Source organism: Clarias gariepinus, chromosome 23 (assembly GCF_024256425.1).
Source record: "Clarias gariepinus isolate MV-2021 ecotype Netherlands chromosome 23, CGAR_prim_01v2, whole genome shotgun sequence".
In the NCBI taxonomy this organism is placed as follows: domain Eukaryota; kingdom Metazoa; phylum Chordata; class Actinopteri; order Siluriformes; family Clariidae; genus Clarias; species Clarias gariepinus.
Window position 1 is genome coordinate 23,723,379 of NC_071122.1, and position 72,089 is coordinate 23,795,467.

At 39.9% G+C, this 72,089-nt stretch overlaps 1 protein-coding gene across 1 annotated transcript; it reads right to left on the bottom strand.

Annotated features, from left to right (window-relative positions):
* Nucleotides 1-3,933: 3,933 nt before the first annotated feature.
* camkvb (CaM kinase-like vesicle-associated b) lies at nucleotides 3,934-57,177 on the bottom strand. Its single transcript, XM_053483654.1, has 11 exons — nucleotides 57,030-57,177; nucleotides 18,236-18,337; nucleotides 15,986-16,117; nucleotides 13,768-13,842; nucleotides 11,798-11,936; nucleotides 11,551-11,671; nucleotides 10,955-11,030; nucleotides 9,977-10,113; nucleotides 9,792-9,870; nucleotides 9,497-9,584; nucleotides 3,934-8,312 (listed from the first exon to the last, which is right to left on the bottom strand). Exons 2-11 carry the CDS (start codon nucleotides 18,328-18,330, stop codon nucleotides 8,040-8,042), a joined length of 1,215 nt encoding a protein of 404 aa, XP_053339629.1. The 5' UTR covers nucleotides 18,331-18,337; nucleotides 57,030-57,177; the 3' UTR covers nucleotides 3,934-8,039.
* Nucleotides 57,178-72,089: the final 14,912 nt, after the last annotated feature.

Genomic DNA, 72,089 nt, shown 5'->3' on the forward strand with positions numbered 1-72,089 from the left:
CAAAAATAAATTAGGAAAAAAAGGGACAAAGTAAGACAAAAAATATAAAGAGAAAAAAAGAGGAAAAATAAAGAAGAAATAGAAATTAATTAATAGATTGGTTCTTTTTATCAATTAAAAAATGTGCATGTGGAGTTTGAAACATAACAAAGTAAGAAGAAAAGAAAAAAAACTGAAGGAGAAAAATGAAAACAGGATGAAAAAAGAGACAATGAGGAGAAAATTAAGTACAAAATAAGAAAATAAAAAAGGCAACAATGCATTATATTGTATTTTTTTTAAACATCAATTGATCAAAGAAGAAAAAATTACTATGATGACGAAAATGTGGTAAAAAGAATAAGACAACCAGCAGTAAGAAAATGAACAAAAGAAATAAAAGAAAGAAGAGAAATCAGGTATGATAGAATACCAGTTATATTTTTTAATGAAAACTATGGGTCTAAGGGGTGCAAATACTTTTTAAACAATGGGTCCCTCAGTAAATAAATGAGCTGATGTTCCAGAAGATAAATAACACTTCCTGATTGGTGAAGTCATCCAGGCTGGACTTTAATCAGTATTAATTACCAGTGAGTGTTTGTATAGTAATATTCACGACTGTGATGAAACTGGCAGTAAGTTGTAGAGACGCAAAAGTAGTTCTATACATATTCTAGATTTAAAAAAACACACACGCACACACACACACAGTGGAACCTCAGCATATCCTTCTTTACAAATTTTCTCCTTAAGAACTGAAATTTTGCAAAAAAGTTGCCTCGGCGTATGAAACATTTTCACTGTACGAGTGAACAAACTGAGCCATAAGTCCAGTAGCTGTTCAACACTTGTTTACATCAGTGGAAAGCCAAGTGAAGTGAAATAAAGAGTGTTTTTTGAGTAGGAGTTAGTGAAGACATAGCACCATACTGTAGGTCCCAAGACGGTTTCAGAAGATGTATCCGAGTTTATTCCAAGAAGTTGTATCCAAGATCACCAAGTTAAACCCTTAAGCCAGCATCCTAACCCTCAAGTCCTCAGATGTACAATAAAATAAAACCTAAGTTGCTCTAGATAAGGGTGTCTGCCAAATACCGTGAATGTACATACACTTTTTCCTTCTTAGAGTACTAGCAGTTATTAGTAATAATAGTAACCTAGTAACCCAATGTAAGGTTGTATTTAATGATGGAAATATCGAAGCACTTTGCTTGCTGCTAAATGCTAAATGCTGCTAAATGCCTAAATGTAAATGTAAATTCCTGGGGTCGAGTTAAACAAATAACGACCTCAGGAACTTTATACTGAGGCCGACATATGATCTGATTGTTAGAGCATATACAAAAAAAAAGAACTATGTGTATCCTTGCCTAAATACACATTGGTTCGCCCCTAACTGACGTCACACTGGTTGTTTAGTGGTTCTGTTGCTGGACGTATAAAGAGCTCTGGTCCGGCACATCTGGACAGACTGTACTTTGCTGCATTAACCACTAGAGGGCGGTGAGTCATTTCCAAAAAAAAACCTTTATCACAGCGTAATGTGCTGCATGAGTCACTATTTCTGAAAGATTTAATCTCACCATGCATAAGTTGGCTTCTATTCGAGAAAGCACAAAGTGTTCGATCACTGAATGACAAAGTGTGAATTAATTTAGATTCCACTGATTCCATTATTTATTTATGTGGATTGACATCATTGGTCACATGACTAGAGCAATTTACGCACACCTGAAAGAAAGTCTGTGACAAGTATTCATTACAAGGTTTGTTGTTGCTGTCTTGATGAAATGATACAGCCGGGTCTACTGGAGTAATTCATGATTCACTCTACATACGAGTGGACCCATTTAATGATTATCTCCATCCGTCTGGGAACATCTTAGTGGCTTGGTGGCTTAGTGGTTAGCACTGTTGACCCCCGGGGTCAAGGGATCGATTTCCGAGTTGGGTCTGTGTGCATGTAGTTTGCATGTTCTCCACTTGCTTATAGGTTTCCTCCGTGTACTCTGGGTTCCTCGCACGATCCAAAGACATGCAGATTAGGCTAACTGGTGTTCCCAAATTGTGTGTAGTACTATATATATATAGTATTTTATTTCCTGAGAGGTTTTATTCATCTAAAATAGATTATCTTACACACAGAAACACTACTCAAATCTCATCTAGCACAGATATGAGAGCAACATCGCCTGAACAAGCAGAACAGGATGACAGCGCTGAGAGACTCCAGCATTGTAATCCAGAGATTTGTTTATATACAATGTGTGTGAAAAGTGGTTCTCATCACTTACCATAACGCCTCACACCTCCGGACTCCAGCTTGCCTCGGGGCTGTGTGTGTGTGTGTTTCCTGTGATGGGTCTGAGTTTCTTGGGATAAGGAACATACACAATGGATGGATGGATAGATGGATGGTACCGATTAAGAATTAATAAATGAATAAAAATAATAATGGTGGTTATACAACAACTTCCGACCAAGCAATCTGATTGGTCGAGAGGTGTTATTCCACGAGTGGTGATAATAGATGATAACAGCACTGTGAGGTGTAACTCTGTGTATGAGTGGGCGCGTCCCAGGTGTTGTCCAGTGGTTAATGACACTAACTGTGTGTCTCAGCGTGGGTGAGAGTAGGTCTGTACGGTCCGCAGTACTGAGGAGAGAGCAGCTGTCTGACTAAACCCACATTCACACCCAGTCACAGAAGCACTTTCAGCAAGAACACACATCTGATAACGTTATGTCGTCTTAAACAACACGCCGTCTCTGCACTAATCACTTCTAAGTCGTTTAGCATCAACTCCGTGTTGGTTTATTCATGACTAGCTCTAACTAGTATTTAACATGAGGCTGAATCCCAAATCCCTCTCTAACCCCTGATCAAGGGCACTACCTGGTGTGTGACAATGGGTTGTACACTCTACACTAGCACACCAGCAACATTTTCTTTATGTTTTTAAATAAATTAAATATACAGAAGGTTTCTTCTATTTCATTATTCTGATTTTATTACTGTTTCTGCAGCCTGAATCCATGCAGTAATTAACACACCCACGCAGCCAGAGCCAGACCTAACCTTCCTTGGGCCCTAAGCAAAATTCTACTAGGGGGCCCTCCTACTTGTTCCATGAGCCATTTTTTACTGACCCACAGTAACACCAGAGGCCCCAGTGCTCCCACTACATTCCTCCCTCTCATCAAACAGCTTGCTCCATCTGTCAGTGAACAAACAGACCATTACACAACCATTAAAACTCGAGTTTGCCATTTTTCTGTAAAGAGTCACACACCAAAAAACACCGGAATAAGGATACTGAAGTGAGAGTGACAAAAAGATTGCATTTTTTGAAGAAACAAGAGATAACTCACTTTGTAGACCTCCAGTGACTTTCTGAGGTGTCTGAGATGTCTGTAATTCCTGACTACAAAAGTCCCCTGCTTCCCAAGGGGGTCCAAAAACTGCCTGTTTAAATGTCAAAACCATATGACGTCAATCTCTGAGATAAAATGGTTTGGATTAAAACTCACTCAAAACATTAGGCCTGGACTTAGGCGTTAGTTTCTTAGGGAGAATAATGTTAGGACTTTGGAGTGATGGAAAAAGGTCATGTGACCTGATGAGTTCAGACTGAGCCTATTCCAGAGTGATGGGCGTGTCAGGGTGAGAAGGGAAGCACATGAAGCGATGCTCCCATCATGCATAGTGTCCACTGTACAAGCCTCTGGAGACAGTGTTATGATCTGGGGTTGATCAGTTACTCAGGTCGAGACTCAACAACGTTATGGGCCAATAAAATAAAGTCAGCTGACCACCTGAATTTAGAGTGTGAGAGAGTGATTCTGGGAGCATGAGGACTCCACATTGTGTGTTGTAGTTGTCATGATTATAACGAAATAACAGTAATACAAATTCACACAGCATTGATTAGTTTTTCACTTTATTTTCTTTTTAGCATTGTTGTGATTATTTTAAATTTATTACCATCAAACGGTTGCACTGAGAAGGATCCGGAGGATAAAGATGAGAGAGAGAGAGAGGGAGAGAGAGAGAGAGAGGGTACGCCCAGTAACAACCACAGTATCGACTACAACAAGAAAAAAATCAACAACTCAACAACGAACACTTAATGATGCAAATGTTCTGCGCTAAAAAAAGCATTGCTTTGAGTCATATTAACACAGTATTTTATTACGGTCTAAGTGTGTAAATGTATTTTGTAAAAATTTGACCCAACACGTAACATGAAAAGGTTTTACCCTAAACCCTCCTGGTTATCGCTTTCAGAAAAAAGAGAAAGAAAACAAGTCATTTATTAGTTTGATAACATTTCAAATAATATACAACATGAAAGATATATGAAGACAAATTAATTGAATTAACTCATGAACAGTAAACAAACGCACCACTGATATAAATATATATATACACATAGTTCCCTTTTTGTGTTAAAATGGATGTAAAATACATGATTTCAGCACGAACACACACTTTCTCAATGGAATCCATAAATACGGCCTTTAAAAACACAAACTCTAAAGCCTCTTCTGTTCATTTTGCTACGTTTCTGTTCACCTAGCTGCTATGCTAGCCTGAAAAGGACCCGAGTGCTTGGAGATGGCGAACATATTTAGCTAGCTAGTTCTTAGAAACACTGTTTTTTAAATAGTTTTTATGGAGAAATTGTCAAATTGGGGATATTTAAAAAAAAATCTGCCAATTAAATTCTAAAGAAACACACTGCGTCAGTTAGAGGCTTCGCTACGCTTTAGCCCATTTAGCAGTCTCTGACTTTAAAAAAATTTATTAGCAGGAAGGTTTTGATTGTTGCAGATTAACTTTATAAGATAATAAGTATGGATGGAATAAGTGACACCATATAAGTTTAAATCAAACCCGTGTGTGTAATCTGTTAGTGGAAACGGTTGTTCAGAGCTGACTGTTAGCATCAATTGTAAATTATATTAGCTACAGTACAGTAATTCTGCTAGCCAGCACAAGCACCCAGGGCACTTAACATTCACTAACGTGACAACACAGGAAGTTCAGGTGACAGATATACGATTTTAAGCCACGCCCTACCTTCCAGAACTGTCTCCAGCGTGCCCTCATCGAGTCGAGACATCAGCTATGTCAAAAGCGCGAGCATGTAGCAGAGTTAGCGTGGACACACGGCAATACTGAAAGTGTTCTTTGGCCATAGGTATGACCCGTTTATTTTGTACCTAGCTTTACTAGCTAGCTAACTACCAGGCATGCTAATAAACTAGCAGGCTAAAGCAATAAAGCTCCATTTACTGGTAGGTTGGCTACATAATAATCAGCACATTAAATATTAGCTTGCATTTCTTGACATTACAGATACTTTATTGCTTCTTTTTGTTTCCTGTTGGAAATTGGATTGCAAGGAAATCTACATACAATCTACAGAGCTGAGGCCACGCTGCATTCACGCTAGCACTTGACAAACAGAAGGCAATTTAAGTATTTAAACTATCAACTGTATTTAGGCAGTTTAACAGCTATTTGTAGCTCCTACAGCACTTTATTGGATCGTAATCAAAGTGCTGGACAGGCCACACCCACAAGCAGTGATAGTAGCAGTTGCTGCACGCTGACACGAGTAACACTTGCTTGTCTTAACGTAGCATAGGTTTCGACTCCAATGGTGTCGATGTACTGTATCAATGTAACTCCGTGTCCAATGGGTTGATGAGGGCTCGCTAAAACATTACTAGAACGCGGGGAATGCCGAACCTCCCGGTATTCTGAGACTAACATGAGCACATTTAGCGCAAGAGCGAACAGCAGGAACACGAGTCACAGTATCGCAGTAGGTCGACTATTGCTCTGGTTTATGCTGAACACACTCTCACTGTGACTCACTGTCACTTCACCGCACACAAACACATATCCAACTCCCCAGTCTCGCCGGCTGAACCCGAGCAGGGAACCGAGCAGGAAACCGAGTTTCCCTGTGTACTTCATGCTAAAATGCATGGAAATGCCTAAATATATACTGGTAAATTATCTTAAACATATGTTAAAAAAAGTAGAACTTAATACTATACCATGGATCAATGCGTATCTGTAGGTTTACAACAGGTTTCACCGCAGACTTACACACATATATGTTATTTTATGCAACCATTTATAAAATACTATAGGTTTGTACTGTAAGTGTTAGCGTTTGGGAGTGTAGACAGGAAAGGAATAATAACTCGCGAACATCCTAAGCATAAGTTACGGGATATGGGGAATTGTTTTTAATAAATAAGTAAATAAGGATGTACAGTAAATAAATTAATAAGTAAGTAAAATTCTCAAACATTGTGTAAATACTGTGTCAAGACATTTATGGAGCTACTGGCTACATCGCTGACGTTAACCAACCCAATCAGACTGTTCTTGACTAGGTTTAGGATTTTATATGATTTATAAACATGGGCAAAACTTCAGCATGTAGCTGAACACTGGAACAATATTTAGTTGGTCAGTTTGGACCATCAGAATTATTATTTTTTGTCCAAATGTGGAGCTGCTATGTGACAAAATTGTTATTTTAAAAAGCAAGTTTGAAAAAAATAAGATTGAGTTTTAGAAGTTAGCTTTGTAGCTCATAAAGCAAGCATAAGCAACCAATCATGTCTTGGGTAAAACATTTGGTCTCGTATTATGAATACTTTAATGAAGTTGTGTGTTTGATGTCGCATTTGGTTTAACGCAATATTAAACCGCTGACCTCGAATGCATAGCAGCTAAAACATCGAATGGTTAAAAATGTAACTAACAAACTCTTTTGTAATTTAACTCGTATTATTAGCAGAGCATGGTTAATGCAAAAACAAACGACTAATTATCTTACAACGCCAATAACGGAATAAAATCATTTCCTTATACAGTAGCGTAACAACGGATTTGTAAATGCTGTGTTTTCATTCGTCGAGCCACTGAAGCTTCACATCTTATTTGAGTGACGTGTCAAATCCGTTAACTTTTATTAAACAACCTGCAACCTAAATCGCTTAAGTATAGCGTGCACGTGGTACATTTTTCATCCGAATCTCCTGTTACGTAATGTTTAATATTTCAATATGTTAATATGACATAGAAAACGGCGGACAAAACTCTCTGTGTAAGGCCCGATAGTCAGACATCTCTGTCGACAAACACAGGTTGGCAGGACCGGTATGAAATAAACAATAATCGTAAAACGCATGCTGTTTTTGGCTACGTCTCTCTGGAGTTTAGTATTTACAGGAATTTTACAATCGCTAACAAGCCACGGCGTGCTTTCCTGAGCACAGAACCGACGTTGTACCCAGGGGTGCCAACATATGCTGCAAAGATGCGAGACAATAGTTTGATAGGTTCAATTCAATTTGATATAAGAAAGCTCCTCATTTATTTTAAAGAAATAAAGAGATCAGGGTCCTGAAATGTATTAAGTTTAAACAGAAGCAAATCCGTCCTTTTCTCTTTTGTTGTTTACAACCTTATTCTTCTAGCTATGGGAATTTATTTGCAACATGCGAAAAAGCTTTTTTTTTTTCTAAATTGGCGGAGTCACAAATTGTAAATACTACAGCTTTACTAATAACTCAGACTCATGTTGGCACCTCTGAGTAGCGACAAATATTATAAGGCGTACATCAAAGAGTTTGTTACTTTAATAAAAATTCCCATAAAAGTTCCCAAATGTGGCAAAGTAGTACCCTTTTCTATTTATTTTCTTTTTTCCTAAGTCTTTATGTGTATAACACAATCAACACAAAGCAAATCCTGGTGTTTTTTTTGTTTGTTTTGATTAGTTTTTTTTCTAGCATATGTAACTGTGACAGTATGGCTTGTAGGATTAGCAAATACATCCGTCGTAACGATAAAAGACGAAGCTCAGGAAAAGACTGTGACAAGGCTCTGCGAGACGACGCCGGCACTGCTAATGTTACCGTGAGAGCAAAGCAGGCTCAGGGTGACCATGCTAAGATGCTAATTTACAGAGCTCGGGGTTTGCTGCGAGGGTTGTGGGAAAGCTACAGAGAGGAACAGACTTTTTTTAACCGTTCTGCTCGTCTCCGGTCTGTGTGGCGAACGGCAGGGGAGCGGGAGATTCGCCATTGCACCGTGATGAAGAAGCTTCCGCATTAGGTGTCTCCAGACCAGCAGGGGGCTCTGTGTCTGCAGGGGACGTGGAGGACCCAGCTGGAGCTTGGGGATTTTCTTGCGCTCCTCCTGCAGGGTTTGTGGCTCCCTCAGCGGCCTGAGCTGCAGGTTGGGCGTGCTCCGGAGCTCTCAGCCTTTTCATGATGGTCGTGACTCGCACGGCTTTCTAAAAAAAGTAGAAGAACAACGATCAGAGGAAGAGAAATAGAGGAAATATCTTGTAAGAAAGATATGTGTGAATGTTCCTATTACATATAGTTTTATGCTTTTACGTTTGCTACTGTACCTCAATCATTCAAACTTTATCGTTTAAGCCCCGCCCACTGCTTGCCTTTGAGATTATTACAATATTCAAATAAGACATTTTAATTATGTTGTTATTATTATTTTTGTACAATTGTACATTTTTAAATCTTAATATAAACTATTATTAAATATGTTTAATAATAAAACTTTAATCTGCTGTAACATAAATAATAACATGGACTAACTTGTTACCTAGATGTTACAGTACATGAATGGTGCTATAACTAAATAATTACCTTCAGGGGAGTAACTCAGCTATGTCACACGTCCCTGTCATTGATTATTTAACTGAGTGTACTTTATTCCTGGCACGTTGATATAGTGAAATAGTGAAATATTCTAGAATCAAGTTCCTGACGTGAACATGCCTATAATTTCTTCAAGAAATAAATTATCTGTCCATAGAATGAGAAATTTTTTATTAAAATTTTATTAGAATTGTAAACATTGGATGAAACAGTGACAGGCGTGGTCCAAAATCCCCTTCAGCAGGTGTGTGAACGCCATGCTGCATTCGGCCCTTTCGGTTTCACCAAGAGCCTTTGCAACTCCGAAAGAGAAAAGATCACTGCATCGACGTTACAATGTGAAAACTCGGCTCTGCTTCTGGACTTGCACACCTGCACCCCTTTTCTTCCCTTCTCTTCTTCCTCCCTCTTTAAATTTCCTTTGCTTCCCCATTTTCCTAATAAATCCCTTTTCCCGTAAGACCTCGCCTCGTGTCTGTGTGTCTGTTGTGCGCCGGAGTTAAAGATCTTACAGATTGATAATCTTATATTAGATTTGTTGAAAATCTATTTTAGGAAATTGTTTGGTTGGATGTGAGATCTATTCAATTGATAAGATATTTTTTTGCAAGGTATTGCAGTGTCACGTCCCAAACTGCAAAACCATCATCCAGTCAGGTATTACAGAAACATATTAATTTTACAATATCTCTTAGCAAACAAGAAAAACACTCCACCCCCTAAAGACGCAATAAGCAAGTTCCACCAGGTGAAGACTGTCTAAGGGACTAAATACGGCTTGAATACAAATCATTACCTTCCACTTGGCTCTTGCAAAATTCTTCTCCATCTGTGCGCACACGTTGTCCTTGATGTTTTTATCTGAGGCACCATTTCCAGATATCCTACAGAATGTCAAGCAAATTCAGATACAGGCAAGAAAACTTTCAATCAAAAAAAAAAAAAAAAAAAATATATATATATATATATATATATATATATATATATATATATATATAAGAAAATAAATCAATAAATAACTACATGCACACCTTAGCAAGATAAAGTGTAGAGAACATGGCTAGGCTAAATAAATAAATAAATGTGAGTACCACTCATGGTTGATGGCTTCCTGCGCTGTGAGCCTCTGGTCCTGGTCGACCTCCATGAGACGTGCTACTAAACTTTTAGCTGCAACCAGAAAAGAAGATATCTCTTACTGTAACTTACGGCAGTAAAATATAAAGACGGCATCATTTTGAATTTGAGGTGGTGTATCTCAGTCTCGGAAAGTCACCTGAGTCTGAGATTTCGTCCCAGTATGGCGAATCAAACTCGTAATCTCCTGCCAGAATTTTACGGAACAGGTTCTTGTCATGGTTCTCATAATCATCATCGTCTGCTTCGTCGTAGAAAGGAGGATTGCCAGAAAGTCTGCGGGAAAAATTAGCAAGATAATTAGAGTCCACTACAGAAAATAATTCCAGATATAAGTCAAGTCAAGTAGGTCTGGAAATATTTTCTGTATTATATATTTTTTGTATCAGATTTCTGTATGTGTTGCTTCTGGTATTTTGATTCTCCACCGGCCCCTTTTCCATCTTTTACATTCCTTATATGGGTAAAGCTTCCCGTTCTCGTTGGTTCTTGTTAGTGATTGGTTCTCTTCGCTTCCCATTTCCTTACTTTAGCCCTTTGCTTTTCACTCTGGTAGCATAAAAAGCTGCAAATCTTCAGTACTTACGGTGGAGACGCGAGTGGGAGCCTGTCCAGTAGCTCTTCCTATGCAGTTACACTAAGTATTCACATTTATTCATCTATATTTGGCACACATTCATCTCATTCTTTGTATATATTTATGTATGTATGTACTGTATGTACGTATGTATGGTATAGTAATTTTTGTTATTAGCCTTTTTTGTAGCATGGGTCTTTTTCAATATGTTCCAATATTTATTTTTACTTGATTCATTTTGTTGTTGTTGTTATTGACTGTATGCTCTACATGATTTGACAGTTTTGCAATTGCATGTACATGCTGATTCCCTTTGGGATCAATAAAGTATTGTAAAAGTATACAGTACCCACCTACCTACCTCAGTTTCATTCCAGTCTATTTTTGCGGTGCGTTTCTGGGTAATATTGGTATATATAATAGTATGTAATATAGTCTTATATATTTATATCCTCTGAAGAATTTTCTTCTAGCGCTAATCAAGCGACCTCATCCATTCATTTAAGGTTCCTCAGACAGGCCCTGTGATTGGATACTCACAGAATGTACATAATCACTCCAAGAGCCCAGCAGTCCACGGGTCGACCATATCTCTGTCTCCCGACAACTTCTGGAGCTGAATGAAGCACAAAATAGGGCACTGGGTCACTCACACCTTCTTACGATTTTTACACTCCAGTCCTACTAACTGCACTTTATACAGGCATTTTAACAGCATAGTGTATTGAATAATCATCTGATAGACACTTAAACACAAAGTCCAAGTAAACCTGAGTCACCAGGACTGGAGCAGAGAAACACCACTGAGATTTGTATCAGATACCTGGTGTTGTGTATTACATTCTCAGTACATACATATACTAGACAGAAACAAAACTGTTACTCAGATATATTAATTTGAAGCTATACTTTTAAGTCATATACAATATATAATTAAATCTAAAAACAGGAGATCTTTAAGCATCTTTAAGCAACGGTTGATTGGATATGTAAGAGATATTTCTTAAACAGAAACACTGCTGTCCTACAAAGAACCCGCAAGGCAGAACCACCCTCAACAGAAGAACCCTTTATGGTTCTACATTTTATAAGGACCTTTATGAGATGTTCAAAAAACAACCAGTAAATCCTCGTACCCAGGTACTCTGGAGTCCCGCATGGTTCTTTAATAAGCCCGTTCTCAAGCTTGGCCAGGTGGAAATCACTGATAACAATTTTAGAGTGCTTTAGACGGTTGTAATAAACCAGATTCTCCAACTGAAAAAAAAAAAACAGTAAAATCAACAACAACACCAAAAAATTGTGTAATGTGTTTGACTTCGTTTAAATCAATGAATTAGTAACATCTCACACGTGACCACCAGGGGGAGCATTGCCACGTACCTTCAGGTTGCGGTGGACTATATTGAGGGTGTGCAGGTATGCCACCGCTTCCAACACCTGCCGGACCACATTGCTGGTGTCTTTCTCAGAGTAATAGCCCTGGTCCAGGATCCAGTCGAACACCTCTCTACCTGTCGCTCTGAAAACGCAAGCAGGATCGACAAACGTTCACGTCATGATCGAATCCTGAGCAGGAAGCTCATCCGTGTAGCTTGCTTGTAGCATGTTTTCCTTTTTTTACCTTCACGACTCTGCTTTGAGGTCTTACAGTTAAAACCAGTCTAATTATTAATCTATTAAATGCTAACATTTGCTTTTGGTGTTAGTAAGGACACATCAATTAACTCAACATGGCAAAGCTAAAGCCATGATCCTTATGGTGTCCTTGTATTTCTAAATCATGCGAAGAAGGATTAACTTCAAGGACTTGTAAGTATAAATGTTTAATCACTGAGGAATAACATGTAGAATAGACAGTGGCCAGGACGTAGGGGAATACGACACTGAAGCAATTCTAATGAAATCAGCGAGGGAAGTCTCATTGGATGAGAGTGAGATTAGAACGAGACAGAAATTTGGGTAGAGTAGTTCATATCCTGACATATCCTCAGGCTACATAAACTCAGGTTCCTCAAGATCTGCCTCGGTGCTGCGGGCCCAGCAGGAGAACAGGACACAGGCATCACACTGTTGGCAGGAACAGGGATTAAAGTGGAAATACATCCTCATGAATGAAACTCCTTCTCAGGTCACTTGTTAAGTCTTAACATCATATTTATTATAGCATTGCCTTACCTTTACACATCTAAGCACTCACTAGTATACCCATGTAACTCTGTGCTGTTTGAGAGTTCAATGCCTGTGTTTTATATAGATATAGATAAGTAGTTACTAGCATGAAATTTATGGCTTGCAGGGCACTGGTGGCTCAGTGGTAGGTGTTTTGCCTGATAAGGCCCGGGTTTAATTCCCAGCCAGTGCCCAAACCCCAGCCACTGGATGCAGTGCGGGTCCCAAGCCCGGATAAAATGGGAAGTTTGAGTCAGGAAGGGCATCCGGAGTAAAACCTGTGCCAAGCTTGTATGTGTGGTCCCTATGGTCCGCTGTAGCGAAAGACCAACAACAACAAAGGTTTATGGCTTGTGATGTAGTGTATAGCACTGTCGTCTTGCACCTCCAGGTTCGATTCCTGCCTTGGCTCTGCATGCATGGAGTTTGTATGTTCTTCCTGTTTTTGAGGGGTTTCCTCTGGATACTCCAGTTTCCTCCCCAATCCAAAGACATGCAGGTTATGCTAATTGGTGTTCCCTTAGTGTGTGAATGAGCCTATGAGTCTAGGTGTGTTTGTCCTACAGTGGATCGGCACCCCATCCAGTGTGTACCCTGCCTCATGCCCTAAGTCTCCTGGGATAGGCTCCTGTACACAGGATAAAGCGGTATAAATGATGAGTGAGTGAGTGAGTGAGTTTTTGGCTTGTGTATATTTATGATTTAGCATCCTGTGTATGGTTTTAATGGTTGCCTAGTCTAGACTATGTTCTGTGCTATAAAAAGACGCAATGGCTGAGTAATAAAGAGTGAAACCCCAGTCCTTCCAGGGCGTTTAGACACTCTAAGTTAAATTTTGTTGGCAAAAAAAACCCTTTGGATTAGAATTTTTGCTCGCAAAGTGCAAGGCAAAATCGTAAAACCTTTCCGATTTAGCTGTCCCTGTGAGAGGACCCAGTGAGTTTTTTTGGTGGCTGTGCCAATCACCGAATTCAGCAAAGCGATAACGTGCAACCGTTCCCCAAATCCCAATAAAGCAATAAACCATTTGCACAGAGTTTATCCACAGGAGAAACACCCCATCTGTCTGAAACCCAACACTTTTGCAGGTGCACACTAATGCCGAAGTCGGTCCCTTTAAAACTGATATGAATGAAATCTGCTGTGTTTGTAGAAAGTAGACCTTTTCATGCAGGACTTACAGCTCCAAGAAGAGAAAATATTCTTTTCTGGTCTCATAGACGTCCACCAGCTGGAGAATGTTAGGATGCTTCACCCTAAAATGAAAAGATGAAAAGAGGAAAATGTTTTGGGAAAAACTGATTAAAAATAAACAAACAAACAAACAAACAAACAAACAAACAACCTCATAAAATGCTAGAGATTCATTCAAGTATATAAGTATATAATAGTCGAGGGGCGGGGGTAGTTCAGTGGTTAGGGCATTCGACCTGGGCGCGTATTCACAAAGCTTCTTAAGCCTAAAAGTTGCTCCTAGTGACAAAATAATAATAAAAAAATGACATTTTTTTATTACACATTATACACATTTATTACATTATTACACATTTATGTCACATTATGACATTTTCTTAGAATTTCCCCTTAAATTTAAATTTAAGGGGAAATTCTAAGAAAATGTCATAATTCTAAGATTTTTTTTTATTATTATTTTGTTATCTTAGAGAAAAACATAAAAAAACAAAACATCTTAGCCCTAAAAACAGCTCCTAAGGTAATAATTATTAAGAGTAGCAAGGACTTTTAAGAGGCTTAAGAGTTTCTATAGCAGAGGGCAAAATGAAAGAAAGAAGAAACATTCTCCAAACACTGAACGTGAAGCTAAAAGTAAACACTGCTCTTCTGTTTAATTTGGTTTTCTTGTACGTTTACTTTCTTCTATCTCTCCTGGATTGTTGGCTTCATTCCATCCAAAAGTACAACTTAATGGACTGTCCTGTAATCATGTAAATTGGTAAAAGCTGAGTCATTTTGTTCCCATCAATCTGAATTGGATCACAGGTAATAAAATCAGTATGATAAATATATGTAAGAACTTAAATATAGTAACTACTGTGTGGAAAATGGTTACTTCAAAAGTGAACACGTTTTCAACATTTGGTTGTCTTAATTATATTTAAGATATTTAGCCTACAACAGAAAAACAGTATAAAGTAGCTTGTAGTCATGATTATACAATTTTGTCTATTAATTCTATTATCATATATTCTATTTTCACAATAAGTGCATACAAAAGATCTTATGTAGACATCATTCCTGGCAATGGGGTCAACCACACCTCCTCACTAAGATAACGAGTTTTGTACGTTCCTTACACAGAATTGCTCTGAGAAGTTTCCTAAATCACTTTTAGTCTAGGACTCCCAGCTAGGACTGTTTAGGCTAAGATAGGAGCTCTCTGAGAGAATTTTAAGAAGCTACAAGTCCAGCACTACCAAGTTACCACTGTTGGGCCCTTGAGCAAGGCCCTTATATATATATATATATATATATATATATATATATATATATATATATATATATATATATGTGTGTGTGTCATGTGTGATAAGACTGCAGGGATTGCTGTGTGTTTACGGGTTTACAGCAAATACAAGGCTGAAGCTTGGAAGATAAAAATTATTCACTGCTATTGAGTTCTACTTGATGCTGATTTGAAAACATGGGGTGTGGTCTCTGTATCTGTCAGTGAGAGTGAAGGAGGCGTGGCCTTATTTTAGGCCTGGTTTTATTACCATTAAACTGTTTATTCGAACTGAATCAAATTGCTTTTCCATCATGTCACATTCTGCCTGTTCTGTGTCTTTATAACACTGGCTTTAAATCAGTTTTTTTTACATCATCTTGTCGATTGTATGGCCACAGAAACACCTAGTTACTAACACACTGATGCTCTCATTATGGCATTAGTGTACAGAGAGAATGGCCATTTAGAAAAAGCCATGTTCAGTCCTCTGCCTGCCCTGCTGTTTATTTCCTAATACTTTGCTTCAGATGCTCAGCGAAGTGCTATTATTAATCGCAAAGAGTAAAGCTTTTAGGAGATTGCAAATGATGCTACACAAAGGACACATTACAGAGGAGGGGACCGGCTATTAGGAATCTCAGCCTGCAGTTCTGGCTGTTTGTAGTACAATGACGTCAGTCTGCTTCCTCACAGAAATAGTTTAAGAACATCTGCTGCGTCTCTGCTTTTCTCACCACCCTGTCTAGGCAGAACTGCTGCATCTGCAAGGAAGCAACTCCAGACTGTCACTGCGTCTCTGTGAAGCTTTCCAACACATTTTCAATGCCTTTTTTCTGCACTGAAATTGAAGAAGTATAATTGCGCTTTGGGGGGAAAAAAATAACATGCCAAGACTTAAACACAAAGTCTCTGGAGGTGCGGTCCGAACTCACATCTTCAGAATGAAAATCTCGTTCTTCGCAGCCTTGCGCACTTTCCTCCCGTCCTTCTTCAGGAACTTTTTACAGGTGTACATTTTCGACGTTGTCTTGTCCTTGGCACGAAAGATCTCGCAGAACTCTTCCCTTTAAAAAGAATAAACAAATGAACAGTAAAGAGAAAATGGTAGTAAACATTGTATAAACTCTGCCATTGCAGGGTGTGTCGGTTAGCACCAGCAACTTCAGTATGTAGAACCTGGGTCACACTACCACCACCGCTCATTTCAGTAAACCTACAAAGCACGTTTAAAACATACACTATACTGCCGAAAGTATTCGCTTGTCTGCTTTCACATTTATATGAACTTGAGTAACATGCAATTTTTAATTCATAGTGTTCAATATAATGTTGGCCCCGACCCTTTGCAGCTATAACAGCTTCAACTCTCCTGTGAAGGTTTTCCACAAGGAGTGTGTTTATGGTTACTTTTGGCCATCTCTTGCAGAAGTGCATTTGTGAGGTCAGACGCTGATGTTAGACGAGAAGACCTGGTTCACAGTCTCCACGCTAATTCATCCCATGAAGATGTTCTGTCGGGTTGAGGTCAGGACTCAAGGACCAAGGTCAAGTTCTTCCACACCAAACTCACTCATCCTTGTCTTTATGGACTTTGCTTTGTGCACTGGTGTACAGTCATGATGGAACAGGAAGGGGCCGTCCCCAAACTGTTCCTACAAAGTTGGGAGCATGAAATTCTCAGAGTTCCTTTTTACTGGAACTAAGGGATCGAGCCCATCTACTGAAAATCAATCCCACAGCAGCTCCATCATATTAAACCCTATGGATTAAGAATCGGATGTTACTTAAGTTCATATACACGTGAGGGCAGCTGAGCAAATACTTTTGGCAATACGGTGTATTTTTCTTTTTTTTCCAAAGAGTGTGAGACATAAGGAAGTTGCTCTTTTTTGGCATTTTTGAGAAAAACAAAAACAAGTTTCCATTTGGGTTTCTTGAGTTTGTTCCAGTTGAATAAACATTAAAGCATCATCAGCAGATGGCTTCCCAAGGAGAATCCCCTCGAAAGAAAAAGGTAAATCTGGTAACCATCCGAAGAGCTCTATAGGAACCCTGTAAAAGGGTACTTTATATACCATCTATAAATCAGCTCTAATCCCACCTTTAGAGATGAGAGACTTTATTAAGGAAAAAAGTAAGTAGGTTCAGTAGTGAAGCAGATTCTAATTCACAATCTGCCTTTGAGGCCACAACCATCCAGGACCAGGAGTCAAAGAAAGGAAAGACCAGCAGTGCTCTCAGGTTGCATCAATCAGAGAGACACTACCCAATCATGGGGCTTTGTGACTTAATGTGTGCATAATGCTTAATGTATGCTTTGTGACTTAATGTTTGCATCTTGCAAGTATGTATGTTCTTATGTTCACATCATGTTAATTCATGAGGCTGTACACAAGCTACACACCGAACTAATATGCATGATTGGCGTATCCAAATGAAGCTTGGATGCATGTGTCGGTTCCCTGACAAACGAAGCATCGCGTTTGCCGGAATCACGTGACCGACAGTGCTTAAGTAAAGGCTCGTGCACTTCAGTTAATTTTCAAAGATTCAGAGACGTTGATTATGTGCATAAACATTTCCTTGACCGGTGCAGCTGCATGTAAAGTACAGTACATATTATGTAATTGTGCTGCTGGCAATGTTACGATCTAGTTGCTACACAAAATTAGTCCACTGGATGGCAGTACAACGAGCCCTTGAATGAAGCTTCATGAATGAACCTTTTGGTAAACTATTGGCTGGGAAGCCTGGACACCTATATGAGGCTTCATCTGGCCATCACTACTGAGCTTCACTCTCTATTGTTGTATAAGAAGATGTGTAGGGGTTTGGGAACTGGATGAATTGACCAAATTATCTGCTTTTGACAGCCAGCAGTCACGATGAAGATCAGCACACCTGTGTTATGTGACTTTACCGCTAAACAGTCAAATCAGCTGGTGGGGAGATAAATACCGTCTTAAATGTCGACACGGAAACCAAGCTCCTCGCCAAGTTTGTTTAATTTATGCAAAACTGTCTAATTGAATTCTCAAGAGTGCCCCCTACTGGACTCCTCCAGTAACACAAAAGCTTCAAATTTTAAATATGGCATTTTACATTGCTTTGCTTTTGACTTCTTGTGAATATAACAATATTTCCATTCATTGTTTTATCTGAATGGATTCAGTGATGCTTACGATTTAACAATCTGGCCGAGATCATATCTGTCGGTGATATCCGTCGGACTGTTGTAGTCCTTCTTCTCTCCGAGCGTTAAACAGCCAAACGGCATGGCCTTCCTAGGGAGAAAGAGAGAGAGAGAGAGAGAGAAAATAACTGAGAGGTTTATAAAAAAATACAGAGGAGATATAAATGGCATTTAAACCCGTACACACACCCTGAATAAATCGATCAATCAAACAAACACATGATTTATAGCGTAATACCCATCACTGTGAGTGATATCATACACACAATGTCACTCATGGCTCATCTCCAGGATCGTTCCTTCCCATTGGGGGAAATGAATTGCGATGCCCGAACAGCGTTAACGTCAAAGCTTCCAAATTCGGGAGACAGAGAAATAGCCAGCGGTACCATGGGACTCGAACCCGCCAGCGAAATTAATTTACCTCCAAATGCCCGGAGATGGGCACGCCGATGGTGCATGTTTGTCTCACAGAGAAAGAATGACTCAGGACTCAGGGGAGAAGAGGAAGATGGAGACAAAGAAGTGAAGAGACAATTCCCAAAATAAATTCTGAAACGAACTGCAAGTTTCAAAACCCCAAAGAATTACAAAATCAGCAAAAAAAAATAAAGAAAGACAAAGAGAAAGTGAGAGAGAGAGAGAGAGAGAGAGCACTATATAGGGCATTACAAACAAAAAAATGAAGACAAATAAATAAAAGATATTATGACTCTAACAGAGCAGCTCGATCTGAACATTATTAGAACATTTATTAAATGCTCAGCAGGTAAGACAGCATGTCTCCAACAGTTAAAATAAAATCTGCTATTATAATCAAATTCTTTTTGAGATTATGTGAGGATAGAACCCTGACTGGAGTTGATTAATTCTCTATAACTGCGTCTCTGACAGTGGTGCAGGTTTATATTAATATGCTCGTTCTGGCACGTTATTGTTTCTATAGCAACAGCTCGTCCACTGGGACTCGGACAGCAAAGGTGGAAAACATGAACACATTTTAAAACCAGACATACTGTGTTCTGTAAGGAGACATTTATTTAACATTTATGGAAGGAGTCTCCAGTGCCAGACATCTTCAGAAAAGATGTATATATATATATATAGAGAGAGAGAGAGAGAGGGGGAGAGAGAGAGAGAGAGAGAGAGTGAGAAAGAGGGAGAGAGAGAGAGAGAGAGAAAGAGAGAGAGAGAGGGAAAGAGAGAGAGAGAGAGAGTGAGAAAGAGGGAGAGAGAGAGAGAGAAAGAGAGAGAGAGAGAGAGGGAAAGAGAGAGAGAGGGAGAGAGAAGGAGAGGGAGAGGGAGAGAGGGGGAGAGAAAGAGAGAGAAGAAGAGGGAGTGAGAAAGAGGGAGAGAGAGAGAGAGAGAAAGAGAGAGAGAGGGAGGGAAAGAGAGAGAGAAGGAGGGGGAGAGGGAGAGAGGGGGAGAGAAAGAGAGAGAAGGAGAGGGAGTGAGAAAGAGGGAGAGAGAGAGAGAGAAAGAGAGAGAGAGAGAGGGAAAGAGAGAGAGAGGGAGAGAGAGGGAGAGAAAGAGAGAGAGAGAGAGGGAGTGAGAAAGAGGGGGAGAGAAAGAGAGAGAGAGGGTGGGCTGATGATGTACTGACTGTAGTTTTCTAATGTAGGTGAGAACAGGAAGTTGTTCCACAGATGTTCCTTGACATTAAAAGTCAATGTACAATAAATGGATAGAACCGTGATATGAGACATTTCACGCTGTTCCAGGAAAATGAACTCAGGGTGAACTCAGTGACTAATTGTTTTTCTATAACGGTGTGACACAGATTGTTTACTTATTGTAATGTGTACACACCTACACACTCACACACCAAAATGGTTTGTTTTCATAATGATGACACCGTATAGAATTGTGTGTGCGAGTGTGTGCGCGAGTGTGTGTGTGTGCTTATGCTACTGTGTGTATAAATGAACTGTCTGGCACGCGCTCAGCTGCATAACTGCATTATCATCATCTCGCTCTGACTCCGAGGCCTCCGGGTCCCCAGGAGGACAGAAATGGCGATCGATGTTGCAGGATTTGCAGATAAGCTTCAGAAAAGAGAGAAGAACAAAGAGAAAAAGCATTTAAAGGCACTAAGAGCTCGTTTCTGTCTCCGACCCCGAGCCCTCAGCTCTGGCAAATTGAAATTTCGCTCCAGATCAATGAGCTCGCGTGTCATGTAAAAAGCCTAAAGAAAGATAAAAGGCTGTGATCAGCCAGATTCCGTAACAAAACTCCCCGAATCGATCAGCGGAGTTACTACGGATAACTTCTCCATTCAGACGAATAAATAAATGAATAAACTCTTGCACAAATCAGTTTTAATGACCATGAAACTCCTCATTTTATCCTCAATCCAAAAATCGAAAAAAAGCTTTTCTCATCTCCCTAATACCCACCCTTCTCCTAACAGCACTATTCTCCATTTCCTTCTTCTCAACACAATCACTAGCCTTCGTCCCAGCAGGTGAAAACTGTTCTTTTCTCTATTATTTTATGTTATTTAGCCCTGACCCTGCGCTTGCAAGCGACCCTAAATGAAGGCTATTCGTTTTTGTACACACGTCACGAAACCATTACTCTGCAACAAAGAGAGATCTAAAGGTCCCTTAGGTCCAGTACATTTCTAAGAGTAACCCTACAGCATCAAGTGTCTGGCTAAAAACTCAAAAGTATATTTCCTGCCTCGGTAATCATCATTGTTTTGGGTTTAATTACGGTATAAACTTTAAAGAAAGAAAGAAAGGAAGAGATCAAGCTGAGAAGAGAGAGAGAGAGATAGAAAGAGAGAAAGAAAGAATAGGGCTGTAACACAATGTCCCAATGGAGGACCAAAAAAATGCACCTACAGTATCAATAAGCCTGCAGATGGAATTGTCTGGTTCTCAGCTTGATCAGCCATGAGCGGTGATCAGACCATGAGCCTCGGATATACAGGAACCCATCCAGTGCCGAGAGAACGAGCTTCTGAGTGGCGCAACACAAAGACATTTTTATAGAGTTACATTATCAAAAGTTACACTTTAAAAGCCTCTGATCTGCCTTTTTCTTTAAACCCTGCAAGCGAATTTTTTGTTTGTTTTGTTTTGTTTAAAGTTCAAGGTCTTAAAGTTGTAACAACAAAAAAAAAAAAACGGGACGTTCCTGGTGATTCCTATCCATATTACTCATAGCTCATGGACAAATGTATTTATCTAAACCTGTTAATTATTGAATTCAGGTGTTTCAATTAATCAGGCCCCTTATCCCCATCTTAAAGCTTTAGCGTACCAAGACATCTTGGACAATGCTCTGCTTTTTATTAACTTTGTGTCCACAGTTTGTTGAAGGCCCTTTTCTATTCGGACATGACTGTCCCCCAGTGCACAAAGCAAGGAATATAAAGACATGGTTTGATGAGTTCGGTGTGGAAGAACTTGACTGAACACAGAGCCCTGACCTCATAAATGCTTTACAGAACAAATGGGCACAAGTTCCCCACAGAAACACTCCAACATCTTGTGGACAGCCTTCCAAGAAGATTGGAAGCTGTTACACCTGCAAAAGGGGGACCGACTCCATATTAAAGTATATGTATGTACAGTGTTACTGCTGGTTTGGCCAAATATTTTTGTGCATATAATGTAAATATATGTTTGTACCCCTATAGAAATGGTACAGATGTGCGCAGAGGTTGTGGTGTACATGATGGTACTAAACTATCCGGCATCATCTCCATATCTCCAAACTCCTAAGAGAACGCCTGATCTCTGACCCGAGGGCTCTGTGGAGAACGATTAAGCGGAGTGACCAGGGCTTTAGTGCATGAGCGCTGCAGAGTCTCAGTCTCAGAAGAACAGAGCGACGAAATCAGAACACCGAGAGAGAGAGAGAGAGAGAGAGAGAGCATGGCTAAGAGAAAAAGAGAGATGCTCATCAGTCCAAACGAATTAAATCAGATCAACAGCCATCTGTATGTTCTGTGTAGAAAGCTGTTTGGGTTCCTTCAGGAGCCGTCTCAATCTCCAAAAAATCCTCCAGGAGATTTTCTAAAGAAAAAAAATATTTTTTTAGCATTTATGTTTAAATATTATTTTAAGCAAAATTCAAACAACAATGATTTCAAGTTCAATAAGTTTTTTTTGTGATTTCAAGGGTGCCAATAATTTTAAAGTAGGCTTCATGGATGTGGTCTGGAGTGCATTTTAGTGTCTAAATGTCATTTCAACAGAAAAACAAGTAGCTAAAGTCTGCCTGCAATCACGTCCTATCTGTTTGATCTTCTGCAGGAGTCGTCGTAAAAAACCAAACAATTGAAGTGCTGTTTGATCTCACATTCCTTTATATCGAGCTGTGATGTCATAGTAAATATCAGGTTAATATCTATATTATGATACTTTAAAATTATGAAATAGCAAAAACAATGACAAAGACTCCTATATATTTTTCTTTTTCTTTCTTTCTTTCTTTTTTTTTTTTGCATTGCATTTTTTCCCAATTTTTTTGTATTTCAGGACTGTAACAGAGGGTGAGATAATAAATAAAAATAAAAGTTTTTTTTTTTCTAGCATGCACTTTGCTTGCTTTGGAGGTATTTTTTGTTCTTGATTTATTTATAGTTTTTTTTATCACTGCTCCCAAAAACTTAAAACATTATTCATGTAATTTAATGATTAACCTTATATATAAAAAAAGAAAAATCCTATTTCTATTGGAATAATTCAGATTAATGTGGATCGTTAGATTAGATTTTTTCCGGATTCAGCTGTCCATGTGAATATTGTTTCCACTTGTTCCAGCAGTCAGTGTACGAACGGCTCGTTTTTTGCCTTCACCTGAGGCTGAGAGAGAAAGGAAGGAGGTGATGATATAACAGTCATGAGAGTGATGTGAGATGGAGAAGCCAAGGTGAGAAAGTTTTACAGCATTATTTATTATGCATGCTCTCTCTCTCTCTCTCTCTCTCTCTCTCTGTGGGGTTCTCTGTTCTCAACTCGGCTGTCTCACATTCTGTCCTGTTCCTGCAGCAGTTCATTCTCCAAACTAATCAAAGTGTGTGCAGTTCTGACTCGTTATTGTTACTCCACCCCCTTTTGGTGTGTGCATACACACCCACACACCTACACACACATGGCTTGTGACATCTCCGTGTCGTGTTTCACTCATGGTGTTGCTTTCTCAGTCATGAGGACATGAAGAGCTCAAGCCTCTGAGAAGTCATTTTAAAAGAAATCTGACACACACACACACACACACACACACACACACACACACACTATACAGTAGATATTTGTATCAAAGCCTCTGGGCTTGTTTTCTCACAGTATCTTCAGATGCTTCAGGCAGGCTGATGGCTGGACCTGCGACTTCTCCCATCATTAACATGTGTAACATGACATCGTCCATGTCTCTCGTTTCTCCTCGTCTCCTCGTCCTTCTGTGTCCTGACGTTTCTTTTCCTTGTTATTTCTTCCTCCCTGCCTGTCTTGCTCGGGGCGAAGAGTTCCTCCTCGAGCTCACTGGTGAGCTTCAGAAGGTGAGCGCTCTTACTCTCCGTCACATACGAGTTACATCAGGAGCCTCTGCGGTGTCGAGTCCAGTAGATCTCGCTCACCTCCATCTCAGAGACTCTTTTCTTTTCATCTTTTCTTTTAGACTCCTCGAAAACATGCTGTGCTACAACACCTGTGTGTAAACCTCCTTCTCCTCCAGCGTGGACTAATCACGTTGTCCATGGCATAATTTGTACAGACATCTAAAGCGTGTGGATATGTGTGTATATATACTGTATAAATATGTGTCTCCTTTCAGCAACCAGTGTGAATACAGGAAAGTGTCGATTTAACTCAATTTAATGTATTTAATAATTCTGTCAATCCATTAAAAATTCCAGTTTGAGCCTGTGATTTATTAAGTATTTTACAAATCGCGCAAGTAGCTCACGTTAACTGTACAAAAAATAGACCCTGCAGTGCACTAGATACTGATATTTGCAATTATATACAATATTTTCAGTGTGTAACTGAATGTATAAAATGCTCTGGTTATTTTGTGTTATCAGTTTTCTTTTGTTTCTTTTAAGTCCCTTAATTAATAATCCTACACCATCTCCAAACAGGAAGGTCTTCCCGTGTGTATCATAAGCACTCTCACCTCTCCTATTTTACTGACCCACTCTAAAGCCCTGTGTCAGGTCTCTTATTATTAAAACATCTTGTGGCGTGGCTCTCAATACCGCATCACACGTAACACTCCCCTCATAATTTGGAGGTGCAGTCTCGCTAGTGTATAATTCGGAAATCAAACGACAAACATAAGTGTTTGTATTTTTATGCTTTTCATTGTATATTTGTGTCTAAGGTGTACAAGACTTACGAACAAATCCGACTTATGAACATGTTCCCGGAAACGGAACTCGTTTATAAGTCGGGGAATTACTGTATACATAATACAGAAAAATGTGTGAGTGCCAAAGAAGCTACTTCTGAAGTTTAAGCAGCATGAAAATGATCAAACCTTCTTCCCTAAGAAGTTGCTAACTTTAGCTGTTTTGAAGAGATGATTTTATATGTGCCCCGAAATGGCCATTTTTCATCGTTATACTGTCTTACTTCAAACAAACATCATTTAAAATACAAATTATTTGTACCAACATTAGTGTAAGCTTTACGAAGCATATGACCTTTAAAAATTGTTGCTTGAATTAAAGCATGCCGTGCAAGAGTCCATAATCATGTTGAATTCATGTTGCAATATCTTAACAATTTAGCATTTTAAAATAATACACTATTTCAGGTTCATGTCTTTTCATGTGAAATCTAAATTGGCCAAGTTTCAACTGAATGACAATTAAAATCGTTGAAAGATTTGTATTTAAAAATAAACACTATGGACACTAAAACATAAAAGGACATGAAATTGTTTTTAGCAAAGTGTTTCTTTTTATCTCATAAAATATAAATATGTATGTGTATTTACAAAATAAAACTAATCATGGATTAGAAGATAAGCATTAAGTATTATAAAGTATTGTAAAGTATTATGAAGGTGTTATACGGTCCTCTCTGAAAATTCCAATCCAACAGTTGCAATAGAGAAATGCATGATGTTTCCTCAGTCATCTTATTATCTTATTATTAAACATGCTAAAATGTTTTTTTATTTCACGCAAATGAATCATATGAGTATTAAAGTGCTTTAGTGATTAGGAAGCCACACCTCCTTTACTGTAATTGACAGACACAGAGGCGACGCCCCCTATTTCCAAAGCACTGATATATATTTAAAATGTAATGACGCTATAGTTGTTTTCCTGTGCTAAACTAATAAATATTTCAGTCGACATCATACAGATGCGTCACACACTTTCCCGGGTTGAGCGAGCGATGTGTGTGAGCAGGCGCAGGAGCACGTCTCAAACACTGAAAACTGCTCCAAGGGTCTTTAATAATACATAGGAGATACAGATATGTGTACAGTATGTGTGTGAGTGTGAGAGAGAAAGAGAGAGGATGTGTTTTCTCCATACTGCAGACAGACATGCTGCTGCTCTACGTGTTTTTTTCCTTTTTTTGTTGCTTTTCTATCCCCTTTTTCTTCTTTCATTAGCCGTGAAAGCGTATTAGCACGACTCCTCCAGAAGCGCTCGAAAGCAAAGATAATGGGCGCAACCATAATCGGCATTCCCTTTGGTCTGAAGTGCATGGTACGTACGCACACGCATGCCACACACACACACACACACACACATACATAGAGCGAGCATAATGGGGGCTATTTTAAAAAGCCAATGAAAGACTTTGCCGAGGAAATGAAGTGTGTCGAGATTTTGCAGCACTTCATTTGTAAAAGTGCGGCAGGCATTGATCCTCGTGTTACATTAGTGTAGCTTCACAAAGCACACAACACACCAACACACACACAGATACACAACATTTATGTATGAGAATGCAGCAGAACTCTCCTCTCTTGCTGTAACCCTGTAGGGGAGGAACACACGTGCCTTCTTACACGTCACCGTCCAACTGGCCAGCAACTTATAACTCAGTCTTTTTTTTTTTTCTGAAGACGTGTGAGAGTCAATTCACATCATCACACCGGTGATCTATTAAAAACCCAACCCAAGCCCATGTAAATCATCCATATAAATAAAAGAAAGTTCCCCCCAGAACTCGCTCTTTTAATAATATATTAAACTATATAACTCATCTCAGTAACGCTTTCACTAAGGGATAGGGACTGTCAGTAGTTAATGCTCAATAATACTATCGGTCACTACTGTTCCCACAACTCAAGATAAGTTTCAAGTCCAAGTGCAATATCTTATCAGTACACTTGTGCAATATTATTTTCTATTCACTTATACAACATTTCAAGTGCAATATCAGTATACAGATTATATTTTTTGTGCAATATGTAAAAAGTGTGCTATATTTAATTCTATTTTTGCTTCTATTTACTGTATTTTTCTTTCAATTTTTATTTCTTGTATTTTTACTTTTCCTTGTCTCAAGTTTTTTTAATTAATCAATGCAACTGTATGACTAAGACAGAGCAATTTCCCTCTGGGGTTAATAAAGTTGTTTGAATCTTAAATATTGAATATATTTATGTTTGATGGGAAGATGGATGGAGCCAATACTGGGAGATCTTAGAAGAAAACCTGTTAAAGCCTGCAAGAGACTTGAGACTGGGGCGGAGGTTCACCTTCCAGCAAGACAACGACCCTAAACATACGGTACAGTCAGAGCCCCAATGGAATGGTTTAGATCAAAGCATATTCATGTGTTAGAACGGCCGAGTCAAAGTCCAGACTTAGATCCAGTCGAGAACCTGTGGCAGGACTTAAAAATTGCTGTTCAAAGACGCTCTCCATCCAATCTGACTGAGCTTGAGATATTTCCTGAAGAAGAACATTTAAAAATGTTCACTTTCTAGTTGTGCAAAGCTGGTAGAGACACGCCCCAAAAGACCTGCAGCTGGAATAGCAGTAACAGCTGGTTCTACAGTGTTGACTCAGGGGGGCTGAATACAAACGCATGCCACACTTTTCAAATGTTTATTTGTAAAAAAAAAAAAATTTTTAACCGTTAATCATTTTTCTTCCACTTCACAATGATGTGCCTCTTTGTGTGTCGGTCTGTTACATAAAATCCTAATAAAATACGTTAACAGTATGTTTGTGGTTGTAAAAGAACAAAATATGAAAAGGTTAAGGGGTATCAATACTTTAGCAAGGTACTGTATTTTGTAACCAACAAGCTATCTGGCTATCCGACGATTATGTGTTCATGATCACTACATTATATTTAACCAGATACAGCGCTGTTTGAGATATAATCAATCGTAAAACCTATGTGATGTACAGTATAGAAAGTATATATTTTAATGGCTGTTAATGTTCTGAGGTGACATGCTGGAGCGACTTCATACTGTAAGCTTAAGATGCCTTTGCAAACATCCTGAGGTCAAATTCCAGCTATAGAGCGTATAGAGAGTTTTTAAATTTTTTTGGCATGGTCGATGTTGCCGTACCTGCACCCATCGCTTCCCTTTCTGACTGTGCAGCTCTTACTCTTTGTACCGTCACCAACAATGATGTACAGCATCGCCGTGTTATGCGACAGGAAGACGTCAGAGCTCTAGCGACTCTCATCTCATCTCATCTTCTCCACCTCTCCGTTTTGCTGCGTCGGCAAATCGCGGGCAATAAAATAAAATTCGGCATCGCATGAAATATCCGAAGCGGTGGAAGGGTATAAATAACGGCGGCGCTGGACGCGAACGCAGAGTGAGCGCTAATTGAAGGCCCTGTTAGACTGCTGACTCGGAGATGGAGCCCCGAGGACCGATTACTGACTGTAAATTCCATCAGGTGTCACAGGGAGTGGGGGGGGGGGGGTAATATAGGCATTGGGTTTGACTTCAAATCAGAAAGATGTTTTTTTATTTTATTTCTTTTTTTTTCATGATTTATCTCTGCAAAGATGTAGAGTTCTGAAATCTTCTTCCTCACACACATACATACGCTTAAAGCAGAACTTCAATCTACTGTCAGATCAGCTAGGAAACGCATTATGTCACTCAGATTGAAATGCAAGATGCGCCAGCGCAATATTTTACGGCCGTCCACAGGGAGCAAGAAGCAATATAGATTTCTTTCCTGTGTGCATCTCATATTTTTTATAGTCCTTTATATAACCGCTTTATAGAGAGTATAAAAATAGATCACAGCTTGGTCATCATGGACTCCGGCCAGGTCGGAGCACCAGAGATGGATTTGCCGTCATCCAGAGTGTCAGTGAAAGTGCGATGGTTTTGAGAAACGGCTCCGTCTCGTTCTCGCCGTGCGCCGCAGCGATGCCGTTCTTCGTGCACATAAATCTATGATTATCGAACGCCAAGCCTACAGACACCTCTCAGGTTAAAACACAGTGCAGCTGAGCTCCGGATACGCATTATTAGTCTCTAACAAGATAGATGGATTAAAAAAAATAACAAAACATTTGTTTGCGGATATGGTACTGTACGTCACACGGGTTGAGTGTAGACGACTATTTTGAGTTGTGTATGTTTGTGTGTGTTTAGAAGTTAATTGCTGAATTTAAGTGGATGCGGTTTAGCTTTTCTCTCGTTTTTCAGTGCATACCTCACAGTGCAGCGTCAACGACATTGACTTGCCCTTCACCCGCCGCCAACGCTGAGGCCACACTACAAAACTTTACACAGGATTTTGTACAGGTTTTAAAAGCGTGCCAAGTCCATCCTAGTCCGCACCAGTCAGCACAACCTGCGGCCAGTTGGCGTGGCAAGTTTCCACAGAAATCTGTGAATGCGTACCGTCAGTAGCCAATGAACACAGAGGAGGCGGGATCATTCACTCAACCATGATCAGGCCTAGTTATTCATTCATTTAATTATTTATGCATTTTTATTTAATGCATAAATATTTATTTATTTAGTTAAAGAGTTTGTAGAAATAGTTAAAAGGTTAAATCTAAAAATAATCTGCTAATCTTTAATGTAATCAGTGATATTATAATTATTATTATTATTTGAGGTTGAAGCCCACGTACATGTCTGTGTGTCTCTCTGTACAGCAGAACTCTCTGTCTAACTTATTAATACAAAAAAATCCCATTCTGTAAGGATGAGGATCTTACGCCTTGTTTACACTAAGTTGTCCTTCTTTCATCGTCAGACAAATACACTCCCAGGTCAAACTTTAGGCAGATATCTAAATACAGTGGAACCTCAAATTGCGATTAACGCGGTTTGCGAGTGTTCTGCTAGACGAGCAAAGATTTTTTTATAGATTTTGACTTGGAAAACGAACAAGTCTTGGTTTACGAGTACCGAGTATCATGTATCACACATGCGCTTCTTGTTTTGACGCTGAGCGTCATATGATCACAACTAAGCCAACATTTTTTCTCTTTCTTGTGCTGCGGAATTGTGGGTAACTGTCTCCCCTGCTGGGTCTTAGTGCATGTGTGTGTGCGTAAAACATATTTTATTTTGTGTTTGTAAGCGCTTGTGTACAGCGCACATGTGCTGTTTCTTAACAACAAAGGTAAAGTGCAGGTTAAATTTTATTTATTTTTTTTACTTACATTTTGTGCTTATTATTTTTATGAATTTATTTTTTGGGGCTGTGGACTGAATAATTTGAGTTTCCATTATTTCTTATGGGAAAATTCTATTTGGTTTACGAGTGTTTTAGGATTACAAACTGTAAGTTTTGACAGAGTATGCACACCCGTCAAACTGTGAGCACGTCTTAAATCGACCGCTGGACAGAATTCAATGAGACTTTTGCTTTACATACAGACTAAAGTTCTCCTGAGACTGGTTTCTGGTCCTCCAATTAATCAAAGGTTCTGACCAATGTACAGAGAAAACCTTTCTTTTATTTATGAATGGGTTTTTAGGTTATCATAAAAAAATCTGCAGGATCCACTCGTTTAGTGTACAGTACCAGTCTTTTGAGAATCTTTTACGATTGTAAAAGTCATGTAGTGCGGTCCCAGCCTAAGGGATGTGAGTAATGTGAGCACTGTGTGTTCTTCTTCTCCTTCTGGTATGCTGAGTATTAGTTATTCCCAATCCCTGTAGTAAAATTTCAAGCTTGAATTTGGACAGCTTGCCAGTTGGACATCATCTTCTCGCTACAGTACTTGTTAAAAATATTGTTTTTTTTTCTTTCAGAGTTTGAAGCTTACAAGTAATACAGGTTTTAACAGAGTACGTCCGTCCAGTTCTGTTCTGTACCTCTGAAATATGGACCTGACCAAACTTAAAGTGTTCCACATACGTTGTCTATATCAGTAGTCTCCATCTGTTATCACATTTGTAATGAAGTCAACCAGAGGTAACATGGAACAAGTCCAGTCACAAAGGTTTGGCCATGTTGATAGAATGGACACCAATTACTGTAAAGAATTTTTTGTTTGTTTGCCGGGAACAACTTCTCCAGTGACAAATCCAGAAAATGGCACCAAAAACAAAAAACCTGACCTGAGGGACTGACGATGCACCCACATCAGGATCAGTGCCACTGAATGCCAGGAATAGAAGCGTATTGCGAATGCTCGTAGTATCCGAGCTCCACAGCAGTGTACCGCTTGAGAAGCCAGTGTACGCCTCAAGGCATCATCTAGGGACAGAACAAGAAGCTTTATCTCCTTTAACACTTGTTTGGCATCTCTTTAGTTCCCCAGGGGTATACATGAGGTGCTAGATTCTCTGCATTTGGTATTCACATGGAGACTACAGCTTTATACACAGAGGAAACATCTTTGCTCGTAGTCTATTTTCCCTCAACTAGCTTATAGTCTGGTGTCACTAATAATTATTCATGGCCCCGCTTATTTATTTACAGACATTTCACAGGGAAATCCAAGTTGCTGTCCCACATGTGACAGGTGTTTGCTCATACTGTAGGTTTCAGGAATAACATGGAAAGAAAATGCGAGTCCAAAAAACTAACCTGGTGACCGGCTCCCAAAACGATCGATGGGTCACTTTGGTGTTTAATATGTTGCACACTAACATCAACTGATGATCACTGTTCTGGGAAACCTTCGTGAAACGTCACCCTGCGCAGTCGGTGTGTTAAACAGATGTGTGAATGCTGGAAGGCGTCTACAACCTCTCTCTCTCCTCATTGGGCTGCTCAAGTTTTTATACTGAATTAACCAAATCCACCAGCCAGTAAGGTCTGGACTTTGCTTAATTAAATGTCTAGATTTCTTTATTATAACCAAAAATTGGTACTATTGGTAATATTTTTGGGTGGCGGGAATGTATTATCTGCATTGACTTTATTATCTAGTATTATAGAGAATAAAAAAAATGTAAAAAGGTAGTTTCTATTTAGTTTTACAATTATTTTTACCTTTATTTGTGTGTTTAAAGTTGTTCCACTTTTAAAAGACAAACAGGATTTAGTCGTACAGGGGAAACCTCATGCTGGTGGGTGGTGACGGTGAGAGACTTGAGATGGTTGAAGAGAGACAACCAAGAGGAGACTTGGAGGAAGACAGTGGACTTTAAAAAAATAAACCACAGACACAAAGATGCTTCTGTAGACCTGTCCTTGCCTTCCTCTCTTAATGTGCTCCCTCACTTCCCTCACCGGCTCTTTGTGACACACATTCAGCGTGTGTCTGGATAATCCAAAAATTCTAACAAATCTCACAATAGAACACTGGTTTAAAAAGAAATGAATGTGTGCTTATTTTAGATTCAGGTTATTAAACAGAAACTGACAAAATTTAAATCTCTTAGACTCTGGTTATTAAGAGAGAAACTGATTGAAAGCATTGTTAATCCTCTGATTCTCAGCACCATGGGGCGATACTCTAACTACTACACTACAGAAGAGGGTGCTGGTTATGTGTATGTCTTTTGCTTTGCAACTAAAATAATGACGCAAACAGGGGTAGCTCAGCACGATTCGGAAGATCCCAGTTTCGAACCCCACAACCACCAAGTTACCACTGTTGGGCCCTTGAGCAAGGCCCTTAACCCTCAACTGCTCAGATGTGTAGAAGTCGCTCTGGATAAGAGCGTCTGCCAAATGCCTAAATGTAAATGTAAACAACCATTCTAACCAAAAGCAGAATTGAAACTGAGACCTGCAGTGTGTAACTCTAACCGCTACACTACAGAGAACTGGGTTTAGGGCTGAAATATTGGACTTTCCTTCCACATTAAATAAATAAACAAACAACTTAACCTGAAGCAACCTTCACATTAACTAGTTGAAGCTGATTTGAACCTTTAACAACCACCACCAGGGGGCAGTACTGTAACCACAACAGTACAAAAGAGCTCGGCAGTGACATGTTGGAGGTTTGTTATACAAGATAAATTTATAAAGCTTGAAACCTTTCAGGTTTATAAGTAGGGAACTAACATTAAAAGGGTTTGAACCAACAAGCTTCACCCTGACAGAGAGTTCCTCCGAACACTGCACTATGAAAGCACCCTTATAAGAGCACATTGATTCAGACTGAGGCTATACAGTGGTACCTCTGCATATGAACGCCTCATGAATTTTATGAGCGAACGCTGGCTACAGTAAGTTGCGCATACGTCCAGGAGCACGTCCGTTCAAAACTTGTGGTTTTTGTTCGCTTGGCTTTTCTTCAGTGGAAAACTAAGAAAAGCAAGTTTACATTTTTTTGTGCTTTTTTTTTTTTGCATTTGTACAAGACATAGCACCATGGGTCCCAAGAATGCTATCAAGGACGGAGCAAGAAGAAAATGGAGGCGATTTCAGTTTGGTTTTTAAAGCAGCTAGCGCCAAGAGGAATCATAAATGAAGTTCAAGTGAGGTTTAATGTCGATTTATTTCATATTTTACTTCATTAACGTGTCTTTTCTAAATGTTGGGATTGTTTTTCTATGCAAAAAAACAATGATTATTGTGTTGGAAATTGGTAATATTGGTAATATTTTTGGGTGGCGGGAACGGATTATCTGAACCAGCACCCTATGAAAGAGTGGTGCTGGTGTCCAAATGTTAATAAATAACTACTGTACATACCGGTGTGAGATGTTGGACTTTTGGTTTGTGTCACCCATAACTTAAAACAAATCTCATATCTAGACATAATTAAAAAGGAAAAAAGAAACTGACAGATTGGAGCCTACAGTATGAGACTCACCGCCCTTGGACAGCACTCTAACCACTACACTGCAGGGGTGTAAGCCTGGTATAAGTATGATGGGCTTTTGTTCTGCCACAACATAAACCACAACAACTGCTCATTAATGTTATTTCATTCAGACTGAGGATAAACACAGATTTAAACCCACAACACACAGCACTATGGAGTGTTATTCCAATCACTTTGTGGGAGAACAGAATCAGTGGCCAACAGCATGAGTGGATTTTGTCCTGGATCAACCAGAAACTGCAATAAAGCCTAAAACTAAGACAGGTTTATCTTGAACTTTGAGGTGGTTCTTAATTTCAGCTCCTTCCCTGTGGTTACAGTCAGGACCAGGAAGCTGCAGGTGATGCTGCCAGACTAACACCAGGCCAAAACCAAGTGAAAGTTTTAGTCTGTTCTACTTCTGCAAAGTGGCCACCAAAGTTTCAGGAATGTTTGGGAATAAAATTAGAACTTAATTTAATTTGAATGTTCTTATCCTGCTTTTATTCAGCTTGCTTCATCTTCTCTTTCTGAACTCTTTCAGATTTATTTTTTTTTGTGTAACGTCGACCTTGCGACAATAATGGAAGGTTTAAGGAGTCACCATCAATGTAACATCAATGAAATTATTTATTTTACCTTCGAGCGATGTCATTGATGTCACGTGTGTCGTTGCTGCTGCTGCGACACTCGAGCGTGCCAAACTGGAAATCTAAGTTGTTGTCCTTCATTTTTCCCCTTAATGAGATGGAAATAGGGGGTGAAAACAAGGGGTGGGAGGAAAAGCAAACAAAGGAGACGTGGGAATGTTTGAGACACCTAACAAAACATGGGTGACAGTGTTTTTCTTGGCCTGACAGTTGTTACCCCGCTTTGGACTGAGTCTCCGCCAACCTCCATCACTCACACCCTCTGTAACCCCACCCACCCTACCACTTACGCAACTCTCTTAATTATTATAACCTAGAGAGCTGGATGGGCTTTAACCCAACAATCTCCAACACCAGAGACAAAACTCAAGCCTCTAAGCCACAGATCTCAAACCGCCACGTTTCTTTAACATATTGATAACTAGTAAGAATTTATAACCTACACCAGCAGGAATTATATAATTAAAATAGGAGTATATGAGATGTTTAGTGCGCCACTCAGTTAAACAATTTTAGCAAGTCTAAGTTTATTTCAACACCAATCCTAACCACAGCAAAACCTCTTTTTAAATGCCTGCAAACCTCACTAGCTGCTGGATTCTCGTAAGTTCGCATGAAATTTTAGAAGTTTGAGAGCAACACACCAAACAAACAGGATAAAGTTTCATAAAAGCATTACAGGACAATGATGGTTGATTGAATGGAAAAAAGTGGTTTACTAACACAAAAATAACAAAAATCAAGCAGACACCCATATGGAGATAAATGCTTAAACTTCAAGTCAGGGCGTTCTGATTGGGCGTCCAACAGCTTAACCACCTTCATCGCCATCACCACCATCGCTGTTATTATTATTATTACGTTCCACAATTCAACCCTGAATGCATCAGGTTTTGTATAAAGAGTCAAACTAAAGCTTAAAGGAGGATAAGGAGAAAAAAGTGTCAATTGTAACTATTGCAGTGAGAATTTCCCAGATAGTAAGGTCTTGCATTTAACTTAAAAAGTCCCCATAAATCCTAGGGACTATGAAAATGAAGGTACTGCTAATTGGATGCCGATTAAATGACCCGCCAGCCCAGTGCTATAATTTGAATATATCCTACTTCTCAGCTACATGTTCCATACTCTTTCATAACATCCCACCAGAAACTTCCATTCAAATCTCTGCAGGTCCGGATTGAACGTAGATACACGTGCCATACAAAGCTAGAGGCAGGTGAAGAAACCGGCTATACTGTATGTGATATAAAACCGGGTGGGGTTTCATTAAACACACAATTACACTGGTAGCAATAGATACAGTAGCTCCACTTTATGCATTTCTACGTACATATATTTCTGTAGAACAAGTTTCATAGCTGTGTCTCAAATCAAATCTATTGATTTGTATTTAGGAACTGAAACATGGCTCCATTCATTTTCCAAGCCATTTTCCAAGGCACTAGAGGTAATTTAAGAAGAAAATCAATAGCCTAACAAATTAATGGTAATTCTGAAGCTCGTTCCTGGCGTACTGCTCCCTGATTACGGACGGTTATATGCTCCAGTAATATCTCAAAGCTCGTGAAGCCTAAAGGGCTGATTAGCTTGTAGAATGGTCATTAGAAAAATGTGGCATTCATTAAGATACGCTCACAAAAGAATCGTGGTGAGTAATAGGATGTGTGGTGATGAATGTTCAGAGGCTCCGGGATCTAGAAGTTGGAGAAGGAGTGTGAATCAGAGGTCAGCAGGCCTGCTGTGGAGGCGTCTACCTGCTCTTTTGCTTCTTTTCCAGAGGGCTTCGAAAGCTGCTTTATTTACTGAGAGAACGAAGGTGTACGATGACCTGCAGCTCGAAACACCTGCACAGACATCAAGTTCGCTTTGCTTACACAAGTCTAGGACAAACTTTTTCCCCCATGTCTAAAGGGCTGTAGGAGATTGTTCTACATAAAACAGAGTAATGTTATATATGAACGAGATGATTTATATTAAGCCATGAGAATGTGGGTTTTATAGTGAGTTTGTCATGACTAAAGGTGCCAAGAGGCAGGTTCTCCTCTGTTGACCTCTGTACTCCCCTGCCCCCCAAGTCTACCATGTACCACACCCTACACTTACAACTATTCCATCCTGGCCATGAAACAACAGACCTGCACAGGGGAGCTAACAAATATCTGCCAAGCAGTTGCATGGCCAGGGGTGGCCTGTTCCCTCCTTACTAATCAAGCAGATAAAGGGGGCCTGGAGGTGGTACTAAGTGTGTGCATTTGCATTTGGTGGCTGTTCACTCGAACTCTCAACAGTAGGGTTCCAAACAAGTGAGAGTGGCCATAATTAGGCTAAAAAGAAACAAACCCATCAGAAAAAAAGCAACAACATTGAGAGGAGCCAATACAGCTAAAGGCCTACAGGACAATGGAAGACAACTAAAGTGAACGATGTCAGAATTCTGTCCAGGGTGAAGATAAACCCTCTAACAACATCTATCCAAATCAAGAACACCAATGAGCAGGTAGCTGTATCACTGTCACAGTCTACACTCAAGAGACGGCTTTACAACAAGGTGCACACCACGGTCAACGCTCAGAAAGGCCAGATTAAACTTTGCCAGAAAACTTTCCCAGATTCTTTGGACTGATGAGACTAAAAATAATTTGTTTTAAAAAGATGGGAAGAAAGGAACAGCTGATCTAAAGCACAACATTGTCTGTCAAACATAGTGGAGGCAGTTTTATGGCATAAGCCAATGCAACAGGGTCACTGGTGTTCATTGATGACCTGGCTGCTGATAAAAGTCGCAAGATGAATTCTGAAGCATACGTCCAGGGCTATACTCCCTGCTCAGATTCACAACAAACTGATAGGACACTGCTTCATATTGCAGATGGATTATGACCTAAAACATACAGTGAGAGCTACCAAATCAGTCACCTGATCTCAACCCAACAGAGCATGGTGTTCACACGAGACAAGACTGAAGGCAGCAAAAACCCACAAACAAGCAGCAGCTGAAGGTAGCTGCAGTAAAGACCTGGCAAAGCATCTCAAGAGAGGGAAGGTCCGTGGGTTCGAGACCTCAGAAAGTCATCGAATGCAAAGTACTTTCATCCAAATATCAAAGTCCTTATATTAGTAATTATGGTAGTTTGTTCCATTATTTATAAGCCCCCAAATGGGGTGTGTTTGTATGAAAATGGCTGTAATTCCTGGCATATAAGTCCACACTTTTGTCAAACTCCTTGACAAAATTATTGACCTTTCTATCTATCTATCTATCTATCTATCTATCTATCTATCTATCTATCTATCTATCTATCTGTCTATCTATCTATCTAACATGTGACAATAACAAAATGATGCATGAGACACCCACAGTAATCAAAACAAAAAGAAATTTGGCTGCAGTGTTTGTTTTTTAATCTGTCATATGGATTTAATTCAAGAAATGAAAAGGATTATTTTAGGTAATTTCCAGCTCTACATAATCAGGATCGGGGTGTCCTAAGGACAGGGCAAAGGAACGGAGTGTAACAAGGTTTGAAAATCGAGGGAATTCGAAACTCAGCCAATCAGATTTCAGAAATGGCGCTGTCTGCTTTATAATAGCATTTTACTTACAGCCGTCCAGTTTTTATTTACTGAAACAGCTTTTGCTTGGGAGGAAATGGATTGCAGTCGGTGTAATTTAATCCAGAAAACGTTGGAAAACTGGACAAACTGTAAAAGCTAGAAGGACTTCGCATTTCAGGTCAGTAATATCCTCCGAATAGAATCAGCTTGCCTGCAGGCACGGAGAAAAACACACACACAAAAGCACAGCAGGAGTTACTTAACTTCAAATCAATGGCTCCAGCTGTGTGATAAACGCTGACTTCTTTTGGTGTTAAAGAGGAATCAATCTTTCTATTAGGAATTACTGCGCTGCATTGCCGTGCCCAATGGGTAGTGCTGTGTTATCTTTGTTAGACCTGCTGGTGGAAGTAATTGTTCCTCCGATGTGAACCTCAGGCCTTGCACAATTTATATTAGATTTATGTTGAAAATGCAGTCATGTAGCGCTCCTGCACCGGATGTAGTTTAATACAACCAGTGACGAATCTGACGTGCACTATTGGCTTAAGATCCGCTGAAACTGGAGACTCCTTCCATAAACCATCACCACTGTTAATAACTGAAATAACAAAATGGCTTATTTTAAAAGAACTAAATGGCTGTCGCTCGTCTATAAACATTCATCATCAGTCCCTCTTCTTCCTCGTAGAGAGAAAACAACTTATCCTCTGATATAGCAGTTTATCTTTTACAGAATTGGAATTTCTTTCTTTTATTCAAAACCAAAAAAACCTCTCTCATTTACTTCCTGGAGTAAACCAGGCCGGATCTGCGAGTGTTCTGTTTATGGATAGTGTACAAGAGCCGAGTGCTGCTGTAATTAGATTGGACATAGCTTCCAAACACATTAGCCTGCGACTAGGCGGCCAAAGTCATATACTTCACAAGACTTGAAATATATCTTTGGCCCACGGTGCCACTGCCAATAAGGAAAAAGCAAGCCAAAAACACTCGCTCATCTCAGCAATTTTCTTCAAAAGCCATCATCCTTTTAACCTTCGGAAATCAAAGCTTAAGTAGCGCTAATTAATTAGACTTTCAACAAGTTTTCAGAAATTTCCAGATGAAGCTTTAAGAGTTTTTTTTTTTTTTTTTTTTTGGTGCTCTGTCTTATATAATCAGCAGTAAAACATCATTCTGAACCTTATAATGGGGAAGAAGTCGAACTGAAATAGTTGTGATAAGATTCCTGATAATGTCTAATAATATACAGTATAAAACTAAAAGAATGTCTAAATTATATTTTCATGACTTTTCATGCTGTGACGTTTAATAAGATAAGTATTAACACACTTACGTTTCAATATAACATTTAAATATATATATACACACACACTACCGTTCAAAAGTTTGGGGTCACTTGCAAATTTCTTTGTTTTTGTTTAGTGATTTATTTTCTACATTCTACAACAATACTGGGGATTTCAAAACTATAAAATAACACATATGGGATTAGGTAATTATGTAACAACAAGAAAAACAACAGTTAGTTGTTATTTTAAGACACAGAGGTCGGCCTTTCTGTAATAGTTCTGGCAAGAACAGTATTGTCAAGTGCATTCGCAAAATCCGTCAAGCACCATAATGAAACTGTCTCTCATGAAGGCCGTCCCAGGAGGGCGAGACCAAAACCTACCTCTGTCTCAGACGAGAAGTTCATTTAGAGTTATCAGCCTGAAAAATGACCAATTAACAGCACCTCAGATTAGAGGCGTTATGAAGTCTTTACAGAGCAGAAGTAGCAGAAACATCTCAATATCAACTGTTCAAAGGAGATTAATGCATTTCCTGGACGCCTTCAGCATTCCTTTACAATGTAGAAAGAAATAAAAATCAGGAACGATCATGGAGTTAGAAAGTGACCCCAAACTTTTGAACGGTAGTGTACATTTTTATTATCTTTTTATGTATTAACTAACAACACAAACAAAAGCTCACGCACCTGCATGACAGATTTATACCCGTTTAGAGTAGGGACGTCCACTTCCGACATTTCACATTACATATACTTTAGATTAGGATAAAAATCTATTATATAGAAGAGGAAGTCTTCATTGGTCTCATATACATTATAGTGAAATGATTTCTTTACATATCCCAGCTTATTAGGGAGCCGGGGTCAGAGTGTACCTGCAGCCCTGATCTGGTGCTCCTGGAACAGACAGGGTTAAGGGCCTTGCTCAGGGGGCCAGGGGGGTATCGTTACAGAGCTGGGGCTGGAACCACCGACCGTTAGTCTTATCACTAACCTAGAGCCTTAACCCACCAATCTACCACTGTCTGTATGTCCTTATACCTTCCTGTGCTGCCAGTACTGTATGTTTCAAACTTTATTAAGATTTTGATAAAGGAGAAGCTCTTTTACATAAACAATGAAATGGCCTGTTTAAAGCAGGAGAGAAATACAGTGGGACTGATTTGGGATGCTGGAGCTGTGAGGTGGAGAAGCTTCCTGGGAAATACAGCTTGAGACTTTCACAAATGGCTGCAAATAGTGACATATAACCATAAAGGGAAATTAATCAGGCCAGCTGCGATTATGGGAAGCCATTAGGGTCAAACTTGGTCATACGATTAATTTGCATTTAAAAAATAGTAACGTTAAATTTTCTAGATTAATCAAACGCGTTAATATCGACAGCCCTAGTTATTAAAAAAATATTTTTGATTGTAAGATTATGCACCGTATTACTGTTATGCACCAAAAACCTCCAATTATTATTTTTATTTCATCTATCTGGTGGTGAATCAGGTGTGTTTCTGTGAGGTGAGAATGAATAAGCATGAATCGCTGCTTGCGCAGGTCTAACAGCAGCAGCTCCGTTCGTTAGCGCTCGTGCCCTCTGGTGCACGAGGTTAATAAATGTCATAGCGGATCGTCTGCTCTAACAAAAAAAAAAAAGTAAAAGCAATGCATTAAGCATCTGCGCTCCCACTAGGGTGAAAGCCTGTCATTCCTGGTGTGTGTGTGTGTGTGTGTGTGTGTGAGAGAGAGAGAGAGAGAGAGAGAGAATAAGAGAGAGCGTATGGGCTCTTTAGATCAAACATGACACTTCCTGGACTTTCTGTTCGGGAGCCGGGTTGTGATTAATCAGCGCTATTGTGTCATCTCCTAGGACGGAAATGAGACGGAGAGAAACACGGGGTAAATAAGAAGAGAGACGCGTAGAGGAGTAGCATTACACTGTCTGAATGTGAGAAGAGAGAAATAGTAAGAGAGAGGGAGAAAGAAAAAAAGGGAGAGACAGAAATAGATAGAGAGGCATGAGTCACCAAGTGGATGGGGGTCGAAGGGCAGCGAGGTGGGATGTGAAGAGCACTAAGTGAGAAAGGTGTGAAGCTGCTCCGGTAATAAAGGGGAACGCCCACGCTCCATCTTCTACGCTAAATCACCGCACCGAGCACCTCTTAACGCGCGCGCGCGTGTGTGTGTGTAAATGCAAGCAGGACAGAAAGAGAACAACTATTCTCAGCCATGATACAGATGTACAGATGCTAAAGATGCAGCACGCTTCACCTCACCTCGGATTTCACTCAAACGCAGGGTCGTGAAACCCGAGCTAGTTTTATCGCGGATCCTGCGATCACACCAACGTGAGCACGGCTGCGCAGCGTCAAGCCTGCTCCTCCGTCCGCGCACGTTCAAACAGCCCTGATCTAAACATGCTGCCTGCAGTAACGGCAGACACAGGATGATGGTTATTGCAGAGAAGCCTACGGGTTTAATGGCTCGGGGAGGTAACAGTGACTCCGCCACAACGTCGTTGATTTTTTCCCTGAAGCGTCATGCTCCAAAGGGCTCGGAGATTTTCTCACATAGATTACAGACGGATGATCCGTGATCGCTTTATTCCAGAGTACTTTAGAGAAACTCAAGATAAAGTGGGGATCTGATCCGCTAGTCCCCGGCAAGATCCGGGATTAAACGGCACGCGGGTTACAGGTTGGACAAAGTGCCGCGTGCGATCTCGAGGGCAGTTAAAGCAGCGCAGCTGGTCTCACACGTCACCGTTTTAGCAGCGGTGCGAATCTCGAGCTCTGCATTTCTCACATGCTAATCACAGCATCCTGCTTTAAGGCCTGTTGTGTGTCTGCATTTTATATTTTATTTATTTATTTATTTATTTTGCGTTGCCTTGGATACGGCCCTTTGCTGGTGCATTCGCTGTACAGTTCCAGTAACACCGAGCGTGAGAATAAATCATCACATGCTTTTTTTTTTCCCTTCTTTTTTTCCTTTTTGACAGAGGGAGGATGTACGGTATGTTATGCGTGGCTAAATTTAGGTGCCTCCTGCTCTTGTGATGGTCTCTAAGAATTTGGAAGAAAGACAGAATGTTTTTATTTTTTTTATCAACAAAAAAAAAACATTGGAAATAGTGCAAAGAGAAGCACATGGATCTCACACAGTGTGGGCAGAATGAAGGAATTAGAGCAGGCACTGTTGCATGAACTTACACACACACACACACACACACACTCAACACATGCACACACAATTAACGGTATGCTTTAGCCATCTGCGATAAGCAATAATAATAATAAAGATGCAGCGTTTTTATTTCCTCAGCAACTTCGGATGCTGCTGAAAGATTTATCGCGTCATTTGCCGACTCCCTCAGACGTGTCGAATATGATCATCGTATTGAGATTACAAGAAAAGTGCAGAGTGTCGTCCAGGTATAAAGTGAAAGAATCTCTCTCTCTCTCTGTTTCTCTCTCCTTCCTTCACTGCCTCGCTCAGCTTGACTCATGCTTCTTTACATTCATCAAAAATACAGCAGCTTAGAGGATGTTTCCAGGAGAGAAAGGAAAAAAACCCTGAATTTTAAATCTCCCACAAACAGAGCTGAAAACGATGAATCGAACCGAAATTCTTTCGAAAGAGTTCAAGCATTATAGACTGTTATCTGATTGCAATCTGACCTCATTGGGGTTTAATGCCCTATTTATGCCACACCACAAGTTTGTATGATGTGACTCAAAATGATAAGATTACCAACACTGTTAGTCTGGAGCTTTCAGATGTCATTGTAAGTTGTGAGACTTAAACACATATACTACTGAAACCTGTATAACTCGTAAATAAATTAATCGATTAAAGACGATTACTAGCCTACGGATTTCTTGATTAAATTAAAATGTTAACTATTGTGTCCCATTAATATGATGTCATCCTAAATAATAATAATAATAAATGTAATGTATATAATTTATATATACATCTTCAGTATATAAATCCTTTTTCACACTCCAGCAAGAAGCAAAGACTGATGGAAAATTTTTCATTCCCTTTTCCGGTTGAAGTCGAGACCCGTTGTTCGGTTGTTCCCTACACTATTCACGGTTTCCTTTGAACTGCGGTTTGGAATTACACTTAACATGACTGAAGACCTTGTGAAGTGTACTTCAGGCCGTTCGGAACGCGGTTTGAGTTTGTTAGTGCCCTCCGATGAGGTGCCTTGTTCCCTGGGATAACCGATATAGACGATGACTGTACACAATGCACAATGACATCTGAAAGATTCACACTAACGGTGGTCAAAGGACTAACAACGCATAAGCATTCACAACAACAACACACTGTTTAGCATAAGACCATAGTAACAATCCCAATATGAACCCCTCCCCCAACACCGGAGTCCTGGTTTCTAAACCTGTTAGAAATAACGAGCTCTTCATCCTGATTTAAATCTACATCTAATGCCGTTTGACCCGGTGCATCGGTGCACCTGGGTTTCTTAGAGACCTAACACACCTCGAGGTCAGCAACCGCATCACCGTCGTAAAAAAAAGAAAAATTGATTGACTTGGACGTGTTGGAAGACGGCGGCTCTGGGGCCGCATCGATTGGAGCGCTGGAGCTCTCAAGGCTGGCCATGCAAGTTTAATGGAAATGGACTTCTCACCTGAAATGAAGAAATGAGTAAAAAGACACAGAGACTCTTCAGCTTCTGGGCGATGATATACTCCTGTGCGTCAAACTCAATTCAGTGTGTCGAGAGGGATTCTAACCATTCTGGTATCGGGAGGAACGACAGCTTGATTGATAAATCTGCACAATAAAAAAGAACCTGGAGAGTCTCATGTCTACAGGGACAGAAGGTCAGAGAATGAGGTCTTAACTAATGGATTTTGTACAACACCACCAATGGAGGACGGTGTGAGGGAGCAAGAACGAGGCTCAGTGCATTTGAGCCCAGACTGTAGAGTAGGTTCACAGTCTCGGGTCACATGATACACGTTTATTAACATAAAACACGTCAATCGCAAACCAGGTGGATTTTGTTGGGGTGTTTGGGGGGAACGCACACAATGCACAGATTACGTCAAAACCTGTGGTGTTTATTACGTTCAGGGTTTAGAAGCGAACCGAGTCGGCCATTACTGACTTCCAAACAGATCCAATTCTTTAGTTACTTTAAGCGTGTGAGTCAGCCAGAGACAACGAGCGGACGCATTGCTCAGCACTAATGGATTGTTTAGCAACCTCCTGACAGACGTTACACTCGCACCGCTCATCTGTCTCTGTTTTTTTTTGCCGAGCCTTTCAAGCAGGAAAGAGAACGGCGCACGCGAGATAACTTGTGCGAAACAAATGCGCTCTCCTAACAGACCGTGAAATGGAGAAACATCATATGGTCGAGAAGTAACGAGGGAAATAACAGACGAAACTGCAACACTGCAACAGATTGTATTATGAAGCTTTGAGTCATGGAGCCTTCGTGACGAAGAAGGGGGAAAAAAAAGGTTTTTATATTTTTGTGCTACGACCACACAGAAGAAGAAACATGCGTCAGTAAAGTTACTGTAGATTTCAGAAAGACTCCTCTCTCTCTTTTTGCTTTTCTGCTTCATGCCAGCTTACCCACACAACTCTTACATACTGTATAAGCGGCGTACTGACGAGGTCTTTTTTTTCTTTTTGTCTGATTTGGGACTCTCTCCTCTCATTCGCAAATCCACCACTTTGCCTCCTACAAGCTGTTGAGCAGCTGCACTGCTGAGGTGTCATTAATCGAGATGATATACTGTATACCGCAGGTTAATAATTAACCTCGCTGTGAGTTTGTTATCAGGAATCGCTCCGTGGTGCTGGAGAGAGGTGATGCACGACTCCGGGAAATGCTATATACTGTAACTGGTCTGGTCAAGGCATCGGAGGCTCGTTGAAACGTCAGCTCGAGGAAGCCGCTCCTTCAATCAGGGTTTAATGACTGGTCGGGTCGCCTCACTGTGTGCAAAAAGGAAAGCACTGAACCAATGAAACCCACCCTGGAGATGAGGGCTGTCACGTGATATTAAACTCATTTTGCTCCTGTCAAGGGGTCGTCGCAGAAGACCATCGGATCCAGGCTCAGGTTTTTACGCTGGATGTCCTGACAAAACCCTCCCATTTTATCTGGGCTTGGAAACACCACTGTTGTTCCAGTGACTGGGAATTAAACCTGGGCCGTCCACATGGCGGGCGAGTAACCCACCCCTGGGCCACCGGTGCCCTAAAACCATACAATACTGTATACTTCTTCAAATATTGCTTCCAAAGAGCCAGACTTTCTTGTGTTTTCTTGAGGAATAGTTCTCCAGGCTTCCTGAAGGGCTTCTTTATCTCTCATTTTCAGAGAGGTCCAGTCCTTGTGCCTGAGCAGTTTCAGAGAAATGTGTTTTTGGGGTTGTTTGTTGAGCCACACAGTGACCTATGAATCATTCAAACTTGAAAAGAAATCTACCGTAAGTCCTGACCCAGTGAGAAGCAGGTGCAGATGATGACAGATGATCAGGCCGGTGATTAGGTTCCAGTACTGCTGATGCTGAACGCTGAGTGGTCGGAACAGACGAGAGCGGAAATGAGGTCGCTGCTGAGGCTGTTACATAAACAACCAAGTTGAAACTTGTATCTTTAGACACTTTGCACTAAAACATACTGTATGTTCTCTTGTGGTGGCTCAGTGTCTCAAGCCTCTCTGAGTTACTGATCGGAAGCACCAGTCGGTTCAAGCACCAGCTCTGCCAGGTTGCTGCGTTCGGGCCCTTGTGCGAGGCTCTGAACTCTCACTGCTCCAGGAGTGCCTTGTAATGGGAGACACTGTGCTCTGAAGCTGGGATACGCAAATAATAAAGTATTTCACTGTGCAGTAATGTATATGTGCCTAATAAAGACTTTAATTTAATCTACAGTCTTTAATTGTGTGTGTGGGACGGGGGGTTAGGGGCGGGTCTCAAGACTGTGGTTCAGTACTGTATTTCAAAATAATTGTTTTTAAGCAGGGAATTTTTACAATCATAATAAACATGTTTTTAATAATAAAATAATAAACATGTGAACTGGTGTGTATACATTACCATGTCCCACATGCTAGGCTGTGTTAAGGGTCGGGTTTAGTTGTATTTCTGTGTCTGTACTGATTACTGATTTAATCAAGACAGTCTAAACCCGAGTCTAAAACCTGACGTGTGCTGCGACGCTGCACCTCTGCTGCACTGCTGCTTTGCTTCACGCAGGCGAGAAGCCAAGTGTTAAAACCTTTAGTCTCCAGTGGCTTTGCTTTAAATCTGCCCGAAGCTCCATCTCTCACTCCGTCTCTCACTGAGTCCCCGAGCACCACAAAACCCACACCGCTGGGCTGAAACCTTCCAAATAAAAAACTTTCACCCGGTGGACACATCCGTTTTCCTCTTCGGTCTTTCACGCAGAGCAGCAAATCAAGATGAAATGTGACGTGAAAACGCAGTGATTATGACAGACAGAGAAAGTGAGGATTCAGCAGCATGAGAATAAAAAAATAAATAAATTCAGCGAAAGACATGAAAACGCCTGCAGTGGTGGGATGAGTCAATGTGGAAGTGAAATATTAATCATTTTTTGATTTAAAATTCCCCTTTAAACTCGCTGTGGAGCGACGCTTTGAAGTCCCCCTACGCCACCAGTGACCCTCCGTGTGTGTGTGTGTGTGTGTGTGTGTGTGTGTCTCTCTCGCTCATGTCACTCAGCTGAAGACAGGAGTCAGTGTCACTGGACAGTACTGTACGTAACAGACTGAACTCTTTCACTCTGTGTGACGAGCGTCTCTGTGACGAGTCATGCCCGATATCACGTGTAAAATGAGACTCTTCAACACCTCTCTCTCTCTCTCTCTCTCTCTGTCGCTTCCTTGTCCTTTATTATCTCTTTCTGTCTCTTTAACTCGATTGTTCTTTTTCTCTTCCTTTAATATACGTCTCGTTTTCCATCAAACTTCTCTTTTCTGTCACTCGAACATGAAAGTCAATGACACTGTAAGTAACAGATTGAACTCTTTCAGTCACGCCGCAGCCTTCAGCGGAGTGAGTGGTGTGTCACGACTGATCCACGACATAAATTGAGGCTTATTGTCACCTCTCGTCCTGACGTTCTGCATCTGAGTGCTGCAGAGCTCTCGCTCTCTGTCTCTCTCACACACACACACACACACACACACACACAAACACACACACACAGACGCATGCACACACTCTGTGGACTGTATATAACAACAACACAATGTTGGATCAATTTACAAAAATAAATGTCACTGAAGAAAATGATTTTTTTCTGTAACAGCGTGAAGTCGAGGTGACATGATTTTGACCAACATGATATAAGTTTATTTAAGTTTACGTTCTGTCTGCTCTGTAACAACAGTGTGTTCTGTCTGCGTGAAATTCTGTCTGCGATAAAACGATGTGACGTTCGTTCTGCGATGTAAGGATGTACATTTTGTCTGCAGTGTAACAAGATGTCAATCTGTCTGCGGTGAAACGATGTGACGTTCTGTCTGTGATGTAACAACGGGACATTCTGCCTGTAGTGTAATGACATGACGTTCTGTCTGCGATGAAACAACATGACGTTCTGTCTGCGGTGTAACGACATGACGTTCTGTCTGCTCTGATGTGACATTCCGTCTGCGATGTAACGACGTGATGTTCTGTCTGCGGTGTAATGACATGACGTTCTGTCTGCTCTGATGTGACATTCCGTCTGCGATGTAACGACGTGATTTTCTGTCTGCGGTGTAATGACATGACGTTCTGTCTGCTCTGATGTGACATTCCGTCTGCGGTGTAACGACATGACGTTCTGTCTGCTCTGATGTGACATTCCGTCTGCGATGTAACGACGTGATGTTCTTTTTCCGGTGTAATGTCAAGACGTTCTGTCTGTGATTTGTTGTTCTCTCTGCAACATGTTGTTCGGTCTGCAATGTATTGATATGACATTCTGTCTTTGATGTTAGAAAATAAATAAGAAAAAAAGCAATGATTAAAAATGATTTTAAAAAATCACAAACTATTGGATGATTTGCGATTGGAACCCAATGCTGCACACATGATCGTTCTGGCAGACGAAATGCTGTTGCTTCCTACACATTTGCTGACGGTGTGACATTTTAGCTCGGTTGGTGGTTTCTCTTTTTTCCCTCTACATTTCCTTTTTTTTTTTTTGACGTGCTGCCAAATCAATATGGACCCTCAGAGAGGAGTTTAAAGAGTGGGAGAAAATGATTAACCTCCGTTGTTATCTCTTGAGGAACATCAAAAGGCATAAACAGAGAGAGCTGCTAGTCAGTTAGGGATTGATTGAGACCGTTGGGAAACACACGAGCTGTACGATGGAAACGGGTAAATGGGCTCTCACTGGGTCATTACCATGCTGACTATTTAAAGCCCAAGCCTGAAAGACATGCTCTGCTTATTTATTTGGAAAAAGAAGGTGCACAGATCACCTGTTCCTGTTTCTAAACTCTATGGGTATGATCATTTACCCTTATTAGCACAAACAGGAAGTAAAAAAAATAAACAACAGCAGGGAGTCAAAGGAGCAATATAATCTGGCTGCATGCAGTAAGAGAAGCTGCATGGTACGTTCACCAGACGCCACTTAGTCCAGCATCAGACAGATGAGAAATCAGCATGCAGCAAATGAAGGCACAACAAACAGGCGGCCAACAAATTAATGAATGAGTACGAGTCCGTCACCAAAAACACAGCCAACAGCGGAAGGAGCAAAGGCACGGAGACGGCCACGGGTGCAAAAGGCCTCATAAAACAAAACACACTGACGAGTGCAAGCATACAGGCGTGCGCATGTGCAGGTTAGCTACAACGTGAAATGCACACACACAGGATTCGCATGCCGTAACACACGTCACATGTCTGGTAGCTCAGCGGCGCACAGCTCTACTGACGGTTTGAATGGATTTGTGCGTTCAGGTTTGCAGAGTGAAAGAAACACCCTGTCGTTCTGCCCGCGAGTTCACAACATGACGTTTTCTTAATGATTTTACAAAGAGATATCTTTTGTCATGCAGCAACATGACGTTCTGACTGCAGCATCCGTTTTGCTCCATGTTACATCATACAATGAAGTTATATCGTCCAGTGGGAAACAATTCTGCGGTCATTTCCAGATAAAACCATGTGCATCCCAACAATAATTAACAACATTAACATTAACATTATGACTACATAATGGATGTCATTGCAAAGTGAGATAAAGCCCACCCTTCTGGCTTTCATTCAATATGGAAATTTAGTAAAAAAAAAATGTAGTCAAATAAGTTTTTTTTATTTTATGAAAAAGCATAGTCTATTGAAAATCCAACAGGAAACAATTGCTTTGTTTTTTTTTTTTTAGACGTAATTAGAGGAGTAAAACCATCAGCTGAGGGTATGAGCTAAATGCATTTAATGGAATTTTGGAGAAAATGTACAGTAAGTTTACACTCTATTTATGCTGGGAATAAAAACCACCACATATCACACGATATGATGATATCATGATTCCTCGGTACCGATTCGATTTGTATTGTGATTCTATAGTATCATGATTTTCTAAATATCCTGTTTTTATAATTGTTTTTAAATTGTGTTACATATCGAAACAAACTTAGCAAATAATTCATCCTACCATGGATGAGGCTGTGCTGCTTGCCAATGTATGAATAGTTTAAAGTGCGCCACCTGCAGAATTACGAGTTTATACTTCATACAATCTTTAAACATCATCATCGTCATTTTGCCGATATATAATATAACATGTTATGATATGACAGAATCAAAACTGAATTGATTTTTCCCGTCTCTAGTTTCTGACATGGCAGTTTCTTCACCACTCATGAACTTCTACGTTAAGCTGCTGTCATCAACTACTGAAGTGGTAGAGCTGTTGATGATGATGATGATGATGATGCATCATAAACTAAACATTTTGTTTGCTTATAATAAAGGTTTTGTGTGAAACAAAGCTCGACTCTTGTTCCACTTTGCTGCCAGTGACTCACTACATAAACACAATCACAGCATGAGTTTGCTATATTTGTTATTAAATACTATTTGACATATTATTCATAACAAATTACATATCTGTGTGGACTCAAACACTACCGCAGGCTGATTTATCCATTGTGACAAAACTGTAGGAGGTGGATTTGATTTATAGCGTTTTTTTTGGTTTTTTTTAAATCAAGTAAAATTCACAGTGACACGACCAAAGCAATTTGGACAAACACACTGCCTGGACAAAAACAGTCACCACCTGGATTTAACTAAGCGAATAGTTCTTTATTGGCTTCTATTGGAAAATTACTGGAGTGATTAATATGTTTCAGCTGCAACAAGTTATTTAACTCTTAACTGATGCTTCTCATCTCTTACACAACCACGTCAGAAGACACATCCTGTGGTCCTGGCAAAGATCGAAGTCTGTTTCAGAAGAATCGGGTTAAGAACTGAAACACACATTATTAAATCCTGGAAGGACAGTGGTGACCCATCATCATCATCGTAGAGGAAGAAAAGTGGTCGGAAAACATCCTGAGTAAGTGTGATCACTTAAACACTTCGTAAAAACAAAACAAAAAAACAACAACAGTCGAACTCATGGCTGTGTTTAATAGTGACAGTAAGAGCATTTCCACACACACACACACACACACCAGGACGAGAACTCGAGGGATTAGGACTAAAGAGCTGTCTAACATTAAGAAAACCACTAATCAGTGAGACTAATGAAGGGGAAAAAAGCTTCAGTTTGCTGGGAAGCATAAAGAATGGACTGTGGACCGATGGAAAAAAGGTCACATGGTCTGATGAGTCCAGATGTACCCAGTTCCAGAGTGTCGAGGTAGGAAGAGAGGCAGATAAAATGATGCACCCATCATACTGTACAGAAGGTCTAGATTCAGCAATGTTATCTGCACAAAAAGTAAAAATCAGCCGATGACCTGAATGTACTGAATGACCAGGTTTTTTTTTCTATCGCTGGATTTTTTTCTTCACTTGATGTCACGGCCATATTCCAAGACGCGATGCCGGGATTCATCAGGCTCAAATTGTGAAAGAGTGGATCAGGGAGGATGAGACGTCATTTCCACACATGGATCGGCCATCACCGAGTCCAGACCTAAACCTCCTTAGAGAATCTTTGTGATGTGCTGGAGAAGGCTTTACGCAGCGGTCCGACTCTCACATCATCAATACCAGATAAACTGCGACTCTGGATGGAAATAAATCTTTTGACATGGCATAAGCTTATGGAAACGATGCCACGGTGAGTGACGGGCAGTGTATTTCCACATGTGCTTTTTACTCACTTTCGAGAAAATCAAAGGGATACAGTAAGTGTGTTCTCGGGGGAGGAAAAAATGATATAAACATAAAGAACAACATCTTATTACTGATGAATCATTTGGGAAATCTTTTTTATTCCTACTCAGTTTAAAACAGATGAGCAGCGAGTTGAACGTTGAGTCCTTAAGTTTTAATTGTTTTTCCCCCTAATTGTGCAAGAAGCTTTCATTTATTGACGACTGTAAATGTGAACGTACACATGAGTAATGAGTTACATTACACGAGGCATCATTAAACTTAGATTTACAGTATGAGTGTAAGAGGGTAAATTGCATTGTGATGAAGTGGCCCATCCGTCTGGCAGACTTTACTGTGGCCTCTAAGCAGTCGAGCACGCCCACGTCCACTCTCTCTCTCTCTCTCTCTCTCCTTCACTCTCTCGCAAGATGAAGAGTGTGTGTTTATCTGCTCAGTGTAAACACTCGAAGACAAAGAGCGGCGAGCACGGAGCTGGCACGCAGATACGATATGAAAGGATTTAAGTCTGGCCGGGAGTGTTTGTTCAGTATTGTTAAAGTGAAGTATGTTCAGGCAGGAGCTGTAGAATAGACTGTGTGAGAGAGTTTAAACACATTAATGTATGTTTTTTTGAAACCCGGTAGAAACTATAACAGTCTCTGCTGAGCCTGGCCGTTATTTCAGTCACATCGCTCGTCTCTAACTCGTGTCCTACCGTTCCCGCTGTTTCTGTCACTCGCTTTTTAAGAAAATCAGAAAATGATGACATGATTCGAAACCGTATATAATAAGCATAATAGACAGTAATTACACACTCTAGTGAATGATGGTATAACAGACAGTTTAAATTATTGTCCAACTATTGAGTCAAAGTTTATATTAGTCAACCATGAGCGACATCATCAACTTGACGAACACACACACATACAGTACAGTGGTGGCCAAAAGTATTAAGACAATGTAATGTATGCCATACAGACGTTCTCCCTGTAAACAAAAACAAGATAGATGATGTCACTAATTATGTCCAGTTCTGTCTGGATGAAGAGTTGTGCTAATTAGACTCAGCTGGAGTAATTAATGGAAGGAACCAATACAATACATGGCAGGACTTTTACTTTCTGAAGCACCGAAATTGGTAAAACTCAGGAATTCTAAAGTAAGATTTGATCCTCTTTGGCATATTTCTGTACGTGATCTTCAGGCATGAATTGAGCGACACCTTTTGTCAGACATCTTTTTGACTCGATGCCCAGCTTCAAAGAATAAAGAACTTCATATTAAATATTGATTGTTGTAGAGCAATTTCTTAGCATAAAAAAAAGATTCTCATTATCTAGACTGTCAAAATTTTTAACATTTTAAGAATGTCATCAAAAACAATGACTTACTTGTGCCACAGTTCTGCACTTATATCTACACACCTTTACACCATTCTGGCAAACGCTCATATCCAGAGCGACTTGTATTTATCACCTTATACATTAATCACAATACCACATAATGACAGGGGGCCTTGCTCAGGGGCCCACAGTGGCAGTCTGGTGGCTCTGGGGCTTGTGACCATTTGTAACCTGCAGGCCCTGCCTTTATATAAACATCAAGCTACAAGAGGTCATAGGTATGGGAACCAGGGCCTTCTTATACACTGCACCAAAACTCTGGAGCTCTCGTCCCCATTACATTCATTTACTCGACTGTGGGCACAGAACCATGCCCACAACACAGCATAGGACAATGACAATAAAAAAAAAGTGTGCGTGTGTGTGTGTGTGTGTGTGTGTGTGTGTGTGTGTGTGTGTGTGTGTGTGTGAGTGTGTGCTTATATGGAAGCCTTCTTAGTGTGTGTTAATGCTGAGGCTTCAGACATCAAAGTGTGTATTTGGGTTTTCGGGTCTATCAGGTAGAACAAAAGTTATCATTACTTTTATAACGTGTTAATTTTACCATTACTGTATTATGGGAATAATGTCGCAAAAACCCAGAACTTTTTTCATAGAAACAACCGAAAACAACATCAATAAAAACACGTGATTGTGTGTAGCTGTGCTATTTCTTTGACTGTGTGACCCTATTTATTTTTTTTACTCAGTCATGTTTGTTTAGTTTGTTTAAATTAACTAAAATTCAGTTCATATCGCCTATTTTGCGCAAAAAAAAAAGTATATGTCACTCATTTCTGAACAATCCCGAGCCCAATATGTTAATCAAATAACAAATAATGGATAAAATGCTCTGAGTTTTAACAGCTACTCAATTTGTACTGCATTTAACCTTGTTTAAATTATTGTTACATTTCTGTAATTTTCTGTCAAAACCATTTCAGTTACATGTCATGATTGTTTTTTGTAGTATTTAATGACTCCAAAATCAAAATATTTACAAAAAAACATTATATACAGTATGTTGGCTTTTGAAGTGGTAAGATGTCGCAGATCCTCTATAATCCTACAGGTGGCGCTCAACTATTCACACCCTATTGCTAAGTTTGTTCGGAATGGTAACAAAATCTAAACAAACAAACAAAATATATATATATATATATATATATATATATATATATATATATATATACTGTCTCAGGATATTTATAAAATAATGATACTAACTCATGAAACGATCCGAATTGTCACCTGGTATCGTGATACAATCGCATCGACAGGTCCCTGGTGATTTCCAGCCCTAGTATTACTTAAGATATTCTAATACGAATTGTCATGTGACCTTGACTGTCTTGAAAGAAGCCATCAAATGAAACAAAATAAAATACTTATTATACCCATGTGTATAATTTCCCCAGGTATCCCAAAGGACCAGCCATGGTTCTTAAAATATAGTAAGCGGAAAAGTGGATATAAAGTTTAACTGTGGGTAAATGACACATTATTGGATTTTGTGTGTGTTAAATTGTGTTACATGAAACAGCTTATTGATCAGGGAATAAGAAAGAGTAGACTGGGAAATACAGAACAGCACTTAGGCCTACTACTGTATATACAGAAGATTTTTAATTAGTGGAAATCAGTTTAGAGATTGATAAAGAGCCTTTATTTTTAATCCTAAAACCCTGTGTTATTAAAAGATACTGAGTAGTGTTTTCCTCTTCATTTAAGGTTTAATAACACAGTGAAATTGGGTATGAATTTGTAATTTAATAAAGATTTTCCAAATATTGTTTATTATTATTATTATTGTTATTATTATTATTTATTTTTTTGCTGTAAGAAATGCAAATTGTATGCAAATTTAAAATAAAAATAGAATATGAAAAACTCGAAGGAGAGTTCCTGTTAGTAACATGTGAGTTATTGATGCAAACAGTTTTAAACATCAAGGAATCTGTTTTAAAAATTACCCGAAGTAATTTTAAAGTTTCCAATGTAAACAAAACATTATGTCATGCGTCTGTGAAATATGATGTAAACACTAGTCATGTACACACACTCAGCATTCGGAGGAGCTCAGAAATGTTTTATGTTTAGATGTTTAGTAGGTCCTTGGGGGCGTTTTTAATGGCTTTATGGCTTTGGGAATTCTACAATGTTTCTAAAATATCTGAATTTATATTTTTAATTACAAAGTAAAAGTGAAAAAGGTACAGTTTAGTCAGCTAAATGCTGTACAGTATGAATTGCTTACAAATATACACTTTTAAGTTGAAAATAAATAAACAATTCACAATGTGTGAGTGGTCATAACGCACATATGTGTGTGTGTGTGTGTGTGTATATATATATATATATATATATATATATATATAGAGAGAGAGAGAGAGAGAGAGAGAGAGTCAGCCAGCCAGTATAGAGAGAGCCAAAAAAATGTATACACACTTCAGGATAATAAAAACATAAATTAAATATTTTAATACTAAATGTATTGCTATACGTTATATATTTATAGATATAATAACATTATGCTAATTTACACTTTACCGTTAGATGCACTAATCCATTGTAATAATTTTAAAACTGAACTAATGCTTTCCTAATAATGAATGAATATGAATCAATACATGCAGTAATCCTTGGCACATCAGGGAATAATGAAGTGTGTACTGTACATTACCAGCCCCTGATTACACATAAATAGACATTAATAACAGTAATAATGACGCTTTAACATGCTGATTTGGTTGAAACAATTGGACGCATTTTGGTTTCGTCCAGTACAGGGATAAACAGCACCCTCCCCCTTGAAACACGACCCCGGGGCTCCTTGAACTTGCCCCTCCCCCTGTTTCATTTAATTCAAGATACAGACACTACAGGCATCTACATGAACAATGATGTGTACTCAAATCTTTTTTTTATTCATGCCATCCATTTTGTACAAGTGTGTTCAATTTAAACGAGTGTTCTCCAGGACGACACCTGCAGCACATCACATTATCTCACTTATCTTTACTGTTCTGTCTTATAATACAGTATTTATGAACTGCTGCATCTACAGCTCTCTATTATAGCTAGATAAACAGACGATAGATGAAGTGATGGTTAAAACCTCTACGCTGTTGTGTTTTAATATGCAGTATGACGTCACTTTGACTGAAAGGTGTGCAAGTCTTTTACTTAGATTTGTCTTCACATATAATAACAGGTGACCTGATAAAAAACATGAGAAAGGATATGCACTAAGCAGTTTGGTGGCCCACAAAAATCACAGATCATGCCTTTTTACTACGTGGCTGCACTTAATTATCCTGCATTGTTGGGTTCCTACGGTTTGGGCTTAATTATCTGGATAAGCTGATGATCTGAATCATGTTTCCATACAGCACACATTTAGATCAAACCCAAAACTGTACCAGTTATCCGTGCTCTGTCTCACTTTTCCAGCACTTTGGCTCAGTGAGTGACATCACATGTCCTACAGCTTCCATTTGCATGTCAAGTGTGTGTAAACGCTTTATAAGAAACTCATTAAGAAAGGTAAACTCACTCACTCACTCACTAATTCTTCATCTATACTGCTGTATCCTGCATGAGGTGGGGTACACCCTGGATGGTGCACACACACACACACATACACGCATACACTCACACACTCATGCACACACTACGGGCAATTTGGTAACACTGAATAACTTCATCTACATGGTTTCGGAGTGTCAGAGGAAACCGGAGGACCCTCAGGAAACCCACTAAGCTGCCAATATGGAAAACTCCACGCAGATGGGAATCGAACCCTCGACCCTGGACGCATGCTCCAGGTTTGTGCAGGATGATGATGATGATGGTGATGAAGGTTTGCCTTCAACAGGTTCAATCAATTACACATGCAATAAGAACCGCATTGTTAAGGTGATCACACTGAGCTCATGATACCAGCAGCACTGAAGCAGGCACATGGTGATGATGATGATGATGGTGATGATGATGATGCACGGCATGATGAGACACAGCTGCAGCTACAGTTAGTGCAACCTGTTCATGCGTCGCATTTTCACCTCAGCGAACACTTCTCTAACCTCTCATCAATGCGTTCTGTCGTTATGACGTCATCTTTAAACGAGTTAAACTTAAAAAGAAAAAAACAACAACAACTCTATCACGCATCCTGCGCGTAAAAGCGAACCGCATCCGCGAGACCTCGTGCTCAGAAATTACCTGTGTGTGTGTGTGTGTGTGTGTGACACATTCATACTACTACAAGTACTTCCTCTACTTTAATTAAAATAACGGATCCAGGGTAACTATGGTAACGCGCGCGATTTTAGCGCAGTGTTTTATCTAACAGCACGCGACACCTGCACGCGCGGGGCGTCTTATCCGCATCACAAACTTACTTTTCGCAGTGGTGTGTGCGCGCGATGTGGAAAGCTGTTTCCCCCCCTTTCTGAGTTTTCCCTCCGAAAAGCCAGAGACGATCCGGTTTGGTGGTTCTGATGGTTAAATCTCGGTACAGATGCGCGCACGAGCTGCGCTCTCGGTCGCTCTTCACCCATCCGCTGTGCGCGCGCGGTGCAGAGGGGGAGAGGAAAGAGGAGGGAACTCGGAGAGAGAGAGAGAGAGAGAGAGAGCATCACTCAGATAATTTCATCAAATTCTATTTTAGAAATTTGGAATGATCCACTGGAACTCAGATCAGCACTGCATGAACCCCCCCCAAAAAAAGTTGCTGGAGGTTAGAAATGGACCAGACACATTATATGTATATCGACTCTGTGATGACATTGTATCCAAACACATATACTTCAATATGGAGTCGGTCCCACAGTTGGTTTGTTCTTGGAAGGCCGTCCACAAGATTGATGGAGAGTTTCTGTGGGAATTTGTGTCCATTCATTCTGTAGAGCATTTACAGTATGAGGTCAGACACTGATGATGGACGAGAAGGTCCTGGCTCACAATATCCGTTACGGTTCATCCCAAAGGTGTTAGATGGGGTTGAGGTCAGGGCTCTGTGTTCGGGCCGGTCGAGTTCCTCCACACCGAACTGATCAAACTGTGTCTTTATAGTCCTTGCCTTGTACACTTCTATTGGAATACAAAATACTCCCCTACTGTATATCGCCCTTAACTAGGGATAAGGGGTCTAACTGATTAAAACACCTGAATTCAATAATTAACAGGTAGCGTCAAATACTTTTGTCCATATAGTGTATGAGCAACCCATACTAAACTGTATCAGTATTTATTACACACATGTTGGGGTTGTACTCTCAAAACAACCCTTTTTTTTATCATTATTTTGGTTCACATTTAAAATCTTATCACGTCTAGGATCATACCTTGATTCCTTTGAGACCATAGAGGGCAATTTATGGGACACAAAAGATGCTGATTGAAGCACAAAAAAGTGTGGGAAGAAGTGTGAGCATGGAGATGGGAATTACAGAGCAAAGGACAGGAGGGGAATATCATGTATCATATCATGTATCATATCATGTATCATATCATATCATATCATATATATTCTCATATTATATATAGGCCTATATATATATATATATATATATATATATATATATATATATGTAAGATCATATATCATATATATATATATATATATATATATATATATATATATATATAATGTCATATCATATCATACATCATATCACATTATATGATAATATCATAGATTAATATAATAAATACTTGCATCATAATAAAAAAAATTGCTGTAGTACAAAGTAGTATACAAAGACAAAATATTTTTCAGTATATATAATTCGAAATATTTCTGTGTGAGTTGCTTTGCTCCCCTTAATACATCCCTCATGGTGGTGACCAGTGGGGCACATGTCATGGTAGGGAAACAGGAGATGTACAAAACTGTAAAATAAAAATAAAAATAAAAATAATAATAAAATATTATAAAATATTATATATATATTTTTTTTTTTCCCCAGTAAGCCTGGACACGGTGTTACACCCTGGATATGATGCCAATACATCAAACACACTCATTCGCATGTTTCTGGTAAGGTTTAAAAAAAAAACAGAGCAGCTTGAGGAGATCAATGCGGACACGATGAGAACATGGTCACTTCACACAGACAGACTGAGGGATTGACCTGTGGAACGCTTTACCACTGTGAGAGAGGCTAACTTTCACAAAACAAATTAAACTCACTAGGTAATCACTATAATGTAGCAGATCTTTCGAGATCTGTTCCTTTAGATATACAGTAGCTAATAGGTTTGGTATTTTAGTGACTAATACCATCGAGTCCTAAAAGGTACAGCTTGCTCCGGGTTTTTCTCTGACAGTGTGCAAAACTGTATAGAATAAATAGGAGGTATTTATAACATTTTTGGAGTCACTTTCTGTAATGTTGCTCTAAAACATGGTGTTCTGACCTGAGAAACATCCTGTTCATACTTGTTTTGTAGCTTTTGTTCTCTCCAAGGAAGAATTATGTTAGATAATGTGTATAAGTATTCACATCTGTGTCTACTATAGGTGTCATGTGGATGCTCCTTGTATTTCCTGGACCCAGAAGGTGTTTAAGAAGGTTTAAGAAAGTCCAGACAAAGAGCTGGTGATGATAATATCTGTCCCTTGATCACCATCAGGAGCTGGGTGGCTCCTGGAGAAACATAAAGGAGCACTACTCCTCCAATGTTAGCACAACGGCTTCTTCTCAGAGAGCATGTTGTTATTATTAGTCATAAAATGTTACTTGTATGTGGTATTTGTAATGAACAAGCAAGAATTCATGCTCTTTGACCTCTATCCCAAACATCTCCCATGCTCTATGAAGACTCCATGCTCACACTTCATCATATTTCAGCCACACAGATGTTTAAACCGGCGATAATGGATTCTGGAATCCAGGAGAAAGAATAGCAATGAGCTGAAGTCTTCACCGCGACCTAGTTCTTTCAAGAACTCGCCATGATTTGAGAACAACATCTCTCCACAACTCCGCTTCCACTCTAGGCTCCATAAAATCCCTTCTTTAGTTAAACACCATCTCTATTATGGCATCTGCAATCCAGTGGGGGAAGGTAGAATAGGCCATTGTGTAACCTATGCCATGGTGAAGCCCATTGGACATCCCAAGGGAGCATCTTCATCTTCACTCTACCATGCTGACCACAATAAATAAAACATAAATAAATGAATGTGAAGAGAAACCTCGAAGGAACCAGCAGATCCCTGAACACACTACACCTACACTGGTCATAACAACTGCTTTACTGCTTCTAATTGTTATTTGTACCTCAACTGTTCTGGTGTTTTTCTTTTTCATTGTGATCTTCTAAGTGCTCTACAGGCTCTTGGCTCCTTTAATTTACAAGGGGCATTCAAGTCAAACTGGGACTTGTGATGAAATTTCTGGTGAATGAAGCTGTATGAAGATTTCCAACACACTACAGTGATGACACACTTAGACTCTTTAGTAAAACATTTGAATAAGTCCTTACAGTATGTCTGTGAGTGATGGTCCCACTGCAGTCGTTCCCACCACCACCACTTGCACCACTTGCACATTACAGGAACTCGTCTGGAAGTTAATGCCACATCGCTCGTACAGTCCTGACCTCGTGGTAAGCCATTTCCACATGTTTCGGTCATTAAAGGAGTTCCTGGGAGGCCATCGTTTTAGACGTGAAGCAGACAGTCCCACCATGGCTCCGGAAAATATGCACTAGTGAAACACTGGGATGAGTGCATTAGTGTCGCAGGGATTATCTAGAGAAATAAAGGGAGTTTTTTTTACTTTTTAAAACTGTGTTCTGTTATTCTGCAAAATCAAATGTCCTGCCTTGACTTGAACACCCCTCATACAAGAACAACCATTTATGACTCAGTGTTCCTACCATAAACATTCTTCACTGTGCACAATCTGCTCCACCATAAGGCACTTAGAGAACCTCGTTGCCTCCACACAACCACAGCGCTCTGCTGCTCAAGGCATTGATGAGAATGTTGACTCTAGCCTTCCTGGATATCCAGGTCTTAAGTCCATCCCTAAAGCCATGTGAGGGATGATAAACGTTTTGTCACGTTGCGTTTGAATACATCTTGTGCTCCTAGCTGGTGGATCCATCGCCAACGTCCATCACCAGTCCATTCACAAGTCTCGAGCACCAAGGAGAACCTCTGAGAGAACTGTGAGGAGGATACATGGCCATGTGACATGAGTGAGAAAGGTTAGATTGGAATTTATGTAGCTTTTTAATAAGCATAAATTTTCCTGTCGTCACAGTGTGAAAAAAAAAACATATATGTCTGAAACACCTGAAAGAGCAGTGACTGTGTTCGGTGGAAGTAAGGGAAATGTATGATTTGTTGCTCGAATCTCTGGGTATCTTCTGACAGTCAGGAGCACACGTGCGTCAGAGCAGTCTCACGCCACGCTCGTGAAGCTTGAACAGAGATGGATGGTGACATCACAGTGATCCCCGATGCACTGCAACATCACGCATTACACAAGTCATCGTTACTATGGTTACAAATTATTACCGGAAAATATGCGCAGCTTGGATCTCCATCAGCGAAGCAGAAGGAGCGTAAGAGGAGCACGAAGCGATTCAGGATTGAACACCAGCTGGTGTAAAAGATGCCGTGATTGTCTTATCCAGAGTATTAACTAGGGCACATGTAAGGTGTTTTACATCAGTGGTCATTATTGGGATGAGGTTAAACAAACAATAATTACACCACATCAGAGCTTTATTCTAGAGAACCAGGATGCAGCATGGTTTACCGTTTATAACACATCAAGAAAACTCTGCCATGTACACTTCTCTACAGGCTTGTACACACGCTTGTGTGATCAGAACTGAACAAATCTTTAGCAGGATGAAAAGAAAAGATATTTAACTATTATTTTATTGTGAGTGGAGAACTTTGTAAAACTCTTTAGGATCTGTACATTCAGCATCTTATTTATTAGGGGATTTGGAAAAAGATTATTCATAATTCCAAGCAGGTGTAAGAACATGGGAATGAGAATGGAAAATGACAGACAGGACAGACAGGATTGGACAATAAATTAGAATCTACTGACTACATCTGATTATTTATTTCTTTATTTAGTTTTGTTAAGATGTTCATTTTATGTTTTCAGTGTGACCTGCCCCTGACATTAGTCTGAACCGATGTAAAACGCACTTAAACTTAAAGCTTACCTTTTAAACACGGAAACAACGTGGCAAGTGATGTGTTTCGCTGTAAAAAACGCCATGCTGTTCACATCACTTTTTTGCTTTGCATTTTTACTTTCTTTCAACTTTGCTTTAAAACTATTAGCTTTCACTCAGGCATTGCACTCGGGTTGTCTTTAAAAGTTTGCTTGTACCTGAATGTTGTGAATTGTTTAAGTGACGGTGGGCAATATTAACACATTTAACGCATTTATCTCAGGACTCATAACACCTACATCATTTTTCACTGTTGTTAACTTTTTGCGTTTTTTTTTCAATGTAAGGATGTTTAATTGCCGTATCTATAGTTAACTGACAGAAATATCGTCCCAGCTGAGCTGCTGAAATCCTGTAGACCACTTTAAAGAAGAACTTCTTTCCTGCATGATACTCAATGCACAAATTGACATTATGGATCAATCAACACAATTTTCACAAAATTAAAAGTTCATCCTTTAAGAACCTTAACTAACATCATCCTGCATCTTTCCGAGCACGAATGTGTGACATCATGTCGAGTTGGATGGACATAAAATGTAGCATCCGTTCGGATTTAGCTGTGATGTGCGATGTCTTCTCTTCTGCTCTCTCTCCTGCTCTTTCTCTTCCCTCTCTCCTTCCCTCTCTCCCTCTCTCTCTGTCGAGCTACACATGTCGTTCCTGAGCTGCCAGTGATCCAGACTTCCTCTGCCCTCCGGACCTGTCTGACCCATCCTGGTACCCCGCTTCTGGTTGGAGATCTCGTCACATGGATAACATCAATTAACATCAGCTGAACTATTATAGCTGAACTGATTCCCACCCTACACACTGTATAAATGCAGATCATTTACTGCTTTCTGTTTCACCCAGATGAGGATGGGTTCCCTGTTGAGTCTGGTTCCTCTCAAGGTTTCTTCCTATTACCATCTCAGGGAGTTTTTCCTTGCCACTGTCACCCTCGGCTTGCTCACCAGGGACAAACTGATTATTCTGATTCATACAAATTCACATTTCATACAATCTTAAATAATTCTTTTGATTATGTAAAGCTGCTTTGGGACAATGACAACTGTTAAAAGCGCTATACAAATAAAATAAAATTGAATTGAATTGAAATCCAAATCTAAGTCACATTAAATAAGCAAAAAAAAAATATATATATATATATATATATATATATATTTTTTTTTTTTTTTTTTAAAGAGTTTTGTTCAGCAATTTGAATTAAATAAGAGCAGATGTCTGTGCTGAAGGGATTCGTGACACTTCGGTCCTCATCCTTCCACATTCTTCACTCTCATAATTACTTATAATTACACTTTTCTGTTATATAATTCTAATCTAAAACACCACTTTTAACTATCAAAAAAATATATGAAAAAAAAACCCCACATCTGTTTGAGTGCACTCTCCGAAGAGAAAAAATCTGAAAAAAGTTTGTGTGAATACGGAAATGAGAGCACGGTGATTATAACTGTTCCAAGATGTCTGAACTGAACTCTAATGCATTTTAACTCCTCATTTGACTGCTTTGTATAGAATAGTACAGAAGTGACGCAGTGGCATTCGAGAGCATGTTTCATGCTCACGTTGTCAAATCAAGTGAAAGTGATGTGAAGGTCATGAGTCAGGTGTTGGCAGAAAGCTGTTTTCTCCCAGTGATGGGTGTGAAAGTTTTTAGAGTGAACAAAACATTTTTCAGCCTTGTTTTTGTGGACTTTAATTAACTTTAATTACTGAACAACATTTTACACTAAATAACTGAATCACAAGTGAAAATGTTAAAGGACACACTGCTGGGTCAGTTAATAACTCATTTGAAAATGTTTGGCAGTGATGAATATCAGTCCAGTGTGGTGACCAAATGCTTCCTCACCTTTAACCTCCCATCTATATGTTACATCACCGTATACACTGACTGGGAATTAGCCTAGACTACTCCAATGATAAGGAAAATCCTCTTGTAGCCATTGGACTGTGCAATAGAGTACATTTGCTCACAGGAAGGTCAGATGGTCTTGTGCGCCTGTCAGCCTGATAAATAAGCTAGCTAGCGATCAGCGAAGTGTATCACCTAAATATCAACAACTAGCGTAAGCAGCCATCAGTGGCGGTTAAAGAGATGGTAAAAATAGTTAAAAGGTTAAAGTTATAAATAATCTTCTGATCTTTAATGTAATCAGTGATATTATTATTATTATTATTATTATTATTATTATTATTATTATTTGAGGTTGAAGCCCACGTACATGTCTGTGTGTCTCTCTGTACAGCAGAACTCTCTGTCTAACTTATTAATACAAAGAAATCCCATTCTGTAAGGTTGAGTATCTTACGCCTTGTTTACACTAAGTTGTCCTTCTTTGGTGCTCAGACAAATACACTCCCTGTTCGGTAATCGGAGAGTGAATCACAGATGAGAAATGGAAAAAGTAGATAAAAGGATAAAAATGAAGTTTTGTCTTAAAACCACTCCAGCGTGTTAAAATTCACTTATACCACTTCAGCGCTGTTATTTCAGCCAAAGTGAAAATATGAACTAATCCCAGTCAAAATATTCACTTTATCTTTTCTAATTAATATCTATTGGTGCAGGTGTTTGTTTACAAGTAGCGCATTAGTAGATTATTTTAAATTAATAACTCCTGTCCATAACATCACTTTTCCTCAACGTTGACTTATGGTGCAGGTTCAACATTCTGTCCAGCGGTCGATTTGAGACACGCCCACAGTTTGACACATACGCAGTAGAATATCAAAACTAGCAATTTATAATCTGCCACAAAACTGCTCATAACTTCACTTCTACTCAACATTTTGATTTCATTTATGGTGTAGGTTTAACTTTAAGCAAACAGCTAACAACTGGCAAAGTTTCATTAAATTCTGTTCAGCCATTGTCGGGGCTTCAGCACAGTGATGTTATGACAGCTACTCAGCATGACCTTTAAGTTATAATTAGCAACGCCTCCATTATTTTTTCAATTTTCCGCTCACACCTCCGAGCTTCTCTAATTTATGGGTTAAAGTTCATTTAGATGAGCTCTGCGTGAAGAAAAATGAACTGGAATTAAATTACTTTCCTTAATTAAAACCTTGTGCGCTTTTATGATTCAAGTGATATAGCTTTTTTCCTCCCCGCTGTGTAAATGTGTTCGTGTTCGCTTTGACTGCCACTTCAGTCCTTAAAGGTTTCTCATAAAGCGTTGTTGGTCCTGTGAATGAGGAGTCATGTTTAGACTCAAAATTTATATTTAGGCCCAGAATAAAAAACCTGTGTAGCAGCTGAGTGCTCGGGCAGCTTACCTTTTAAACTGATGCCGTGTTTTCATTATGCATTTGAAATATATATTAAGTGGCTATTTTCCCTAATGCAGCTATTAAAAGCAGCAGATGAAATGCGCAGTAAACTGGCCTACGTCCTCCTGCACACACATTAATAAGAGCACACAATCAATTGTCTATGCATGACATACTGTAAGAACAAATAAAATGCAAAAAAAAAAAAAAAATCAGGATGCGGTGAGTGAAGTGGTATTCTAGAAGCCGCTGAGTAATAAGTGCGGAGGCAATCCCCGTCAAACCCTGTCAAAGCAAAACTTACAGTAGTAAATGTAAGAATTATACACTAAGGAGATGTGAACAGTGTCGGGTGTAACACATTACAAAGTAACACGTTAGAGTACTTGGATTGTAACGAGTAATCTAACGCGTTATGTCCGCCACTTAAGTACTCAGTTATTTAGTTATTAAAAAAAAAATGTTATTCGTTATTCAGACAATTTATGTAATTCGTGAGGCAGACAGCAATTATTCCAAATACATTAGTGTGTGTGTGTGTGTGTGTGTGTGTGTGAAAGTCGTCCTACAAGCCCCGGCCCCTCTGTTATTCGTGCTGAATCATGGTGAACCGTACTTACGGCCACCGCACGAAATCACGCAGGTGAGATAGGGGTATTAATAGTTAACAGATTATGGGCCAAACGTTGCTGAGTGATGATGGTAGAATAATTATAAAGGTCTTGACTAAAACAACATGCATGAGGAATCACAACGGAGTTTTCATTTTCTGCAGTGGAAAAGTACTCGAACTAGTTACTTTTATCAGAATGTAATGCTGTAATGTAACTGATTACTTTTTAAAGACAATAATTTTGTAACGTAATTAGTCACTTCAAAAAGTAACGTCCCCTAACACTGGATGTGAAGTATTCAAAGAAGGGAACATAAAGAATGGACTTGGAAGCGATGGAAATAGCACATGAGACCTGATGAGTCCAGACTGACCCTATTCCATAGTGATGGGCGTGTCAGGGTGAGAAGGGAAGGACATGAAGCGATGCTCCCATCATGCACTGTGTCCACTGTACAAGCGTCTGGAGGCAGTGTTATGGGGTTGCTTCAGTTGCTGACATGGGCATTTTCCACTGCTTAAATTGTGCCGTAGTGGTTCTGGGAGCATGAGGAACCATTTTCACACGTGAACTGAACACCACAGGACAACTGAAGTACTGACCTTAATTCTATTGCTGAAGAAGTTTTTATGCAGCGATTTGTCTTTCCTATTATTAATACAAGATCTCAGCCAAAAATTACTGAAACTCTGGATGGAAGTAAATGTTACAATTTTGCATGAGGTTCTTGCACAAATACATGCTGTGATTAAAGCTAAAGTGTGTGACTTTTTTGGCCATGCAATGTAGTTAGGATAGTTCAGTCCCTGCACTACATTCCTGTTAGATCGTAGATCGTCTAGAGAACTTTATTCAGTATTCAGGGTCATGAGGGGCCTAAACCCTATCCCAGGAGACTTAGGGCATGAGGCAGGGTACACCCTGGATCACATCACAGGGTATACTGTTACACACTCATTCACATACTACGGCAATTTGGGAACACCAATTAGCCTAATCTGTATGTTTTTGGACTGTGGGAGGAAACCGGTGCACCCTGAGGAAACACACCAAGCACGGGGAGAACATGCACACTCCATAAACACAGACGCCAGGCGGGAATCGATCTCTGACCCCGGACGTGCAAGGCGACAGTGCTAACCACTACGCTACCGTGCCATTTGATTCATTTCAACTATATCTCATCGTAGTAGGAAGTAAAAGACTTTTTTGACATTGCTGTGCCCTCCTTCAAGTGAATTTTTCTTTAAGATTGGTCTGAGTGCTCCTTTTGTCCTCAGGAGCTTCATGATAAGTTCATACTGATGGCCCTTCCTGTAAACATTATTAAAACTCCAGACATGGTAGCTGTTTTCCAGGCCACGGATGTGCTTGTCTGTGGTTAGTCTTTCTAACAACTGTCCAAGGACTGCTTTTCCTAGAAACTGCACTTAACATCACCTATCAAAATGAAAAGCACGGTCAAACCTGGAGTGCATTGTGCTTTCAGAAGCCTCCAGTTAGACCGTCATCATCTCTCACTTCTGTAATCCTTCAGGTTTGGAAATCCTATTTCGGTAAAAACACTCTCCCTGAGCGTATCTCTCTAATCTGACCTGATGTGATAGAGTTCCCCACCGCAGACCCGCTCTGCACAACCCTCTACACTCGACGGCCTCGGTTTTTATCTTCACTGTCAAAATTGTATGATTGAACCATTATTATTTTTACTTCCTATCTCTCTTCTTCATCTTGCTCCCCAATGGTGGGGTTCATATGGCTTTGTGTGGTCAGAGGCTAACTCGAACCGCCAGCACTCTTCTGCCTTTTATAAAGATAGCCCTGCGAATGCCATAAGCTGTGGTACAGAAAAGCTGGGGAGGTACGTGCAGTGAATTAATTACGATTTTTTGGTGCACTTTGGATTTCCAAAGGTATTTGTAAAACCTATTCGCTACTCCTGAATGAAAAGAAAGAATTATTTTTGATTTATTTACTTCACTTGCTATAAGGATGTGATATATGTACATATATGTTTTGTTTTCAGTGGGATAAAGCTTTGCTTAACTGATTTAAAACATTTTACATTTTAAAATACCAGTCATTAAATGTTTTAGGAGAGAAACACTGCTGGGAGACGTTTTTAGGGATTAGAGCGTTGCTTGACACTGCCACTGCTGGAACAAGACACTGACGTCAAACTGAGACGTCCCTCTACGATTCAATTCAATTTAGTTTTTATTTCTATGGCACGTTTTACAATGATCATTGTCACAAAGCAGCTTTACAGAAAAAATATAAACTATAATTATCAGATTGATAAGTGAACCGAGTTTAATGAACCACTGCATCCTCTACGTGTTCGGGCTCTAAACAGGAGCCCCATTGGGGGGGATTATGGCTCACAGCTTACAGCCAGTTGTCTCACGTCCACTATCTAATATCTTACAGGCTGGGAAGGATATGGATTAGATGAGAGGTGAGGATTTCCGGATAAGACATTCCTGACTCCTTTTTCATAAAGGAATTCTATAAACAACATCCCACATGGCCACGTCCATGATGCAGATGGAGATCTTGGCAAACTGGCGATCTCAGAGGTAGGGATTTGAGGGGAGCTCTGTCAATGCCAATGTTGACGACCAGCTCTGTTACCCATACTGACCATTTTACCCAGAGTAGTGATACATACATGTACACAATTACACGCTAACTCTCTGCTCAGATCCCTGAGTCAGCTCAAACCCAGTAAAGACTTCAGCAGGTCTCTTCACCTCTCATCTGCCCCTGACGCCTTGATTTTGTCTTTGTGCCCAGGTTTGTTCTTCCACAAGTTTCCTGGAAGTTCCTATTAAATATACCAATCAGCCATGACATTTAAACCACTGACAAGTGGTGGCTTTAATGGTTAAGGCTTTGGGACACTGATCAGAAGGTTGGGGGTTCAAGCCCCAGCACCGCCAAGTTGTCACTGTTAAGCCCTTGAGCAAGGCCCTTAACCCTATCTGCCTGAGAGGCGCTGTAAGCTGGCTGACCCTGCGCTCTGACCCCAGTTTACTAACTGAGATATGCAACAAAAAATTCACTATGATGTAAAGTACGTGTGACATATAATTAAATATTATTATTATGTGACATGAATAACATTTATTGTCTCATTACACTGGTGAGAAAATATTTGGCAGCAGTGGAACAGTCAGTTTTTGAAATGCGTTTGAGGCAGGAAAAATGGGCAAGCACAAGGATCTGGGTGACTTTGGGAAAATACAAAAATCACTGATGATGTGCGCGGAGAATGAAGGCTAGTCTGTCTGGTCTGATTCCACAGAAGAGCTCAAAAGATTGATGGAAGTATACGGAAGACTCCACTGCTGAATAGTTTATCAGAGTGAATCATTTTGGTTAATTTTTTTAGTAAATCTCTGGTGATGAGCCAAATGAATAAATGCTCAACAGGTCTGTTTTCTGCATGGCTACTGCCAACATCACTTCCATCATCACCATTGTGGTGGACCTGATCTCTGACAACAATCAGACAGCCTACCTGAAGGAGATTAGAAATCAGGAGAACTCATGCCAGAGGAACAACCTCCTCCTTAACGTCAGCAAGACAAAGGAGCTGATAGTGGACTTTAGTACAAAGCAGGAGAGGAACTACCAGACCCCCTTCATCAACGAGAGCCTAGTGAAGACAGTGGACAGCTTCCTAATACCTGAGTGTTCACATTATGCAGGATCTGTCATGGTCCTGTCACATCAACACTGTGGTGAAAAAAGCTTGTCAGCGTCTCTACCTCCTCAGACGCTTGAGAAACTTTACAACCTGGTTTGAGAACATCACCATGCAGGACAGACGAGCTCTACTGAGGGTGATGTGATCAGTTGAGCGCATCATTCATACTGTACCTGACCTGCACTTGATCTACAGCAAACGGTGCTGGACCAAGGCCAGGAAGAGTGTGAAGGACCTCAGCCACCACAACAATGGACTGTTCTCTCTGTTGCGTTTAGAGAAGCGCTTCTGCTCCCGGAAGACCAACACAGAAGGCTTCCTCCCGCAGGCTGTATAGGCTGTACTCTCAACCAGAACCATACAGTACATACTGTACTGTAGGACTCAAGTGACTGGACTTGCTATGTCTCCTTCACTCATGTGTTGTGAGCACACACTGAACATTTGCACATTGCACAGTGAAGTGCTGTACTGTATGTTGCACATTTCTAGTTCTATTTACACATAAGATGGACAATACCGCCGCTACTCATCATTTCATTTCCCACTCCATGGTCACCCATACTGCTGTTATTTCCACACATTGCACATTTTATATACTTTATACAGTTTATTCATACAGTTTATACATTTTTATATACCTCTGTTTTATATGTTTTATTGTAACAGTATTACTGCATATTGTAGGGTTTATAGGCATTGTCCTTTTCCGTTTAAGTCACAAACAGTCGTGTTCACTGCATACTGTGTATGGTTGTGTATGTAACAAATAACATTTGAACTTGAATTTGATTTTTAGGGGTGTATAACCTGCCCCCGCCCCCCCACACTCCCACCCCAGTCTGCACAACTACATGCAATAACCATTTCTCTGTGTTGAAGCATTGCGATGCTAAAAAAGGACACAAAGACTTGTTCCTGTGTTTGAACAAATCTGCAGCACATCAGTGTGAGAAGAGAAATGAGCCATTCAGAAGCACAACCACACTGTATATCAGAGTTCAAGCACTGAACAAGACTGGGACTGATTCTGTACAACTGTCCAGTTTGCACTGTTTAGAGAAAATGACTAATGGGTTCCAAAGCCTGACAGAAACCTCTTCCTATTCTCACACTTCGCTGATGCGTTGAATAATTCAGTAAAAACTTTTTCTCTTTTTTTATTGTAAAGTGGAGTGCTCCATAATTAGCCGGTCCCTCGGAATTTGTTATCTCTCAGTGATGGTTTATACCAGATCACTTTGGTGAGCTTTCAGCTGGAGGACTGGGAATTAAAACCTCGCTCCTATTCTCCCTCTGCTCTTTAACTGACCGAGCTCTCGGCCAGAAACTCGTCCTTTGTAACAGCTCTGACTTTTTTTTTTTCCTCCACTGGCACGGCCTGTCTCATCCTTCAGATTAATCAGATGTAAATTAAAAGGACATTCAGCCAACATTTACCGCTCGCTACACAAGATGGATGGCTAAAAATATAATCAGCTCTAAATCAGCTGTGCAGAGTGACAATAATTTAGGCGCTCATCCGCTGCTATCTAGGAGCTAATATAATTCCTGCTCTTGTAAACAGAGCATTCAGAGTCGAGAGACTTCCATTTATTCATGATCCGTGCCACGGGCCTTCACAGGACAGCCATTAGCATTTACAGAAGCGCTAATGACGCACAGGCTTTCGTTTAACATCATACTTTTGTTTCCCTAATCTATTCGGAGCAATAGCGTGATTTACTGAGAAGTGCGTATTATTGTGCCGAGTGTCTTCGAATAAGAATGTCTGACGCGTGAATGACGAGCCCGGATTTGCCTCATACACTGCCATGCATACGTATTTCCTCTCCTCAAAGGAAAATTTACAACCACAAATTTCACAAGACAGAATAAATGTTTATAATATTCTGCCACATCTGGATCCTATTCTCTTGCAGGTTGTTCTTTAGGATCGCACCCTGATTTGACTCCATATCCTTACAGTATCTCTAAACATACTTTCTCAGGCCCAACTGATGAAATGCATCTTTACAACCATGCTTCAGACCGCCTATAGTGCACTTTATATGTTTCATTTTTTTATATTTACATACACGATCACTTCAACACTATCGCCAGATGAACTGAACAACACTGATCAACAATTATACATCAGTAAACTGGTGACGGGATCATGGGTACCCAAGTCTTACCCATGCCGGGGACCAAAGACCAGCTCGTCAGGTCTGATCCTATAGCTGTGGTCAGTGGTTCTGAGAAAGACACGAATGTTAATTTTCGCAAAGTGTTTTTAGTGTTTTTAGATCTTTGTGTCAGATGTTACTCTGATATACTGAAGTCTAAATTTCATAAGTGTCAAAGCTTTTTATTGACTATTACATTAAAGGTCAATATCTGCAGTGTTGATTACTTGCCTGTACAGAAAAGCCAATGTAGCAGAAATCACCCGAATCAGGCCAATTGTGGCAATGATGGATATGCACCAGAACACATAGTGTGCCACAGTCTGCCAATGCACGAGGCCCAGCAGGCAAAGAGCCCAAGGCTGCCAACATGACCTTTAAATTCCCCACATCTCAATCTGATCAAGCCCCATGGGATGCCAAACAAGCAAAGTCCAATCCATGGAGGCCCAACCCCACATCCCACAG

Bases quoted from the DNA above. Each gene is read 5' to 3' on its own strand.
- camkvb (XM_053483654.1), bottom strand. From the start codon at position 18,330: ATGCCGTTTGGCTGTTTAACGCTCGGAGAGAAGAAGGACTACAACAGT. The intron at 16,118-18,235 runs GTAAGCATCACT...TTCTTTTTAAAG, and splicing joins CTCGGCCAGATTGTTAAATC to GGAAGAGTTCTGCGAGATCT. The intron at 13,843-15,985 runs GTGAGTTCGGAC...TTTTCATTTTAG, and splicing joins GAGATTTTCATTCTGAAGAT to GGTGAAGCATCCTAACATTC.